Below are 72,089 nucleotides of genomic sequence, written 5' to 3'. Positions count from 1 at the left end.
TATCTTCAAGTTATCAAAGGAGTGTTAAAATTATTTTAATTATTTTTTTTATGAAAAAATTATTTTAATTATTATTCTCTATGCAAATCATAATAAATTGTTAATTTTTAACCTGGTATAATACGTTGTATAAAAGTTGATATGAGTTGATATGTTTATTCGAATGAATGATTTGGAATAATAATCTATACGTTGTATAAAAGTTGATATGTTTATTCGAATGACTGATTTGGAATAATATTATATTATTATGTGTACTATAGTCGGTTGATTGATATGTTTGTAAGAAAATAATTGAATTCGTAATAATAAAGAAAAACTGATTTTATCAGCTTAAAAGTTTTAGACTGTGCATATTATCATTTCATTAGAAAGACATGTCTGCCGAATCCAATTAATAGTCAATACAAGATTGTTTCACTTTTGACATACATTCATATTTTTTTTCGTTTTAACGTTTTTGTTTTTCTTTTTTCATATTTTTCCAATCTTTTACATTTTTTTTTCACAAATTATTAAATGAGTTAACGGACCAATCCAAATAACTTACGACCCAACCCATTTTTATCATATGGATAAACCCGCTTGTAGCTTAATTTATAAAGTAATTTGTTTCACACCGCCCCTTATTTCCCACATACCGCTCCCAAATTATAATTTTGCCCTTCCCCTTTATATTTGAAAAATTAAGTTCAAATTGACATTCTAACTCCCAAACACATTAATTCAAACCCGAAAAAGAACCCGAACTAATTATGGCTGGACGTGAAGGTAAAGGAAAAGCAGTAGGGATCATTCCGGTATGTGTTTGAACTTAATAGTTTTTGTACATTTGTTTTTAAATTATTTTTTTTTAGTTTTCTGTCCCGAAAATCGGGACAGAAATTCGTTTGATTCTACTCATGGCGGGTCCTGGACCCGCCATGTTATTAGTATGGCGGGTACTTGGACCCGCCATGTTTTGCTTGACGGCGGGTCCTGGACCCGCCGCTACGAAAACCGGTCGGTTTTCTGTCCCGATTTTCGGGACAGAAAACTAAAAACTAAAAAAAAATTAGTAGTTAGCGTATTGTTTTTTGAACTTTAGCGTGTTGTTTTTAGAAATATTTAGCGTATTTTTTTTATAGAACTTTAGCGTGTTGTTTTTAGAAATATTTAGCGAATTATATTTATAAATTTAGCGTATTGCTTTTAGAAATTTTTTTATAAGTAACTGTTGAATGTTTATTTTCCAGCGTGACATTGGACAGGGTTCCGGACATCGCCATCCTTCTAGACGTGGCGTCACAGCCTCTGTTCGGAGGGAACGAGGAGCAGAGAGGCTCATGGCGGATGCTCAAAGGGCACACGTGACAGTGCAGCGACCCATGAGTGACGATGAGGATTATGTTACCATGGATGATGGTGAGGTTTTTCCCGAGAGCGACCCTAGCCCAGTTCGTCGGGCGGCGAAGGGGAAGGGTGGTCGTGCCGAGTCATCTGGTAAATAATTTACATTTTTCTCATAATTTTTTTTATTAATTTACTTTACTATAGACAAATTGTTTAAATGTTATACGTTTAATACTATTGTAAGGAGTAGTAAGCGCTCGAGGAATGTTGTAGACGATGACTGGGTTGTGACGGATCCGGTCCTCGATGGACCAATTGATGGTACTGTGATTCCCAGCTTCTTGGGACATGTCGCTTCTACCATATGGATCAGACAGCTGAGGTCGGAGCTCAGGGGCCACACTAGAGGGACATTCTGCAGGAAATTGAATGAGTGGTATAAGAGCGCTCGTCCAGAGGTCAGAGCGCTTATACGGGGATCACAACTAGCACACCTCCCATCTACCATGTACACACACATTGATATTCACCTTATATGTGCTTTTGTGGAGCGGTGGCAGCGAGATACGTCATCATTTCACATGCCATTTGGGGAGATGACGATTATGCTGTATGACGTCTGGGAGATTCTACGTATCCCAGTGGAGGGGCGATTGGTGTCTGCTAGCATTGGTGGGGAACAGCTTCAGTCGGTAGTGATGGAGTTGTTTGGGGTGACTAGAGATGTGCTACTGGCTTCCCATTGGAAAGGTGGTGGGGTATTCTGCACTTCAGTTGTCTCTTTATGCTCTGTAGGTTGGATGTCTGAGTTTGAGGCTATTGGGTGGATGTTTTTGATGTTCGGTTCCACCTTGTTTATAGACAAGAGTGGCGACCGAATCCGACCCGCGTGCGTACTAGAGGTGCAGGATGGGGTAGAGGATGTGGCTGGATACTCTTGGGGCACAACTACACTAGCATACCTATACCGGCAGCTAGGTGTTGCTAGTAGAGGAGATTGTGGACAGATAGCGGGTTGTCTGACTCTTTTGCAGGCATGGATATACGAGTATTTCTCGTGTTTCAGACCTCAGCGAGAGGGAATCACACCCTATCCGGACGCTCCCCGAGCTCGTATATGGATCCCGACACAGCAGCCCAGGACAGAGACTCGCTTGATACGAACTCATGTCACGCACAATTAGCTTCGCTACGGGACTAAGCCCGCTTATCTGTCGGCGTCCCTCCGCATAAACCATCATTTCATGATTATGCGTATTGTGCTCCCCAGCATTAGCAACGATCTGCCAACCCGAAAAATCTTGCAACTGCCTGACTTTTAGCCGAAATGGACAGCCGCGCGCTTTAGTTTTTGTTTTCCTACTTAAACCATCTTTTAAAGGAATAGGCAATCCTCTATACCGTTCGCCACGTGAACATCTCAGAAGAATTTGTTTACCTCCGTGTTTATGCGAAGAAATAACGAGCTCAAAACCATTTTTTATTGCAATGTTTTTCGCCCATTGAATTGCTTCCATACTTGTTTGAAATAACGTGCTCGTTATGAAATAAGGACTATAATCGATTCCGTCTCCAACCTAAACTCTAGCTGCCTCCTGAAAATACATGCAAATATATATAAAAAATTGACAACTATATTCAGATTAGGCGCTAAACGGGTCCGTGGACCTCCTGCACATAAGCAGGCGGGTCCAGGACCCACCAACATTCAAAGGGAGGCGGGTCCAGGACCCGCCTCCCTTCAGTGAAGCGCGGGTAACGGACCCGCCCTCGTCTAAAGCGGGGCGGGTCCGTTACCCGCCATTGGCAAAAAACAGAATTAAATTGTATCAAATTATAAAATTTTAAAAATACATCAGATTGTTACCTCGTCTTCGGAGTTTTCGTGTGCCGACATTCTCGGATCCATAATTTTTGCTTATGTGCTTTGTTCGGGAGAGAGAAAGAGAGAGAGGAGGGTGATTTCAATTTTTTTTGGAAAATAATGAAAGGGGGCATAATAGGTATGTAGGGGGGCGGGAGCTGTAAAAAGGGAGCGGTGTACAGTAACACCCTTTATAAATGGATAAATTCAATCTAGGGAAAATTACATAGAAATTCATGTTGTAAAAACTATTTACAACTATGTCAAGTCATAATTTTGGATTATATCAAACTAGTAAAAAATATGTATTTTAATATATTTTAAAGATTAAAATTTATAAATTAGAAGTCTAGAATATATTTTCTAGGGTTTATGATTTATGAATTGGAGTCTAGAATTTTTAAATTATAGTGTAAAATCATAATATATAAAGAATAATGATAAATTAAAAATTAAGCTTGGTGATATGACTTAGTTGTAATTTTTTACTTAATTATGATATTCATGTATTTTACCCTTTATTATAGGGTAATTAATTTATTAGTCTTTATATTTTGATAAAACACACTGTTTAGTCCCTGTATTTTAAAAAACACATGATAAGGTCCCTAACATTTTTCTCAGTGAACTGTTTAGTCCTTCCATTTGTTTGTTAGATTTTTTACCGTTTATGACTTCAGAAATGACGAAATTACCCTTTACTATTTACCTTCAAACTTCAGAAGAGGAAATCCAATTTAGAAGAAGAAGCTATTTGTATGGAGAACAAGAAAAAGAATAGACCCAATGATTACGAATTTGAACGAAAGAAAATCAAGAAGAAGAACACTCAAAATTGATTTCAGATGCATTAGAGTTTAAAGGAAAGGAAAAATAAAGGAAAAGAAGAACGCAAATCCAAATTGACTAACAGAATCTTCATGAGAGTATAACGGCAGAGACTAAACAGTTCACCGAGAAAAACGTTAGGGACTAAACAGTTCACTGAGAAAAACGTTAGGAACTTTACCGTGTGTTTTTAAAAATATAGGGACTAAACAGTATGTTTTGTCAAAATATAGGGACTAATAAATTAATTACCCTTTATTATATGAATTAACAGGTTGTTAAATGGGTTAAAGCCCATTTTGACACCTCTAATTATTGTTGAATTGGATACTCATTTATTTAAGGACAGATTCAGAGAAGAGGACTGGAGGTTGAGTAGTCACTGGTTGCCAAAACAAATTTCATACAACAAGGTTTTACTCTCTTTTTTTTTCTACAAAAAAGAAGAAACTAAAAAAATATAAATTGAGCATGGGAACATCACTAAGTATCGCTTATGATCACATGGACCTTAATGATCATACAGTATTTGATCATTTATCGCTAGATATAGGCTTATTAGAATCTTAAGGTGGAGATTCAAAACATCCCACGGCTTAGATTTAATAAACCTAGATCAAACGGTGAATGACTAAATTCACCGATTTTGGTGAACTCTGTTTATTAATTTCAGATTTTTTTTTATTTAATTGTATTTTCTATTTGTTTCCATGATATATTATTGAAAAGATTAAAGACATTGTTACATAGTTTTTAGTTAATAATACTACTTATAGACATTATTTTTTACTTGTTTAAGGGGGTGTTTGGTTGCTCCTTTTCAGGCTCCTTTTGCTTTTTCATTTCAAAAGGGAGAGTTTTAGGTGTTTGGTTAGTGACCTCCTATTTGCCTTTTACAATTGAAAATCAGCATTAGGTGTTTGGTTAGTGATCTCCTGTTTGCCTTTTACACCCGAAAAGCAGCTTTTTTTTATGATGAAAAGAAGCTTTTTACAAAAGCAGAGAATCTCTGCTTTTTGGAAAAGCAGCTTTTTCCAACAGCAAACAACAAACCGTAACAGCAACAGCAAACAGCAATAACAAACCGTAACAGTAAACAGCAAACCGTAACAGTAAACAGCAAACAGCAACAGCAAATAGTAGGTAAAACAAACGGGCCCTAAGTTGTTTCAATTATATTGTTGTTGAAATGTTTTTTTGACACATTTTCAACGAATTTTCAACGATATATGTTACAAATATACATGTTTTTCTTTATTAAATTATTTTATATTATTATTTTTAGATAGTATAATACATATTTTAATTGTATTTATATAAGAAAATATAAAAATACAAATCCGATCAATCTTTGATTAATCCTCAATAACTTTGCCTCCTAATGCTTAACGTTGTTTACAACACTGAAACCGTCACGGTAATAGTTTTGCCGGGTTGTAGTCTTCTATTTGAGGAGGAAGAAGGAAGACAGTCTTCCTTTTTCAAACTGCTTCCTTTTCTCTTCAATTTTCATCAATTCTTCACCAATTTCATCAATTCTGTTGGTCCCGTGTGATTAGTTCCAAGGAGGGTTAGGAACTAATATAACTTTTTCGCTAATTAATCTTGCTGACTTAATTATTTCAATAAGTTGATTAACTCAGCTTTGGTCAGCTTGGCCGAACTTAGCGTAAGACAACTTTAGTCAGATGCTGACTAAGACTGTTTTACTTGAGAGTTGGGAATTGACACTCGCGTGGTCAGTTTCCAACTCAGCACTCCAATTTACTCAGTGTCAGCTTCTAACAGTTTATATGCTGAGTAAATATAACAATCAACACAAGCACATATATATATATATTTGAGAGAGTTAGAAATTACTCAGTATCACTTATCCTGGTTCGGCCTCTCTGCCTACGTCCAGTCCCCAGAGTCCTCCGGGCTTTTAGAATCCAATACTGAGCTCTTTAAGGGTAGAGCACAAACCGATTACAGGCAGTTGAATATGCAAGAGTACATTCCTCTATTCGTCTACTCAACTCCTACTAAGTGCTACAACCCAGCACTTAGATTTCTCTACTACTAAGTACCAAATACCAAGTACTCAGCACGCACACACTCAATATTACAATTGATCACACACTTGTTCCTTTTAAGACAAAGAACACTTTAGATGATTACAAATAATCAATCTAGCATTTACACAGAGAATGAAAGATTTGGTGTAAGCTTTCTCTTTTGTTTTGAGTGCTTTGAATTTGTATCTTTCTCACTTGTAATTTTCTGTTGATCGGCAAAGTTCCAAATGATATCCTTGTTCCTTTTATAGTTGAAATGTGAGGAACAAATCATTTGAAATTGATTTGTCCGTTGAGTCCAAAACGGCTCTTTTGGAGGGACAAACTTCTGGTCAGCTTCAGATGTGCAGACCAATCCTGTCTCTTGAAACTTTCAGACGCCAGATTTGTCTTCTTCTTACAGACTTTGTCTTCTTGTGGCAGTTTGTATGTAGCATAGAACAGTTGACCCATGCATCTTGGAATTTGGCTTTTGCGTAATTCAAAGCTTCTATTATTGGTGCAGACAGTTGTCGAGTTTGTCTTTTAGTTTAACGGATCATTCATGCTGTCCTGACGATTACTCGGCTTCACCTCAATAATCACTGTCTTCGATTTTTACCAAGATCCATGCTGAGTTCTTTTTCACTCAGCTTGTATGGCCAGCTTCGTTCTGTAGGCTTTGTTCCTTGGAGTAGACTTCTCCTGTGCTGAGCTTCGATTCACTCAGCTTCTTTGCTTTATTCTGAAGCTGTTATTCTGAAGATGACTTATCTTCTCTTATGCTGAGTTATTCTTCACTCAGCTTGTGTCGTGTTCTCATGCTGACTTAGTACTGTCTTAATCTTTATTTCTTTTGTACTTTATACTCAATATTGAACAAATGGATTAGTACAATTAAATCAAAGCACTTAAATTTAATTGTCTCTTAATCATGGATTAAACATAAATGATTTTGTCAAATCAAAATCTTGTGGAAAGGTGTTTCAACAAACTCCCCCATTTTGATGTTGGCAAAATATTTAATTTATGGAACTCAGTATTCCCATGATTGAATTTTATCCTTCTGAAATTACTCCCCCGTAAGGGTTGCATATATTGCCTAAAAACTTTGAGAAGACATGTGTATACTGTTTTAATCCTAGATTTTCTAAGATCTTCTTTTGGAGGAATTCAATGTTTACTCAGTTTGATACATGATTGGTTTTGGTACTGAGAGGTTTTTGTTTGTTCAATTTTTTTTGACAGGTCAGCTTATAATAGTAACAGTATCACATATAGTTGAGTCAATTTGAATGAAAGGATACTTAATTATAGATATTCAAGCACAAGTACAAAACAAAATAAGCGAAGTCCTAGGCTGACTAAGCTATTACTTTCTATGGGCAGCATGATACAGTTTTCCCTTGCCTTTGTCTTTCCGCTGCTTATTTCCTGAAGCTTCCCTTGTGTCCTGCTGAGTTCTATCTACTTGGCTTTCCTCCCCGTTTTGCCATCATCAGGCTGAGGCGCGATGAAGGTTTCATTGAGAGCAGCACGAGTAAGTTTTACAGAGTAGGCTTTGAGGCGCTTTGTGCTTTCAAATAAGCCATCAAGGACATGAACTCCATCATCAAGAACAGCTCTAGGAGCACGAAGAGTTGCGCAGATCATGTTGAGCATGTATTCGTGTGCCTTAGTTAGTCAGGATATGGCTTCTGTGAACTGGGCATACGATTGATGGTACATCTTAAGCACAGCCTTGTCATAAATCTCACGCTGGTCAGTTGTGGAACGTACATGCCGAAGTATACTTTGAGTGGCCTCAAGGATAGTATTGGTTTTGACCACATCAGTTTCCATCTCCTCTTTGCTCAGATTCAGAAGACGAACAGCTTCACTTATTTCGTCCATGGTACATTGGGAAGATGAAGAGAGAAGATCACGAGCACCCGTTAGCTCCGAAGATAGCTTGTTAAAACAGTGATCTAACTCGGCAGAGGTAGCATAACCCGTGGTGATGGTAGGTAAGGCATTGATCTGTCCTTGGAGCGAATTCATGTGGTTCACCATCATCAATATCAGCTCAGTTAGCTTGGCAAAGGATTCTTGCTTGGGTTGCTGGAGTTGGACGGATGTCATGACGCTAACTAAATCTTTGAGATGCTTGATCTCATTGAGAAGCTGAGTGACAGATGACAATTCTTGTGACTCAGCATTTACAGTCCCAGCAGCATCGGCATGAGATGTGTTTATATCCTGAAGAAGATGTTGAGCCGAGTCGATGATGCGACGGCCAGACTCAGTTGCATTAAGATAGGCAAATTGCGCCTCAGGATTTACCTCAGTGGCCGAAATTCTAGTTTCATCAGATTTAGGAGGTGTTTGGTGCTGTCCTTTAGTTAAGGTGCCAGTGTGGTCAGCATCGGAATTTTGATGTTGATGAGCAGCAGGAGCTGACTGCTCAATGTTCTGCAAAACAGGATGTGAAGAAATTGGTGGATCTGCAGAAATGGTTACCTGCTCAACATGAACGTTAGTTGGTGCAGGAGGAGGCACTTCAGGTTGAGCAGGGTTTTCCTTAGCTTGCTTGTTTTCTGGATCAGCTAGGACCTCGAGTTCTTGCTCGGCTTGGTTTGGATTTTCTGGAGTCTTGGCATATTGCTCGGTATGAGTAACAGAGGCTTGGTTTTCCTGTATGGAGGGCTCAGCATAGGATGAGAAGAATTTAAAGTGAGTGGTGGTAAGGTCCGTGATTTCATTCATTGGAGGCGAGTCATCCAAGAGATCAATAGTGGGAGTTTTGTTGGCCTTCTTCTTGAGCCTTCTTAACTTTCTTGCCTTTTGAGGAGGTGAGTCAGCAGGAATGGAATCAAGTGATGATTCAATTCCAAGATCAGCATTGAGCCCTTCCCTGACTATTTCTTGCTCTTGGAGCTCAGCATCACCTGTCATATTCTGTTCAGCTAGACTTTCAACTTCGTCAGCATGCTCTATTTGTTCAGCATAAGTTTCTTGATCACCCTCATTATGATCATGCTGACCTTCATTGTCACTTTGTTCCTCTTCTTCTTTTTCTTGATCAGCCGGAGTTTGCTCAAGGTCAATCTTTTGACTTGTGATGAAGTGAGCATCATCAGGGACAGCAAACCCAAGAGGAACAGCTTCAACTGGACTCAGCTCAGCTGTTTTCTTCTTCTTCTTTTTCAGAGGAGTTCCCTCACTTTCTAGCTCCTCAGGCTCATCTTCCCTTTTTCTTTTCTCCACTGACTTACCTTGGTCAGCATCAATTTTCTTCCCCTTAGATACAACCCGAAATTTCTTGGGGACAGCATCGACATCCTTTGTGTTGGTTTGGATTGCATTGCGTTTCTTTTCTTGCTTGGTTTGGATAGCAGCTTCGACTACAACGATATCCTCATCCTGAGGTAGCTCAGCATCCCCTTCCTCCAGATCTTCCTCCTCAACTTCTTCCTCAGATTCCCCTTGAGTTACCTCAACGACCCCTTCTCCCTTCTTGGGTTTGATAGGTTGGTTGTATACTAACCCAAACAGTAACGCATCAGTAATTTCAGTTCCCACTGTTTCTATTTCCATTGTTACGTCGACTTGGTAGTCTTCAAGGATTCGTGAAATAAGAGAACCCAGCCTGAGCTTGATAGTACTCCGTTGGAGTGCTCCTACCAGAAATACCGGCATGTTGAGAGGGGCGTAGGTCAGCATGTGCCAGATGAAGCACTGCTCGAAGTTTGAAGCGGATGATGCTGAGTTGAATTTCGGGAAGATGAAGTTGGTCAGTATATAGTGCGCCATCTTTTGGTTTTGTCCCATGCACGTGCTGGGTATTTCCCCTTTGTGTCCCGCTGGCTTACAGAATGTAGCTACGTGATCCAGCTTTTCTTTTGTGGTTCTAAATTCCTTTCCGGTGTTTGGAAGGTTGAGCAAGGTTTCGAGATAGGAAGGGGTAATGGTGAGCTTCTTACCCTTAAAGTGAGTGACTAGGTGGTCAGCATTGCTTCCATCAACACAGAGGTTCGAGTAGAATTCACGTACTAACCTAGGATAGGTTTTTCCCAGAAGCGAAAAGAGTCCAGCCCATTCGTTTTTCGCAATCCATTCACAAAATGGTTGCTCAGGTGTTATGAAGCTTGGGGAGAACCACCTACATCGGAGAACCTCATGATTCTTCACACTCGGGTATACTTTGATGAAGAATTTCTCAATTGGCTGCTTAGTCTTCTTCTTCTTTGTTGAAGAGGTTGCTAGGTCGGTTTGGGGGTTTCTGTTTGGAGTTAAGTCGTGCTGACTGAGTTGAGGCGGAGACTTAGGGTTTTCATTTTCATTGTTACCACTACCAGAAGGATTTTGGGTTTTCGCCATTGTTATGAACTTTTGAAAGAATTTTGAGATTCAGAGAGAGAGATTCGAATGCCAAGGGTTTTCGTGTGTAAAGAGTGATAAGTGGGAAAACTTCCACTTTATAGTGGTGCTAATGAATCCTAAACATTGAACTAACCGTTTTACCCTCGAGATTATCAACCGACATGGATTCTGTCATTTATGACACGTTCGGCGCATGGGATTTATCATTATTGCTTACGTTATCCTAGGTGGCCATTAATGCGCATGCCAGCATTTAATGTTTTAAATGAGATTTACTCAGTATAGAGAATGTCAAACGTTTGTGATTTCTGAGTAGTCAGTTTTACGTAGGAAAGTTGTGGATTTTAGTAACTCAGCTTAGGGAGAATCACTCAGCATGTATGTCTACTCAGCTTAGAGTGAATTCATGTTATTCTTAACTCAGCGTGCAATAGTTACTAAATTTTCACAAATCACTCAGCATGGCAATCACTCAACATTCAATTTAGCATATAGAATTTATTGAAGAGGATTAGACATACCGATAGCTTCCCTTAGTATGTTGAATTGCTCACGAGCCAAAGGCTTTGTGAAGATATCCGCAAGCTGTTCATTTATTGATACGTAGGTCAGCTTGATCTCACCCTTGAGTACATGATCCCTGATGAAGTGGTGTCTTATGCTGACATGCTTCATCCTGCTGTGTTGGATTGGATTCTTAGATAAGTCAATGGCACTCTTATTGTCACATTTGACTTCTATTGTTTCTGTTTTGACACCATAATCCTCAAGCTGTTGCTTAATCCATAGGACTTGAGCCACATAGCTTCCAGCAGCAACACACTCAGCTTCAGTTGTAGACAAGGCTACTGATGACTGCTTCTTACTAAACCACGACACTAGACAGCTTCCCAGGAATTGACATCCTCCTGAAGTGCTTTTTCGTTCTAGCTTGTCTCGTCCATAGTCAGCATCAGTATATCCAATCAGTGTGAAGTCACTTGTATTTGGATACCATAGACCTGCATTAACTGAGCTCTGCAAATATCTGAAAATTCTTTTTACAGCTATTAAGTGAGATTCCCTGGGGTCAGCTTGATATCTTGCACAATAACATACTGAGTACTGAATATCAGGTCTACTGGCAGTAAGAAAGAGTAGAGAGCCAATCATACCTCGATATAACTTGCTGTCTATAGACTTACCTTTCTCATCAGCACAAAGGACCGTGTCAGTACCCATTGGGGTTGATATGGGCTTACATTCTTCCATATCAAACTTCTTTAATATTTCTTTGGCGTACTTAGCCTGACTTATGAAGATGCCATTCTTACCTTGTTTGATTTGAAGTCCAAGGAAGAAGTTGAGTTCGCCCATCATAGACATTTCGAACTCAGTTTGCATCTGTTTGCTAAATTCTTTACACATAGAATCGCCAGTAGCACCAAAGATTATGTCATCTACGTAAATTTGAGCAAGTAGGGTATTTTTACCCTTTTTCTTAATAAACAAGGTTGTGTCAGCTTGGCCTCTGACATAGTTCATGGTCAGCAGGAAGTTGGTCAACCTCTCATACCAAGCTCTTGGAGCTTGCTTCAGGCCATATAAGGCCTTTTTGAGTTTATAAACGTGGTTTGGGAATTTTGGATCTTCAAACCCAGGAGGTTGATTAACATATACCTCTTCGTTTATAAAGCCATTAAGAAATGCACTTTTAACATCCATTTGATATAATTTAAAGTTCATAAAGCTGGCATAGGCACACAGTATACGTATAGCTTCTAACCTAGCAACAGGTGCGAAGGTTTCACCGTAGTCAATGCCCTCTTGCTGACTATAGCCTTGGGCTACAAGTCGGGCTTTATTTCTAACTACGTTGCCTTATTGATCTAATTTATTTCTAAAGACCCACTTAGTTCCTATGGTCTTTTGGTTCCTAGGTTTAGGTACTAAATCCCATACCTCATTTCTTGTGAATTGATCAAGCTCTTCTTGCATAGCATTGATCCAATATTCATCGTGCTCAGCATCGGCAAAATTCTTTGGCTCATGCATTGAGACGAAGGCAACATTGCTGAGATACTTCCTAAGCTGATCTCTCGTCATCAGCTTGTTGTCAGCAGCATCAAGAATGGACTTTTCTGAATGTCCTCTTGGAATTTTTATTTCCTTGGGTAATGCTGAGTTGTTTGGAACAGGTGTTTCCACAATTTCTACAGGAATAGATTGGTCAGCAAAGGTTATTTCCATCTCTTGCTTACCTTTGGTCAGCCCTTGTATTGATGACTCAGAGGCTCCATTTTGATCAGCGGAAGCTGAGCTTGGTTCATCTTCAGTGAGCTTAGTTGACTTTCCTGCAGGGTCAGCTTCATCGAACTCAACATGGACAGACTCTTCTACAACTTGAGTTCGTTTATTATATACCCTATATGCTTTGCTGTTAGTTGAGTACCCTAAAAAGATCGTTTCGTCAGCTTTGGCATCAAACTTTGCAAGATTATCTTTTGTGTTGAGTATAAAACATTTACACCCAAAGGCACGAAAGTAGCCAATGTTGGGCTTTCGTCCTTTCCAAAGTTCATATGGGGTTTTCTTAAGAATAGGTCTAACTAAAGCCCTATTTAGAATATAGCATGCTGTGTGGACAGCTTCACCGCAGAAATACTTTGGAAGCCTATTTTCACTCAACATTGTCCTAGCTATTTCGACAATTGTTCTGTTCTTCCTTTCAACAACCCCATTTTGTTGAGGTGTTCTAGGAGCAGAGAAATTGTGGCCAATACCACTGATTTCACAGAATTCATCAAACTGTTGGTTTTTGAATTCTCCACCATTGTCGCTTCTAATGTGAGCTACTTTTAGGTCTTTGTCAATTTCAAGCTTTTTAATTAATGTGGTAAACATCTCAAATGTTTCATCCTTGCTACTCAGCAAGATGATCCAAGTGTACCGAGCGAAATCGTCTACAATAACCAAGGAAAATTTCTTACCTCCCAAGCTGAGTGGCTGGATAGGTCCGAAAAGATCCAAGTGTAGTAATTCCAATGGTCTCTTGGTTGAGACAATATTTTTACTTTGAAATGACTTCTTAGTTTGTTTGCCTTGCTGACAAGCTTTACACAATTGATCTTTTTCAAATTTAAGTTTGGGCAATCCATCAACTAGTTGCTTTCTAGCCAATTTGGCAAGAAGGTCCATGCTTACATGACCAAGTCTTCTATGCCATAGGCAGGAGTTATCCTCTTTAGACACTAAGCATATGTTTTTAGAAAACTATTTTTCTAAACTCAGCATGTATACATTGTCTACACGAGGGGCAGTTAAAATCAATTCGTTTGTTTTTCCCTCGAGTATTTGACACTTAGCATCATCAAATACAACCTTTCTGCCGCTCTTGCAAAGCTGAGCTACACTCAGCAGATTGTATTTGAGACCTTTAACTAAGGAGACTGACTCAATAGTTGGGTTACCTCCGATAGTACCTAAGCCGACTATCTTACCCTTCTTATTGTCTCCAAAGCTTACACTTCCACCTTGTTTAAGCTCTAGTGTGATGAACTGAGTTTCATCACCAGTCATGTGCCTCGAGTATGCACTGTCTATATACCACAGTTTTGATTTCTCCACGCATCTCAGGCTCACCTGCATTTTAGACTATTCATCTTTAGGTACCCAATTCTTTTTGGGTCCTCGTTTGTTAGCATAAACAGGTACAAAGTCATATTTTAACTTGTGACGACATACTTTTATAGTGTGGCCTTGTTTACCACAGAAGTCACAATATGTTACCCTTTGAGGGTGATGCTGAGTGCGGTCTGCATTATTATGCTGAGCGTGCCAACATACCTTAGTGGTATGTCCTTTTCTTCCGTAGAAGTCACATTGGACAAACCGCTTGTTAAATCAACACACATCTCTTGTGTGCCCCTTTTTCACGCAACAGTCACACTGAGTGAACTGTTTATGCTGACTAGTACTTGGGTACTCAGCATGGGTTTTATTTTTATTTGAGCCTTTTATTTGACTCTGTAGGGTTGTAATGTCCTTTCTTAGTTTCTTTGACTCAGATTGGACCTCCATGACAAACTTATGCATTATTTCCATGTTACTATGTAAATCTGAGTTGTCTTGGAGGAGATATCGGAGGTCACTCAGCTTAACCTCTTCAATCTCATCACACCGCCTGCTAAGTGATTTTATTTTCTTGTTACATTTCTTAGTTAGCTTATATAAATCACTCAGGGCATTGACCATCTCATTTCTAAACAAGAGTAAGGGTGTTACCTCATTGTTGTGTACCTCCTGGTCAGTTTCATCAGAGAGGTCAGCTTGCTCAGATTGAGAGTGATCAGCATCATCGGCCATGAAGCATATGTTTGCCGTTTCATTTGCATCAGCTTCAGATGGTGTTGACTCATCACTGTCACTTCATGTTGCTACAATTGCTTTCTTGTTTCCCTTCTTTTCTCTTTTGAGGTTTGGGCAGCTTGACTTGATGTGCCCAGTTTGGTGGCACTCAAAACATGTGACAAACTTGGAGCTGTCCTTCTTGTATTTGTCACTGGACTCAGCTTTGTATCTGTCATTTTTTCTGAATGGCCTTCTGCTGTTCTTTTCATTCTTCCTAAACAGCTTCTTCATTTTTCGTGTAAACATGGCCATTTCCTCATCGTCTGATGAGTCAGCTTCGGTCGAGTCAGCTTTCATGACAAGTGACTTTTGTTTCTTGTCTTCTGACTTTTCTTTCTCTTTAGCTTCAAAGTTTTGCATTGAGATCTCATGGGTCAGCAGAGATCCGATTAGCTCGTCATACTTGTATGTAGTCAGGTCCTGAGCTTCTTCTACTGCAGTTTTCTTAGCTTACCAGCTCTTGGGTAAGCTTCTCAAGATTTTCTTCACTTGTTCTTCTTCGGTGAAGTTCTTGCCGAGTCTTTTTAGCTCATTTATGATATTAGTGAATCTAGCATTCATGCTGGAGATGTCCTCGTTGTCGTTCATTTCGAACAGCTCATACAATCTCATGTGTTGATTCACCTTTGACTTTTTGACCTTGCTTGTACCTTCATAGGTCACCTTGAGCTTTTTCCATATCTCCTATGCTGACTCACAACCTGATATTTTATTGTATTCTGCAGCATCTAAAGCACAGTGAAATATATTGATAGCCGAAGCATTATTTTGAAGTTTTCTAAGGTCATCTTCTGACCACTCAGTTTCACTCTTAACAACTTTCTTATTGTTAACAGTTTTATATGGCACGTATGGGCCTTGAACTATTGCAAGCCATGCACTCATGTTTGTGGCTTGAATGAAGTTCTTTATCCTATTCTTCCAGAATGTATAGTTGGATCCAAAGAATAGGGGAGGCCGACTAATAGATAATCCCTCAGGGAGTATCTGTGTTGTTTGGTTCCCTGGAAGGAAACGAGTGCTGTTCTCAGCCATTTATGGGGATCCGCTCAAGATAGTTATATCTTAGAGTAGTGAGCTTAGGCTTTGATACCACTTGTTGGTCCCGTGTGATTAGTTCCAAGGGGGGGGGTTAGGAACTAATATAACTTTTTCGCTAATTAATCTTGCTGACTTAATTATTTCAATAAGTTGATTAACTCAGCTTTGGTCAGCTTGGCCGAACTTAGCGTAAGACAGCTTTAGTTAGATGCTCACTAAGACTGTTTTACTTGAGAGTTGGGAATTGACACTCGCGTGGTCAGTTTCCAACTGAGCACTCCAATTTACTCAGTGTCAGCTTCTAACAGTTTATATGCTGAGTAAATATAACAATCAACACAAGCACATATATATATATTTGAGAGAGTTAGAAATTACCCAGTATCACTTATCCTGGTTCGGCCTCTCTCCCTACGTCCAGTCCCCAGAGTCCTCCGGGCTTTTAGAATCCAATACTGAGCTCTTTAAGGGTAGAGCACAAACCGATTACAGGCAATTGAATATGCAAGAGTACATTCCTCTATTCGTCTACTCAACTCCTACTAAGTGCTACAACCCAGCACTTAGATTTCTCTACTACTAAGTACCAAATACCAAGTACTCAGCACGCACACACTCAATATTACAATTGATCACACACTTGTTCCTTTTAAGACAAAGAACACTTTAGATGATTACAAATAATCAATCTAGCATTTACACAGAGAATGAAAGATTTGGTGTAAGCTTTCTCTTTTGTTTTGAGTGCTTTGAATTTGTATCTTTCTCACTTGTAATTTTCTGTTGATCGGCAAAGTTCCAAATGATATCCTTGTTCCTTTTATAGTTGAAATGTGAGGAACAAATCATTTGAAATTGATTTGTCCGTTGAGTCCAAAACGGCTCTTTTGGGGGGACAAACTTCTGGTCAGCTTCAGATGTGCAGACCAATCCTGTCTCTTGAAACTTTCAGACGCCAGATTTGTCTTCTTCTTACAGACTTTGTCTTCTTGTGGCAGTTTGTATGTAGCATAGAACAGTTGACCCATGCATCTTGGAATTTGGCTTTTGCGTAATTCAAAGCTTCTATTATTGGTGCAGACAGTTGTCGAGTTTGTCTTTTAGTTTAACGGATCATTCATGCTGTCCTGACGATTACTCGGCTTCACCTCAATAATCACTGTCTTCGATTTTTATCAAGATCCATGCTGAGTTCTTTTTCACTCAGCTTGTATGGCCAGCTTCGTTCTGTAGGCTTTGTTCCTTGGAGTAGACTTCTCCTGTGCTGAGCTTCGATTCACTCAGCTTCTTTGCTTTATTCTGAAGCTGTTATTCTGAAGATGACTTATCTTCTCTTATGCTGAGTTATTCTTCACTCAGCTTGTGTCGTGTTCTCATGCTGACTTAGTCCTGTCTTAATCTTTATTTCTTTTGTACTTTATACTCAATATTGAACAAATGGATTAGTACAATTAAATCAAAGCACTTAAATTTAATTGTCTCTTAATCATGGATTAAACATAAATGATTTTGTCAAATCAAAATCTTGTGGAAAGGTGTTTCAACAAACTCCCCCATTTTGAAGGGTTTAAATGTTAAAGATTTGATTACATCTGCTTTTCTACAAATTTGGAGTTTCAAGAAGTATATGTTCAATCTGTTGTTTGTTTTATTTGTACCTTTAATGGTTTATTTTGCTCTTTATAATCATTTTCTTACCTTTGTGGATTCTGTATTAGGCATAGCCAGTACTTATGTAAGGTTTTATTCCTTACTTTTCTTATTGTACTTGTTGTTTTCTTATCTATAAAATGATGTACACATTTTTATCAAAAAAAAAAAAAAATAGTTTTGCCGGGATGTTACGTGTTTTTACTGTTTATTTTTGTTCTTTAGCGTTTCTTACAGCTTTCTTTGTTAAAAAAAAAAAAAAAAACTAAAATGAGTCAGGAATCAATAGCAATCAGTAACAGAGACCATTGCTTTTGAATCAAGTTTGGCTCAACTCAACCTACCCCCTCTTTCTCGAATTCCAACCTTACACAAATTACATATAAAAGTAACATACCATTTTGCGAAATCCTCAAAGACCAAGAAAATAAAAATAAAAAATCTTAAATATCATTGTAAAAGCACTTTGTTGAATTTAGCTGTTCCCCAAGTTGAAGCCAAGAATAGATTGAATGAAAAACATGTTTGTAACAAATTGGTGGTGCTAGAGTAGAAGGTCGGTATAAAAACCAATTCTAAAAGATGATGATGAGTGGAAAATAAATTGAATACTATTGAAAATATAGAGGAATTAATTTAACATATTAATAACTTGTATTTTATAATATATCTAAACACTTAGATCAGAACACATGATACATCTACATGATACTTGACCACAGTGTTACAGCGTATATATATTAGTAGGAATACGATTATAATTAAAATATCCGGTGAGAGAGTTTTGCTTCCTGAGAGGAACCTATCCGGCTCGAATCTAGATTAGTCTAAACTGTGAATCTAGGATACCGGATGGTTAAAAATAAAAAATCACAAACAAATTTCTCTAAAAGAAACAAAAACAAAAACAAAATCAAACATTATATAACAAGGGACATCCTAATTTAAATTAGACCATAAAAAGAAACATATTGAACAAGAAAAAGGTAGATGGAGTTTCATTATCCAATTCACCAATACCTACAACGTTTCAACAGAAGGAAGATCCATTGCTTAAGAAATCAAAAGACCCTTTACTTGAAAAGAGGCAACATAGACAAATAGTGGACAACCCAAATCCTAAGCCAAAGCCATGACCATCTCCCAAATTTTACAGTCAAAAAATCTATGGGATGATGAAAATATACGAATCACCTTCTTCAAATGTGTTAAATGGCAAGTAGAAGAAACATTAGATCCTATAAACTGCCCTTACCATTACTTCTGTGACAGCACTTATCCTGGGAACTTCCCACCTTATGTTGACATTTTAGTTCTTCTCTTTGCAACTGTTTCATACCTCTCAACATTAATCATCATGGTAGTAGATATATCAACAAGATCAGACTCCGGTTTCACTCGTTCCAAGCGATTCTTACTACCGTCCGGTCCTGTTTTTCTTCCGGTTATACTTCTAATACTAGCAAAAGGACATCGGATCAGTTCCGTATTTCCACTCTCGACTATCGGTCCGGCTATTCTTCAGCTGCTTCATGTGTCCGCCCTTGTTTTCGATCATGGTGTTGATAAAGATTTGAGGTATGCAATCTATGAGGCATCCACGATTTCTGGAATTCTTCATGCAAGTCTATATTTGGATTCTATTATATTGCCTTATTATACAGGTTTTGATGCTCTGACTTCGTCTAGACTTTCCGGTGAGTGTCCATCGTGTGTTTGTCGGAAGGAGGTTTTGGTGGTCGGCGGACAGTTGGTGAGGTATCGGGGTTGGTCAGCAACCACATTTGTGGTTGTGGGAGCTCTGTGTTTGAGGGTCATATGTAGAATGACAGAAGGAGAAAATAGAAGAACAACTATGGTTGTGAAATCATTGTTTGAGAGCTTAGGTTGGATATTGATTACTGTTGACTGTGTTTACCTAACGGGAAAGGCTCCGCCTGAGCAATTTATGATTCGAATTATAGCTTTTGGGAGTGTATTTATTTTGATTTGTCTTCATATGATAAACAAACTCTGCTCTCGAATAGCACAACGAAACTTGGTACATGAAAAATCGGATTCCCTCACCAGTTGAGATATTTGTAATTCACGTTTGTAAGTAAAGGTGGTAGGTAGGTACAACAGAAACTTGCTCGTACATGTACAGAGGTAACGAGAAGTTCTACAACGAACGGGTGTAATAGACCCGACTATTGAAAAAAAAATATACACAACTTTCATTGGAAATGATTGATGTAGAAAAGAATTTATACATTTGATAAATTTTCATTGATACAGCCTAATGGATCGAGATCATAATAAAATTTCTGCAAAGTAACTCAGTACCATACAGTGGTTTTTCTTTTTAAACTATGATTCGCAAAAACTGAAATTAATGTCCCTCTCTAAAAGTATTTTATGAACATCAAACTGGTCATGTCTACTATGGAAGTAAATGATCTAACAAATTTTCATATCAAAATGAATTTACCAACATTAGGCAACTCAAAACTGATTAAAAGAACTGCAAGAATACAGATGAAAAGAGTGCTCCCAAAATTGCGGAAATAAATATATCATCTTCTATATTGAATGATCAATTTGCCAAAACTGATGCATATATTTTTTGCACTGGACCGGCTAAGTCGGGATATAAACATCATCGTTTAGATGCCATGTGCATATCCTGTACTTCAACACCATGCAAGAGAAATCTGAATGATCTGATGTACAACTCACAGGAAAAACCTCCTTCGGCTGGTATCCATTTCCGGCTGAACATTCATAGAAGGAAAAAAAAAAAGGTTAACAGTCACATAAACAACAGAGTATAACAAAATTCAGACAATTTGGTAAGTAAATTCACCTTGTGAACCCATTCATATTCGGCACCTTTCGTATCAAAAGTTCCGTGCTGCAAAGTTATCAACTTCAATGTGAATCGAGGACCACACTCCTGCATACATTTAGGAAAAAAACATTAGCTCTAGAACATGCCAGATTCCATGCATGTAAAACTGATATTATAACAGGAACAGGGCATCTATATGTTGTTGAAACTAATGCCCTGCTGAAAACTAAACACCTGATCATAGACGATTTCAGAAGGTTGAAGTTATGTAAGACAAAGATGATCATTTTAAGCAACTCTTCAGATGCCAAACCAAGTTATAAGATCAAGGGAGAAGTTATATCAAACCCATCAGATCTAATGACGAATAAATTAGAGAAACGAACCTGAAGGCGTGCAATAACTTTCTCCTTTGTGATTTTCTCAGCCTTCCCATCCTTGGTTTTTTTTCCTTTTGAACTACTGTCTTTGTTTTCTTTGGTGTCAAAGATGTATCTGACAGACAGCGGTTAACATTATCAGAAAGACCACATGTAAAAATGATAGCATCCCAGGAAGCATTATGAGGCTCACCTGTGATGCCGAAAGAATATAAAATCTCGCTGATTATGGAAGGTCACAACTCGCCGACCACGGAATTCTGGGTCTTGTGGGAAAAGTGACTGTATTAATCTACAAGGGAACAAATAAAAAAAAAAAAAATGAAACTGCTTGAATAAAGCTTCATAAAAATAATGAAGATCATGAGTGGTACAAGTCCAAGACTTCAAAATTGATAAAGTAAACATTCTTCACATAAAAAGAATCCCAAACCTTCCCATTCGATGACCTAATCGGGTTGTAAAGTTAGCCAACACAAGCTCAGGCTGGTGATTGGTAGGGTTTCCATGATTCTGCAAGCAATACGAAGGAGATTAACAGTATCCATTATATGTTCCCTTCCCCAATCAGGGAACAAAACTTAGAAACTTTAATCAAGCATCTGATAAGTTTCATTAAGTAAAGATTCTCTAAAAGGTGTTAATTTGACTTATCAAGCATAATTCCCAATTATGATGTATGATCCGAACTCATGCATAACTGCTCAAACTATATTTCTCATTTCACTACACCAGATTTGCTGAAAATGCAGTTGTTCTCCACCTAAAGTACTCATTCTCAAACTACGAGTGGTTGCATAGGACCAGCTTGACCATGCCATATTCATGGTAAAGCGATTTATACAGCATCTATCTTCATCAATAATAAAATAAATATGCTGTGCTCAGATAATAACACATAATAAATCAGAAGTGGTGCAACAATATTAGCTTTAAGATCAGGAACTAACCTTAATATCCTTGCGTAAAACAAGATTTGAGAGTTTGAAATGTGCAGTAGGTCCATTGGGCAAGCAAATGATCCAGAGAGCATCTGTACAACAGTCAAACTGGTAAGCACAAATTATTTTGAGCTCCTACAATACAGTAAGGTGCATTGTCCATCATAATTCATATCTGATAGTCGGAAAATAGGCAACAATCTGAGACCGCATATTAAAGCAAAACACCTCTATTTAATTGCATGAATAACCACTAACCTACTTCCCTGCGGTTAGTATGCACATCAATGATAGCAGTATAGTCCCTATTGATAGCATATTTTGTAACCTGCAAAAACATTATCAAACATCTTACCCAAGATATCACAAACTATAACAATTATATGATTGGCATCATATTTTAGATGAAGGGCGATTAGAGATAACAATAAGCAAAATGCACCTCTTTCAAATCGTAGGTTCCTCGCTTCTTATATTCTGCATTTGGAATCACAGAAAGCAGCTCTTTTATAAAAAGGGGTCCCCTCTGAAGTCCAAGTCACACAATAAAATACCCATATATAATGTCAGGTAAACATTTTGCTGGAACAAATCTAAAATTATGATATATATCATTTTCCATGAGGTATGGTAATGTATATCTTTCACTTTTAGATAAATGACTTCACAACAAAAACAAACACAAAATAAAATCAACACATACAGTAGAATTGAATCTGCAGGTAGTGATCAATATCTTTGGAGTACGTTCACGGTTTAGCAATGAACTAAATTCATCAGCATCATTGCCTGCAAATAACTGCAAATGGACACTAATGCATCAGATCCTGTATACTTTATGCCAAGGAAAGCAGCTACTGAATTCACATTACAAAAAACTTAAACAAGTAATTTTAAATAACAAAACAGACCGTCTAGAACCATAATCTTTATGGTGTCCAATGGGATGCAGGCTTTGAAATTAAACATAATCTCTGTTGGTTTGTTTCTAATACTAATAAAAGGCCTACTTCAAAACAGTTCAGAACAGCATAGTTTTTCATTTTCAGAAATTTTTAACATAAACATGCATTTCCAAGATAATATGGTGATCTAAGAAAGATAGTTACGGTCAAGTCATGCTAAATGGAATTCCTACTATCCTATTCAATTGATTTTATTAAGTAATTCAACTATAATTCTCACTGTAAAAGGAAAAATTAAGAGGAAATAGTATAAAAACAAGGTAAAATAAGGCAATGGTATTAAAGGCATAAATACCTCATCATCATCAGGCTTGCATATGGTCTCATCAAGCTCACGTGTGTTTTCAATGGTGCGAGGAGTCGGTCTCGGAGGAGGCTGCATAGTCCAATACGAACCAAAATCAAGTCAATTTCTATTGAATAAAAACCACACACAAACAAGTCTACACATATTTCGTGAGTAACTGTCTAGTCTCTGCTAACTGTTCAGCTAAAACTAATCCAAATTCGCTTCCAAACGTTTGCCCTGGGAATATAAATGTGCCATGTGTTTCAAGCAATATACAATTTACAGAGAAACCGGAAACAAGAAGGAGAAAAGGATAGGACCTCCTCGCCGAGTTCAAGAGCGCGCTTCTCAGAGGCATCACGAGATTTCTGCTTATTTCTCTTCTCAACCTTCTTTAGGTGCTTGAGTTTAGCGTGAGCTTCTGATCTCTTCTCCTTGTTCTTTATCATCGATGGAAGTACTTCCCTCTTCTCAACTTCTCCATCTTCATCAATCATCTTCCTCTTCTGCCTGTTTTTATTTCTTACGTCTACGTCGTCATCGGAATCCGCCATTCTTCCTCTCTTGTGCTTGCCAGCCATTTTTTGCTTACAGTCCGTAATTGCAATTCACCATGGATGCGGAGGACGGTGATCTATATTAGGGTTTAAGGATTTGGCTGGACTATTATTTTGGGCCCAGAAAACTCAATGCTAAAGGGCCGATTATATTGCACAAATAAGCCCTTACCCGTAACTTCTTAAACTCACCCACTTCAGATTTTCAATAAATACAGTTAACATAGAAATCTTGATATTATTATATCTTTTTTTTTGGTGAAATTATTATATATCTTTACTTCTTGGCAAATGATGCTGGTATATAAGCATTAATTATGTTTTATTATATTTTTAATTAAAAAAATTAATTTTAAAACATTTATTTATACTGAAAATATAATTAATTTATTAATTTTTATAAATCTTTAGTAATTTAATTTTTTAATATTAACAAATTTTATTATAGATTTTTGGAAAACTAAATTAACACTCATTATAGAATTTTGTGGGTGTTTATTTACTGTTCTTAGAGTTGTAAATATCAAAACTTTTAATTCTTTCAATTGTGTAATATTGTTTTAAGAATAACTAATAGTTGAGATCTCATATTAATTTGTTCAAATATTTTGATGATTCAAGGTTACGTACAATCTATACTTATTAAAATTTTAAGGTGAAGATTCAATTTAGATCTAATGGTAAATAAGGTCTATATAAACACAGCTACTATGCAACATAAACCACTAAATTGTTAGTAGCATTGGTCACTATATGTGGAATTTCAAAGACTTTCAATGTGAAATCGCACCTGAGGTAGTGAGTGATTCATCTAACAACTTTGTCAATAGGCCATACCAAACTTACAATCTTTCTCTAATTGAAAAATGGTGTCACGAGCTATTCCACATATTGTGACCAATGCTAAAGAATAAATATGGATTAATTCAGTTCATTTCTGTACCATCATATATTAATTATCATATATATTTGATAACACGGGGAAAAATCCTTGATCAGAGCACGTCCCTGTGAGGCGCCGTTGGGATCGGCCGGGGACACTCCGATGCCAAAGTCAGTAAGGAAGATCAAGAGAGCAAACTGAATTGACAAAGAATAAGTGAATGTGTGTACCTTGATAGTCTAGGGATGTAGGCTATATATAGTTGGGGAATTCGTAACCTCTAGGTAACTAGAAAGTCTCCATTAATGCTCATTTAATGGCGGTTACAAGTTACTCTTAACCTGATGGTTTAAGACTATTAATGATTCATTTAATGATCTTTATGGCCGAGTTGGCGGTTAGCCGTTACTGTGATGAATCAGGTGAAAGAGGAGATTCGCCTCATAGGTTCGCCAGCGGATCTCACTGTGCTGAACCGTGGAGATCCGCCATCTGGTTCTTCTTGCAGCGTTCTCAAGGTGAATATCCCTTTTGGTCCTTGGGATAATATTCTTTGATCCGTCAAGGCGTATGTACGCTCTCCTTGAGAGCTATGGCGGGTCTCCGCTACTTGCTCTCATTGGGCGTATCTCGTTATGGCGTATCTCACCATGGTCCACGTGGCGCGGCATAATGCTAGAGACTCCTTCATTTTCTTTATTATTTGCATATTCTCCCCTGCATTAATTATCATTAATGCCACATTAATCATGTATAAATATCTCTTTTAGAAGGAATAATGGTTTGCCATTATTTCTATTAATTTTCCCTTATTCTTTATTCAAGAATAATTTGGGTTGTTATCAGAAGCCCCCCTAAAGGTATAAAAAGCTCTTTAGGGCTGTCTAATCGTATTCCATGCTATTGATCTTTTAAGTGTTCAAACTTCTTCTGAATTTTCTCAAGGTTTCAAACTTGTTATGTCTCGAGGTAGGTGGCCAACCATATCCCTAGAGGCTTATGATAAGCTTTATGGATTTCTTTCCCTAGGATCCAATGTATGGAGATTTTTACGTTGTCTGTGAACTCTGACCGTTTATAAGGAGATTCGCCTTAGAGATCCGCCCGTGGATCTCATATGGCTTAGTCTTGATGATCAACTTGCTACCTATCTTTGAGTGATCTGTCCAAGGCAACTTAGAGTAGGTGGCCAGCCATACCCTTGTATGAAAACCTTTGTGAAGGCTTGAACCTTGGTGAAGGTTTGTGTGCTTGGTATTCCTTTTGAGGGAATCAAGCTACCGTAAGCGTTTGATCTGCTTCCTCTCTTTGAGGTGGATCAATCTGCCATAGGTGTAGAAAACTCCTCTTTTTGAGAGAAGTTTTGAAGGATGTAAAGATCTCACGTCTGAGAAATGTTTTAATCCTGGCGGTGATCAGGGCTTGATCCGCCGTGTTTTATTTTTCTATCTTGGAGGAAAGTGGACCCGCCCTAGATGGGGCCATTTGTTCCTACCACATAGGATTATGATTCGCCTTAGGGACTTCTTTTCTTCAGTTCTGCCATATTGAGGAGAATGACCCGCCCTTAGGGATCAGTGAGAATGATCAGCCATTTAGGGACTTTTGTGCATTTTGTGGAGGCGAGACTTTGTTATTTCTATGATGAAGATGCGGATTAATTTTGATGAAAATGAGACTTCATTAATTGGATAAAGACGAGGCTTTATGAATTGGATGAAGACGAGGCTTCATTACTTGGAGATGAAGACGAGGCTTCATTATTTGGAGATGAAGACGAGGCTTCATTACTTGGAGATGAAGACGAGGCTTCATTATTTGGAGATGAAGACGAGGCTTCATTACTTGGAGATGAAGACGAGGCTTCATTACTTGGAGATGAAGACGAGGCTTCATTATTTGGAGATGAAGACGAGGCTTCATTACTTGGAGATGAATCCCTTAGCAAGTAATTTTCTAGAATCTGGTTTACGATTTCTCCGATTGTTTAGGGTAGGTGGCCAGCCGTACCCCAATGTGTGAACCTTTGTGAAGGTTTAGAAGCTGTTCTATTCCTTCTAGAGGAAGTAAAGCTGCCCAGGGGATTAACTTGCTACCTATCTTTGAGGTGAAGCGATCCGCCCGTAGGACTTTGTGAACCCTTCTTTGGGAAGGGAGTGAGAGAGTGTAAAGTCCTTGCGTCCAAGGAATGTTTTAACTCGTTTATGGTGTCCGACTGAATGGTGTCCGACCGAATGGTGTCCGACCGAATGGTGATCATCTAAAGATGGATCCGCCCATGAGAGTGTTCTCTTATCTTTGAGGAGAGAGTTGAGCTTATTTGAAAGCTCCTGAGGGTCTGTGCTTCTTACCTTTATGGAAAGGGGATCCGCCCGTGATGGGATCAATTGTCCTATCTTTGAGGTAATTGATCCACATGTGGAACTTATGATTCGCCAGACACTGGACGTATATCAGCACTAAAAGCTAGGCAAGTGAATATAAGAAGTATGGCGAGAAAGAATAAATTATAAAATATAGGATACTATAACAGTTTAATGCACATATAAGAATATGTAAAAATACTGATTTTTAGGCCCATGGTTCCGTCTTTTCTGAGCAACTAGAACCACATCCTTAATGATGTTTAACTTACGAGTGATCACATCTGGGCTTATTCCTGTACGGATCTCATTCTCCTATGCAAATAGGCTTTCAGACTCAATGATGTTTAATCCTTTGGCGATTCGTACCCGCTTTCCATCAGCAATAAGGAGCGTTTCTGTGTCGCCCAAAGCTGTAGTGACAAGTTAATATTTCTCACCTTCGTCCTCTTTGGATTGTGGGCGAATTGATAGTGACGCTGAGTAGGTCTCTTGAACCGTCTTTTGGTTCCCGCTAATCATTACTCCTCATTTGTTGGTGAGAATGTACCTATGGTGATGATATTGCAAGAACTGCCCGTGTCTACCATTATCCGCCTCATTTCATCTTCCATCCTTCAATTGTCAACGCATCTGTATGTGGAGAGATTATTGGACCTGTTTCTGCAAAAGGAGCAATGGAGGGATGTTTTATCTAGAGTGGATATTTTTGCTTTTTCCACGGGTGGCTGATACCCTGGTCCATCCGCCATGACATTAATGACACTTTTGAATTTATTTTTGGGATCTGTCTTCTGCTTGTCATCTTGTTATTTGTTATTCTGGACAAAGCTATCTAGTTTGCCAGCTCCCAGCAAGCTTCAGTGTGGTGGCCAACCAAAGGATGGTAATAATCTTAGATTGGGTACCCCCTCAAATTTGACCACTGGAATATTTATATTACTTGTACTAAAGTCCTGTTTATGGAGGAAGAACCCCGATTTTTGTCTTTCTCACGATCTCGATTGTGAGATTCGCCTTTGGTTTTATGTGATGGAGATAACGATTCGCGGCGTATGTCATCTACCTCCCTGAATGCTTTTGCATCGTTCAATTAGATTCGCCATATTGCGGGGTTTTCTCCGGATCAGATCCTCCTGTAAGCTTTTACATGTTGTATTTTTGGCCAATGCTTCTGCAGCTGATCCACCGCCGCCTGAACCGCCTATATGTAATCGGTCATGACCTCCTTGGTTTCCTACGGGGACATGACCAATGTCTCCTGGTCGGGAGGATGATGGTGGTGGGTCGGTACTCCGGGGTGTATCAATAGGCCTCTTACTACGTCAGCGTATTGGAGAGGGAGGTGACCTACCTCTGCGAGAAGAGCCCTGTCTTCGTGGCGAAGATGTTTTACGATGCTTCTCATTCGAAACTGACATTTGCACAGTTTTGTAGTTAGCTCAAGACATGAAAGTTTTGTTTATCCAATTTGGCAATTCATCAACCCATAATGGCCTTAATAGTTAGGGACAGTTACATGATGATCACAAATTGATTTAATATGTTTAATTCTCTTACGTCGGTAAAAGAAATTCTAATAATGTCAGATAAACAGTTTTTATATGAATAAACACATCCTTGTAAAAAAGGGAATGAAATAACTGTTTGACAAAACAATATTCAAAAATATGAATTTTTAATATTAAAAGTACTAAATAGGAGAAAAGCCATATATAGATGGTGAATTGTACAAGGAAAACCAAATATGATTTTTTGCAATTTCTTCTAATAGTTATATGCTTGTTCACCCAAAAGACCGACTAGATCTAAATCCTTTGCAATTACATGAGCAATTTTATGATATTTTAATATCAAATGACAAAATCACATCGAATGGATGATTTTTTCCTTTTGTAAATCCCAAGATCACGGGTCTTATACATGCGTTTGTACTGGTTCAATGATAATATCATATTACACTTGTCATGCATAAAAATATGAGGGCATAGTAAGCATGCAAGGTTTAATGAAAGATTTGCGTCTATGACTTCATCTTTTACAATTTATTAGATTTATCATAATAACATGTAACGATATTCATAGCACTTTATAAGAGTGAGGGATCTCAATTTTCTTTAATAAAAAATGGAATAAGAAATGGGAGGAAACTTATCTTTTTCATCATAAAATTCCAGATTTAATGTAGAAAACTCTTTCCCATCAATATATGGAGAACCGTATCTTTGGATAGATTTGTTGTACTGATTGAGCCAAAGTTGGAGATTGTGATTTCTATTCTGTTGACTTCATTGTTTTGTTCTTTGTGAAACTCTATACAATCAAGATTTTGTGATCTTCTGTTTGTTAGAGATCCACGTTCACCGCACCAATTGATAACACGGGAAAAAATCCTTGATCAGAGCACGTCCCTGTGAGGCACCGTTGGGATCGGCCGGGGACACTCCGATGCCAAAGTCAGTAAGGAAGATCAAGAGAGCAAACTGAATTGACAAAGAATAAGTGAATGTGTGTATCTTGATAGCCTAGGGATGTAGGCTATATATAGTTGGGGAATTCGTAACCTCTAGGTAACTAGAAAGTCTCCATTAATGCTCATTTAATGGCGGTTACAAGTTACTCTTAACCTGGTGGTTTAAGACTATTAATGATTCATTTAATGATCTTTATGGCCGAGTTGGCGGTTAGCCGTTACTGTGATGAATCAGGTGAAAGAGGAGATTCGCCTCATAGGTTCGCCAGCGGATCTCACTGTGCTGAACCGTGGAGATCCGCCATCTGGTTCTTCTTGCGGCGTTCTCAAGGTGAATATCCCTTTTGGTCCTTGGGATAATATTCTTTGATCCGTCAAGGCGTATGTACGCTCTCCTTGAGAGCTATGGCGGGTCTCCGCTACTTGCTCTCATCGGGCGTATCTCGTTATGGCGTATCTCACCATGGTCCACGTGGCGCGGCATAATGCTAGAGACTCCTTCATTTTCCTTATTATTTGTATATTCTCCCCTGCATTAATTATCATTAATGCCACATTAATCATGTATAAATATCTCTTTTAGAAGGAATAATGGTTTGCCACTATTTCTATTAATTTTCCCTTATTCTTTATTCAAGAATAATTTGGGTTGTTATCAATATTGTAACGATTCGATTCAGAGTTAATAGTGTCGGAATTGAATGCCGGAGCAAAGAGCGACTCTAAGAAATGACAATGAGAGCAGGAATGAACTGAACCCTACATCAAAAAGAGAGAGACTAACGCTTATTAGTAAGATGCGAATCCAATACATGCAGACACATTTTAAGGTCGTGAGACCAAGATGTTAGATTTGGACTAAAGCGGTCAATATTTACATGGTATTGGACCAGAATGTTATAATTGGCATCAGAGCCAAGTTCTCCACGTACGATGTGTGGTTCGAGGATGAACCAGGCGGAAGCTGGTGGATCTGTAATGATCCACTCCGGTGTGGGCGGCGTCGGGGTAGAAGGCCTGAGCTAGGAGCAATCCTAAGGGATGTCGACGATGCAGTAATGAACTGAATCTCACATTGGAAATGAAGAAAAAGTAAGTGGAGCTTATTAGTAAGATGAAAATCTAATACATGCAAACGCGTTTTAAAGCCGTGAGGCCTAAGATGTTGGATTTTGGCCAAAACATACAATATTTACATGATATTGGACCAGGATGTTACAATTTTTTTAAAAAATGGGTGGCGTCGGGGTAGAAGACCTGAGCAAGGAGTGGCCCTAAGGGATGACGATGAGGTAGGAATGAACTGAATCCTATATCAGAAATGGAGAAAGAGTGACAATGGCTTATTAGTAAGATGAGAATCTAATACATGCAGACACATTTTAAAGCCGTGAGGCCCAAGGTGTTGGATTTGCGCCAAAACGGACAATATCTACATGGTATTGGGTAGGATGTTACAATTGGTATCAGAACCAATTCTCCATGTAAGATGTGTGGTTCAGAGACGAACCAGGCGGAAGCTAGTGGGTCTATAACGACCCGGTCCGGAATGGGTGGCGACAGGGTAGAAGGCTTAAGCAAGGAGCGACCCTAAAGGACCGCGATGTGGGCATGAATGAACCGAATCTCACATTGGAAATAAAGAGAGCGACTGAGATTATTAGTAAGATGAGAATCGAATGCATACAGAGGTATTTTAAAGTTGTGAGACCCAATGTGTTGAATTTGAACCAAAGTGGATAACATCTACATGGTATTGGGTCGGGATGTTACAATTAGTATTAGAGCCGACTCTCCACGTACGATGTGTTGTTCGAGGACGAACCAAGCGGAAGTTGGTGGGCATGTAACGACCCGGTCCGGAATGGGTGACGTCGAGATAGAAGACCTGGGCAAAGAGCGGCCCTAAGGGATAGCGATGGTGCATGAATAAACTGAATTCCCTATCAGAAAGAGAGAGTGTGTGACTGATACTTATTAGTATGATGAGAATCCAATAAATGCAGACGCGTTTTAAAATCGTGCGGTCCAAAATATTGAATTTAGATCAAAACGGACAGTATTTACATAGCATTAAACCAAAATATTATATATATAATCATACTTAACATACATTTTAAGATATATTAAACGAGAAATTAACCCGAGCTTTGCTTGGGAAAATTAAAATTAAGAAAAAATAGATTATTATACTCTAGGTGAACATTTCAATACAAAATTAATTATTTCCGGACATAACATTTTTTTTTAAACAAAAGCAAAAATCTTATTAACTCGAAATTAAAAGAATTGGAGCTAAATAGTTGGCGCAAAAAAAATCACTATAACAATTAGTATTGGAACGAGCATGTCTAGTCATAGCATGAGCCGCACCGTTCGCCAATTGCGAAACAAAAGCACTATAAAATCTGGACGTTCAAGTAGTAACTTACAAATATTTTCAATAACGATGAATATATGGTAAAATTAATTATTTCCGGACATAACATTTTTAATCTCTCTAATTTTATTTATGCAAACATCACAATATTTTCTTAATATTTTATAACTTTTTTTTTCATCGAAATTTTATTTATAATAAATTAATTTAAACATTTACATGCTCTCTATCCAACAACAGAGAAAACACAAAAATTGAAGTTATACAATAAGTTTATGGCCGTTTAAAGTTTATTGGGTTAAGGTGCAAAAATACCCCTAACGTTTTAGGTCAAGAACAATTTTACTCTTAACGTTTAAAATGGAGCAATTTTACCCCTAACATTGGAAGCCAAGAGCAATTTTACCCCTAACGTTAATAAATTGGGTCAATCTGAAAAATAATTCATCAAACTGTCTTCTTGATCATGAATCTTGTTATCTAAACTTCATACGTGTGCCATTTTATCAGTAACAAATCACAAACATTCGATGGGATGTGAAAAAAATAAAAAAATATACTATCTTTTTGTACGGATTAGACAAAAAAAATTCAAAAAAATCCTCCGAATTTATAAATATTAATCTCAAATTCTTCTATTAAATTATAAAAAATACGAAATCCTTTTTTTGAACGAATTATTATGCAATTGACGCAGAATAATGAACAAAAATATCTGTGTTTTATAATAGTGTCTGAAATCGATCCAATTTATCAACGTTAGGGGGTAAAATTGCTCTTAGCTTGCAACGTTAGGGGTAAAATTGCAACATTTCAGACATTAAGGATAAAATTACTCTTGGCCCAAAACGTTAGGGGTATTTTTGCACCTTAACCCAAGTTTATTGGTTGAAGCTCTATTTAAATCAGAAAACTAACTTATAAATTTTAAATTTGATTTCTAATTAAAACTAACATGGTTCTAACCCTTCTCTTATACCATTTTTTTATTTAACAATGATTAAAACGTCCAAGATTATTAACACGAATAAAACGATATAATCAGATCAAACGAAATTGATGAACTATGTAGAATAGTTTTAGAGTATTAAAAAGTTATATTTCTTTCATTTAACATCTCCCTTATTTATATAATAATAGAAATGGGTCAGCTGGATTGGGTCGGGTCCCATCAAGAATGTTCCACTTCAAATATCCAACAAGTGTCAAAGTTCACTCTTTATATATGATGTGTTGATCGGGGACGAACCAGGTAGAAGTTGGTGGATTTATAACGAGCTGATTAGGAGTGAGTGACATTGAGTAAGGCGCGGCTTTATTGAAAATGGATGGTAAGATGAATTTTTAATACAAAATGGAAAATATATACTTGTATAAATACTAATTTTAGCTTAAGGTTATAATTTCTTGTATATATTATTTTATTAATTGTGTAAAGTAAATTTAACAATATAGTTAAGGGAATCTCCCCATCAGTACAAAAGATCATGATTTTATAGTTACTGGAACTTGTAATTCCACATCCCCAATTCCATTTACATCTTCCTTCAATTGGGTTTGCTTCACTGTAAATTCCTCAGCTTCATTGCTTTTACCCCACAGGAGAATGTAGAGGCCACTTATAACTAGAACAGATCCAATAACACTGCCCAAATTTACAGGACATTAACTAAAAAAACAAAAAAAAAAACTTAGTAATATAAACTAAATTTACAGTCAGTAATAAATACCTTCCAAGATAAATCTGATCATGGAGGATAGATACATCAAACATGGCAGCAAATATCTGAGTGAAAGGAGTGAATGCCGCTGTAAAAACAGGACCCCTCTGTTTTACGCACCATGACATTATCACATAGCATAAACCCGATGTCACCACTCCCTGTATTTTAAGACTTTTGGTGTAAGTAGCGAGTTCTTAATATAATAAGAACCGGGTTACTTCCAATTCACATTTGGACACGTGTATTGTAACCCCACTTAATAATTAAAATAGCGAGACCTCTTATAATGTGTGGGTCCATGTTACACGTGTCAAAATATGCATGGGAAGTCCTCCATTTAACGTGGAGAACCGAGTGCTTCTGATAATTTGCCTTAAATAGCAGCAAATTTAAACATTTTCTATGAAATGTGGATAGTGAAATATATACTTACAGCATAAATGACACTTAAGATCTCCAACTTTCCCTTCAAAACCCACATGCCTAAATCTCTTTCAAAAATCAAGCTAATTAGAGCCGATTGAATTGCGGCGAAAAATGTCAAAATGGCAGTGCTTGAATATTGGCATGGATATGTCTTTCCAATTTTGGCTTGTAAGAGAAACCAGGAAGAAAAGGATAGACAAGCAGCCATTAAAAACATGGACCCAACAATCCACCTTTGTGTCGTGTTAGAATTAGCAACATGACTTGGAATGTCTGTCGGCTCATCAATGTTTTTCAATGGAACTCCTTTGTAAAGACACAGTAGAATGGCTCCACCCATGCATATTACTGCCCCTAGCACTTTTGCTTTTCCTGCTTTCTTTTTCAAGTTCACTCTTTCCAAACTGAAACATTAGAGTGAAAGTCCATTAGTCTAGTTGAAAATTGCAATTCTCAAACTGTCTTTGAATCGGGCTCTGATACCATAAAAGTATTTGTCTATAAAATAGGAGAATATTATCTTAGAAGATACAAAAAAAATATTTACATAACGGAATAGGTAACAAAATAAGATGTACAGGATATTTACATATCTAAGAGAGAATACCCATGATGGGATTCTCTTGGGGTGGGGATCCCGTCCCCCTATGGGGAATTTTCTTTCTCCATTCCCCCTCTATGGAGAAAATAATGGGAGTTCTCAGTCACGGGTTGGGACGAATTCAGAACCCTGGGTGCAAAAAACAAACTCAACCAGTATGAATTGCATAGTGTTTATTTTGCTTACCCAAATGGTAAAGCCAATATGAAAGTATTGACAGGCACAGTGTTGAGAAATGCACAGGAAAAAGTAGTAGATGTATATCCAAGTCCCAAGAGGAACAAGCATTGTGTTAATGTTAGCCTGAAACATCATAAAATAACACATTTCAAAACATACACTTCTAATTTCTTTAACAGCAGTCAGTCAAAATGAGAAATATTTATCTGATTACCCGACAAGAGCGCCGAGGAAAAGATAACATAAGATGTGAAATGTAAGCTTATGTCTACTTGTTCTGCAATAAGAAGTAATTAATTAACTATATGGATTATTGAAGTAATTAAGATTGCAGATGAAAATATTGATACCTTTCCAAGTAGCAAGAAATGGGAGCCAAGAAAATAGCAGAAATTATAAAGCGATAAGTAACAATAACCATATGGTTAGTTCCTCTATCAAGAACCTTTTTAAAAAGTACATTCACTACTGCAAAGGTAAAATTTACAAAAACCATTGCAAAAACACTCTTCCACTGATCTCTCCAACCCATATTGAGTTCTCCTCCAGAATCACAATCTAATTTACTAATTCAATGCTTATTTTTTATACATAGACTATGTGCTTTTATAGGAGGAACATATGCAAATAGCATCCTCACTTTAGATTTCAATTAATTATTAGCTAGTGATCATTGCATGTATAACGACTCAGTCCTAAAAGGGGTAGACGGATCCTAGGGATGGTGATGGGGTAAAAATGAACTGAATTTTGTATCAAAAATGGAGAGACAATGACTGATTTTTATTAATAGAGTGGATTTCTAATACATGTAGATGCGTTTTAAAACTTTATGTTTCTAGGTTGATTAAAATGATTGGAGATAGCATCAGAATACTTTGGAAAAGCACACAACTCACAATTTTTTTTAATTTAGCTGCTTTTGGAAGGAACCATTCCATGTTATTGAAAGAATAAAATGATAAAATATATAATAAGTGATCTTTAGATAAAGCAAAACTATTAAGCATCTAGAAATTATGTCACTAGCTGACTTCAAAGATTCATCACGAGTTTTGGGTGATCAATGTGGTATATAACAATTAATTAATGCAGGTGAAAAGAAGAGAAAAAGAAAGATTGAATCCTGTGAGGAAATAAAAGAAGCATTTGAATATTGGGAAAGATGGAGGCAAGGGGTATGTGATTAAGACTAAGCATCCAATACTTGGTTGTTTGGGGAAAGTATATATGTAATAAAATAAGAGCAGCAGATTGAGCAGTTTTTTTGCTGTGGAAAAGAACAATATGTCAAATAATATTACTAAGCAACAGCAACACAAGAAGAATAGGAGATTCTTAATTCCATCAGAACTTCATTCTCTCAACCAGCACACCATCATTTTACACATTCTCAAAATTAGGCCACAGCATCAATCAGTTATAATCGATTACTGAAAACAAAAAGACTATAATTCTGTTATTTTCTTATTTTGCAGAATTAATTGACTACATTTTAAGCAATTTGATAGAGCTATCAGAAAATGATGTATTAAAAGGGCGTCCGGTGCACTACACTACCCGCTAAGCGAGGGTCCAGGGAGAGGTCCCACCATAAGGGTGTATGCCAAATTCAAGAAGCAGCTCCTAAGACTCGATCGGAGAAGTCACAAGACACCGTTGCGCCAAGGCTCGCCCTCAGGGAAAATGATGTATTAACAAAAAAAAAAAAAGAATAATATTGTTTATATTTTTCCTTTCTATAGCTAACTTTTTTTTTATCTTGATTTGAGTTGAGTCTCAATCGTAAGCATATGCTGTTTTTGGTAACACTATACAGTTTGACTTGGAGTTCCAGTTGTACGCATATGCTGTTTTGCTAATACTATACACAGAGTTTGCTGAGGGAGGACATTATATTCATATATACACCAAACCTTCATAATTTTGTATGTTCAAAATTTCCCTTGAGATTAAATTACATTATGACGTTCATATATTAACTAACACCCTCAAATTTTTAGGATACTCAGTGATGTCCTTCCATCTATAAGGTAGGGTTGACAGGCTGAGCCAGAGTCGTTGAGGAAATAAGGAATACCTTAGAAAGTAGAGTGGACTCTTAGAAAGTAGAGTGGACTCAGTGATCTCCACATATCAATGTCCGGTTGGCTCATATTCCATATGTTTTTGTACCGATCTCCCTTTACGTGAATCACGGAGGATTATGAGCATATATTTGAAAACCGGCCATGTGATTGAAACATATGTCTTGATGGTTATACTTTTCACATAAGACATCTCATTAGTCCACGGTCCAGCTCTCTCATATCTCAGTTGTTCCCTTTTTTAGAGTTAGTTATTTGAAGTTCTTTAGGGTTTTGCTTTGAATGACCCATATGCTCGAGGATGAGCTCAATTTTATTATTTGGAGGCCCACATCCTGCCATTCATAGCCGCTTTTTCTTGCCTATGAGCTTTCTGTCTCGTTTCAGTAGGAATATTTATTCCCTATCCATCAGTTTCTCAAGAATAGCTAAGAGATAGGTAATGATTATTAACATGTCGTTTCTTTAGGATCCTCCCGTTTGGTACTTATAAACCTTTGAACTAAATATTTTTTATTTCACTTTTCTTTGCATCGCCTTCTACTCTTTGACCTCTGTAAGTTCATTTGCTTCTTTCTCCTCTCTATTTTATTGCAATTTTTGCTAGTTTGTAAGGGTTTAGAAGTATTTTTTACTCTTTCCTTAGTAAATTACCTTCAAGACATCGATAATTGTAAGAATGTTGCAACAGAAGTTCTCGGACTGAATACTGAAGAGAACTGAAGATAATGGTGCGAGATAACCCTTCAAATAGGTTATCGAACTTGATGGATATCGATCTAACGTCAAAGAGAAGAGAACAGAAGATCTGGCTGATTATAGGGTGGCCGGTGTTTGTCGGACTGAAGAAGTGAGGAAATGAAGAAGTGGGTGTGGTAAGAAGGGAGGCGTGGGCGGCTGCGGGAAGAATAGGTTTAGAAATAATAGTTTTTATATATATAAAAAATATAAAATATTGAAATTATGGGTTATCTCGCACCATTCATACCACCTGTATATTATAAATAGATTTTATTATAAATATATATATTTATATTCTTAATTTTAAATAGATAAATGAAATTAAACTATTAATTTTTTAAAAATAGATTTTTATAAAAAGATATATTTATATTCTTAATTTTAAATAGATAAATGAAATTAAATAGAAAAATACATTTAATAAATTTCCATATCATGTTAACGGGTCATCAATAATTTTATCACTATCTTTGGGAATGAAAAGAATTTTCGTGGCCAGCAATCCCATCCATAGAGGTGCAATCTGCGAAAGTGAATAGTCACTGCTGTCGGCGGTGGATACACTTACGAACCAAAAAAAGTAATTTTATCACTACTAATCTTTATTTCAATTTTTGAGAGAAAAAGTTTGATAAAGAGGTGAAATAAATAAATATATAAAATATATTATTATTATTATTTAACTCCTACAAATAAATATGTAGGAAAAACAACTAATTTGTAGGAGATTGTAGATGAGTTATGGAGGAAATCTGCCCTCCAAAAATCTCCTACAACATTTTTCGTTCTATATGAGCCTCTGTAGGAGATCTCCTACATAACGCGTTTGTAGGAGAAAGCGTAGCAGTTTCTTACATTTCCTACAAGTATACCTTTTGTAGCAGATTTCCGTAGGAGATCAATGTTTTTCTTGTAGTGCCTCTTTATCAGATTTCTATTTTCTACTCCATACTATGATATCTAAGCCATTTAAATCTCAAAAAAGCCACTTCCTTCAAATCTCACAAATTTACTTCCTCTAAAACTTCTCCTAATCCTGTTGAGGAAGTACTTGAAAAAATTAAGCAGGTCAACCCAAACGTTTATTCCCAACTATGAATGATTTGGTGAAGATCGTAACTATTTATCCATGGCCAGAACAAACGATTGTTAGTTTACCCATCGAAATTCAAGGGCCTTTGACCCTCCTCAATATACGTTGGGAGTGTCGACATGATACCTCCATTAGGATATGCATTTTCTATTATCTCGAGGGATTATAGTTGCTTTAAATGAGTTCAATATATGTCCATGTCAAATTTCCCCAAACGTTTGGTTGGAGCTGCTTTCATTCTCCATGGTGTGTTTGGATCTTGGTGTCAGCATGACTAGACCATTGTTTCACGCTTGTTGGCATTCTAACAAGAAAGTGGCCAATGACATGATTTACTGGTTCAAAATGTGAAGAACTTCAAGTCGAAATGGTTTTGAGTAAAGTCGAATGCTTCTATCCTTGAAAGCCCTTACTAATGAGCTTTTCCTTTGAGACTAAGTGGAACGAAGCTTCACACAGCCCTGAAACCTGCCAGCACACTTACTTCTAGGGAGAAAGAGGGCTCTTCACCTCCTTTATAATTGTCGCAAACAATGGTCATACCGAGAGCTGGTCATGAATCGATTTGACATTCCTTCGGCTCTCATAACAAAAAAGGGCAGAATTAACCATAGGGGCTCAAAAAGCTATAAAAAGAAGAAGGTGACTTTACTTTATCTTTTTCTTATTTTGCTTTTTGATTTTGTTGGATGCATGTAACCCTGAAAATATGTCTCTTCGTGCCAAATCCGTAGCTTGAATCAAGGACTTCACCAAAGTGATGAAGACTTCGACTTCTACAGAAATTACCTCTTCCTCCTTGCCAACCGGACAACCTACCATGGAATCGTTAACTGTTGAGCCTGAGGCCATCAATAGCGAATGCATTCCTTTAGAGCAACTGAAGATTAGTGGTGTGCATCGGTGCGATTTAAACCGCATACCGAACCAAATCGATGGAATTCGGTTTTTCGGTTCGGTTTTTTTTACACTTCGGTTCGGCGTCAATTTTAATTTTAAGTGCATTTCGGTATTCGGTTTGACAAAAAATGCAAAAAAAAAAAACACACCGCACCGAATTACACATATTCTATATTTTTTTTAACTAATTCGGTTATATTTCGGTTTTACATACTATTCGGTTCGGTATCGGTATCAATTATGTATATATACGACTCATACTTGGAATGCTTGTGCTAACCTAATTAGTTGATATGACATAACACTATCGATCTTCTCTTTACTGAAATTCTCAAACTTTTCTTTTCTAGACGAACGAGTTATAACCATTTCCATGGTCCTATAAGTCTCCTCCCAAGCAATTACTCCCCATGGAAACTCATCAAAAGCATAGGAAAGTCAAAGAGGTTGATGATATTGTTATCGACTGAATGAGCTGGATCGGTAGTGAAGAAGATGCGATTATAACGGGTAAATTACATACGTGGTGTACAACTTTTACCCTAAATCACATTTTGGTGTACAACCAAAATTTTGTCACACTAAACCGTACGAACTTCAGGTGACCTCCCACTAAAGTGTACAGCCGGTTTTTATGACCGGTCAACGCTGGTCAAAGTTGCCACATCATCATTTTTCATTATAACATTAAAAAAAGTTGGACTCACTCTTTATAAAATTACTAAAATAGCTCTATCTCTTATAAAATTACTAAAGTACCCTCATCTTCTTCCTTCAACTCCTCTCTCACTCCATACCATTTCTCTCTCACTCCTCTCTCTCTCTCTACCTTTTCCACATTCTACTTTTTTTGCACAAATCATTTATACATTTATTTTAAAACAAGCGAAGACCCAATTAATTTTTTGAAAGAAGTACCAAATTAACACATGCGAATGCGATTCCATGAAATAAACGAATAAAAATGAAACAAGAACAAAACTTTGAGCTAAATACAAAGAAAAAGGGTCATTACAGGATTAGTAGACAAACAAAAAATGGGAGAAAAAATTGGAGACAAAAGACCAGAGGTTGCAATCGTGGGCTGCAAAAGAAGAACAGCGGCGATACAGGCAATGATAGGAGCAGAAGCCATCTCTGGAAAAGGAAACAAGAGAGATAGAGAGTGAATGCGAACGAATTTGAAAGAGTTGAGATGGAGTTTGAATAAATACCATAATAATGTGGCTGGATCGAAAAATTGACATGATATCTCGAATAAGATCGGGGAGAGTTTGGTTTTGACTCCTCTGTACTGCTCTACTCCCTATGCATTAATTAATCTCTCTCTCCTAAAATTTTAGGAGTGAGAGAGAAATGGTAGAGAGAGAGGAGTGAGAGAGAAATGGTATGGAGAGAGAGAGGAGTTGAAGGAAGAAGATGAGGGTAATTTAGTAATTTTATAAGGGATAAGGCTATTTTAGTAATTCTATAAAGAGTGGGTCCCACTTTTTTTAATATTATAATGAAATATGATGATGTGACAACTTTGACCAGCGTTGACCGGTCATAAAAACCGGTTGTATACTTTAGTGGGAGGTCACCTGAAGTTCGTACGGTTTAGTGTGATAAAATATTGGTTGTACACCAAAGTGTGATTTAGGGTAAAAGTTGTACACCATGTATGTAATTTATCCGATGTATAACATATAACATCGCCATGAATAATGCATCATGTCTTTTTCACTGTGCCAATTTATGTTATCGAATGCTTCATATATTTGTCTCTGCATTAAGCTTTGACTTCCTTCAAAGTACATGTCTCTCAATCTGTTCTTCTTTTTTAAATGACTCATCCTTTGCAAAATTTGTTTTGTAGTGCCATAACTCAGCCCGGTGATAAGTCCAAACTCTGAATCTCCAAATTAGAGTTCAACTCCTTTGACGTTGAACCACATTTCTCTATGTTTCAGATTTAGTGGAGCAATATGCCGTATTATTATACAATGACATATGAGAGTAGATAATGTACTTCCATATCAACCAAATGTCCAAAACAGCTACTCTTAAACAATTCCATCTGTTTTGTTGACAATTTAACTTTCTTCATTAGCTCCAAGTCAGCCCGCACCGTGATTGATGCCTTTGTATTCAAGCTGAAGTTATATTTGAATAGTTTGATACCTTTTAGACTATCTTCATGAGGTAATCCTCTCTTTCTCTTATTGGAATATTTCTTAGAAGGATCCTTGGTTGAAACCTTCACATTATAACAAAAAAAAAATGGATTTAGTGTAAGGGAAACAAGGAAACAAACTACTTGGCAATTAATAAATTCCTTCGCACCGCAAAAACAAACAAGTTTAAAATATTTCGCAGTTGAAGCAACTGTGAAATAGATGATAAAATTGTGAATACAATTGTATTCACAGTTCATGCAATTCTTTCGCAGTGTTTTGAGACTGCGAAAATAATCCTCCATACAATTATTTTCGTGGTTTTGAAAAACCTTTCACAGTGGAAGCAAAAGGAAATTCATATGACTGATATGAATTTATTTAGCAGTTTCTTCCACTACAAAAGGTTTTTCAAGTCTGCGAAAATATCGAACTGCTAAAATAAGATGATTTTTAACACATTCAATTTTGGAGTAAATTACATATGTGGTGTACAACTTCTGTCCAATTTCACAGTTTAGTATAGAACCTTCAATTTTGCACACAAAAGTGTACAACTTTTTGGTGACCTCCCACTAAAGTAGACAACCGATAATTACGACCGGTCAACGCGAAACCAACGCGCCACGTCAGTAATTTTGACTTTTATGGAGGTGAAATTGCAACTTGGTGCGTTGACTTCATGTTGACCGATCACAATTATCGGCTGTACAATTTAATGGACGGTCGCCAAAAGGTTGTACACTTTTGTATGCAAAATTGAAGATTGTATACCAATATGTGAAATAGGACAAAAGATATACATCACATATGTAATTTATCTCTCAATCACGCAAATATATTTCAAATAAGTTTCAAACGCGTAAACGTGTTGCTAAACATAACGCTAACCCTAATCACTAGTTTTTACTAAACTTTAAACCCGTAAACCTTAACATACCCTAAACATGTTGGGATTTCAGGTTATTAGATGCAAGAAGATTGAAACTTACATTCTTTCCGACCTTTGCCATAAAATTTGATGCAAATATATGTACAAAAAGTGATTATATATATATATATATATATATATATATATATATATATATATATCCACACACACAAAGGTATTTCAGTAAAGTCACTTTGAAAGTGTCTAATTTGATGAAATGTGTTATAATGAATGAGTCTAAATATATAAATGACCCTCAAAATTGAATCAATTTTGTAATTTACCCATACATATATACATTAAGGGAAAATTATAAAACTGGGTCAAATGGGAGGCCCATTTACATATTTAACTCATTTACTCATCCTACTACATATCTAGACTGATTTTGTGTGACTTTCCCATAATACCCTCAATATTTATGCGGGTCTGTCTCCATCCCGTCTGACTTCGCATATTCGACCATATGCGAAGCCTACGAAGCTAATGTTTGGATTTACTTAATGAATTTAGTTCGCATATGCGAAGCTGAACTTTGTTTTGCTTGATGAATTTAGTTCGCATATGCGAATGCTGTATATGTTTTGAAGTTAATTCGCGAAGTGGTATATAACAGAAAATGGCAAACAACGGATTCTAACATTAAAATCATAACATTATCAAAATTTACAACAAGATTGCCAAAATAACAACATTCAAATCATAACATTATCAAAATTTATAACAAGATTGCCACAATGAACTCTACTAACTAATCATTTCAAAGTGAACCTAACTAATCTGGTACCAATCTTGAAACGGATGAGTAATCTTGGTGTGCAACATGTGACACATCCATCCCAAAAGGTTTGGACTTCCATTTCTCATCCCAGAAGGTCTGGACTTCCAGACCTTTTGGGATGGACGTGTCCCACGGTGCACACCAAGATTACTCATCCGATTTAAAATTGGTACCGGATTAGTTAGGTTCACTTTGAAGATTGGCACCATGGGATGGACGTGTCCCATGGTGCACCCCAAGATTGACACAACCTCTCCTAACCAACCACTTTAGGAGTGAATGTGTCAATCTTGGGGAAGTTTATCCCTATACAGGAAGGAAAATCATCTCTCCTGCAGCCCAGTACGCCGCCTTCCAGAAAGGGATGTTACGTATTCAACCATCTACAGAAAAAATTAATCGTGTTAGGCAGGGAAAAAGACGATTTTGGCTTCGCGAAATGAAGATTAGTGAAGCATGCGAATGTAAATGTGCAGGGAAAGATGTGATTTTACTTCGCATATCGATGCTTTCGCAAAGTCTGCGAGGTCTGAAACGTGACTATCTACGTCGCATATCGATGCTTTCGCGAAGTCTGCGAGGTCTGAAACGTGAGGATCTATTCGCAGACTTCGCGAACTAATCGATTCGCGAGGTAGATCCATACGTTTCAGACTCTTTTTCTTCACAGATCTTCGCGAAATCATCGATTCACGAAGTAGATCGTCACTTTCCCAGGCTCGTTCTCTTTGCAAAGCTTCGCGAAACCATCGATTGCGAAGTGAATTCATGAAAAAACGCAGAAAAAAAACAGATACTTACATTTTTCACCCCTTTCACCCCAAAAGCGACAATAACAATATGATAACATGGGAAGAACGAAAGAAATAACGTAGAAAAACCATTTCTTTGATGGTAACAAGAAAAAAGAAACCAAGCAACGAACAGGAAGATGAAAAACCATGGCTTCGTTTTCTAGGGTTGGGAAGTTGCAGAATCAATAGATGAAGAGAGAAAAAAGAGAAATTCATTGTGATTTTGACTAAATGGTGCAGATTTCGTGCAATTTAAAGGAAGAAAGGAAGATCAAAAGTCTTGAAATCATTAATGCATGAGCAACTTTTCGCATAACCAAGGAGATAGGGGGAGCGGCGGTTCGCGAGTGGTGGAAGTGGAAAGGTTAGGGGTATTATGGAAAAGTCACACAAAATCAGTCTAGATATGTAGTAGATTGAGTAAGTGGGTTAAATATGTAAATAGACCTCCCATTTGATCCAGTTTTGTAATTTTCCCATACATTAATGACTTCGAGTTAATTAAAGTAACCCGATTTTACTCCGTTCAGTTGTCTTCTCTGTTTACTCCAAGGGAGGCAGCAACTTTTATCCAACCTTTCGCGCTCGAAATCCAGCTCCTTTTTCTTCAATTCAGTTCTCTCCGATCATCAATTCCATCACCACTGCCCCAATTCTAGATAATTCCTCAATCGACACTGTCAAATTACAACAGAGAACGTATATGCTTTCACCTCCTTCTCTCTTATCGACATCTCAAACTAGAGGAATCGAGTGGATCAATGTCAAGATGCACCGCTACTGTCAAAGAACTCGTGCAGTCATGCTTTTTATTCGGGGTGAAATACCCAAAATTCAAGTCCACGATACACCGCTTAAGAGCCGGTCTTTTTTTCTCATCCTCGTCTTACGAATTGGAGAATGTACTCTTGGTTGCTTATCTAACAAAAAATCTCTCTGAATCGGGAACCCGAAATCTCGACCCAGAATCAATTCCTCTGTCAGAGCCCCTTGTCCTCCAAATCCTACGCCAAACCTCGATTCACGCCTCCAGAAAGCTGGAATTTTTCAAATGGTGTTCATTCAGACATAATTACAAACACTCGGCGTGCACATACTCTCACATGTTTCGTACTTTGTGTCGTGCTGGGTACTCTGATGAGGTTCCCTTGTTGCTAAATTTAATGAAGGATGATGGTGTAGTTGTTAATTCTGAGACTTTTAAGTTTCTCCTTGTTGCATTTATACAGTTAGGTAACTTTGAATTTGTTCTTGAGATTCTTGGGTACATGGATTTATTAGGAGTTAATTTACTTCCTCGCATGTATGACTCTGTTCTAGTGGCACTAGCTAAGAAAAATCAGGTAGGAGTAGCTTTGTCTATGTTCTTTAAATTGGTAGAAGCTTCCAATGATTCGAAAGAGGAAGATTCTGCAAGAAATGATGTTGCAGTTTCATTTCCAGGTTCAATTGCTTGTAATGCGCTGTTGGTTGCGCTTAGAAAGGCGGATATGAGGGTAGAATTCGAAAGAGTCTTCGAGATACTAAGGGAGAAACAGGGGTTTCAGTTGGACACATGGGGTTACAATATTTGCATCTATGCATTTGGTTGCTGGGGAGATCTGGGTATTGCATTGAAGCTATTCAAAGAGATGAAGGAAAAGAGTTCTCGTTCTGGATCATTTGGTCCTGATTTGTGCACCTACAATAGCCTGATTCGTGTTCTATGCTTGTTCGGAAAGGTGAATGATGCATTGATAGTTTACGATGAATTAAAAGTGTCTGGTTATGAACCTGATGCCTTTACATATAGAATACTTATTCAAGGGTGTTCTAAATCTTATAGGATGAATGATGCAACACGGATTTTTAGTGAGATGCATTACAATGGCTTCCTTCCAGATACCACTGTTTATAATTCTTTTCTCGATGGGATGTTCAAGGCGAGGAAAGTAAAGGAAGCGTGCCAGCTGTTTGAGAGGATGGTTCGGGATGGAGTGAGGGCTTCACCGTGGACATATAATATTTTGATAGCTGGATTGTGCAAGAACGGTAGGTCTGAGGCTGCTTACAGTTTATTCTGTGACCTGAAGAAGAAGGGCAACTTTGTGGATGCAATTACTTACAGCATTGTTGTTTTACTTCTTTGTAGAGAAGGTCAACTCGAGGAAGCACTACGTTTGGTGGAAGAAATGGAGGAAAGAGGCTTCGTCGTTGACCTAGTAACGATATCGACTCTCTTGATCGAATTTCATAAACAGGGTAGATGGGATTGGACAGAGAAGTTGTTGAGGCATGTAAGAGATGGTAATTTAGTACCGAATGTTCTCAAATGGCAAGCAGATCTCAAATCTTTACTGAAACATCCGCAGAGCAGAAAAAAAGACTTTACATCAATGTTCCCATCTAATGGTAATGTTCATGAGATTATGGGTTCGTTAAGGTATCCTGGGTTTGACGATCATGTTTCAGATGAGGAGAAGAACAGTTCATCGGCTGAAATTGATCAGTGGTCATCATCTCCACATATGGATCATTTGGCCAATCATGTGATTTCAAATGATAATCACTCTCAGCTATTTGCACTGGTTAAAGGGCAAAGAGTTCAAGCAAAGGGATCAGACTCTTTTGATATCGACATGATGAATACTTTCTTGTCGATATTTTTGGCGAAGGGAAAGCTGAGCTTGGCCTGCAAGTTGTTTGAGATATTCAGTGATATGGGTGTCGACCCTGCAACTTACACGTACAATTCTATCATGAGTTCTTTTGTTAAAAAAGGGTATTTCAATGAGGCATGGGGTGTCCTCAATGAAATGGGTGAAAAAGTTTGCCCTTCTGATATAGCAACATATAATGTGATAATTCAAGGCTTGGGGAAGATGGGAAGAGCAGATCTAGCTAGTTCTGTTCTAGATAAGTTAATAAAAAAAGGCGGTTACCTTGACATTGTTATGTACAACACCTTGATTAATTCATTGGGAAAGGCGGGCAGAATCGATGAAGCTAGAATGCTTTTTGAACAGATGAAATCCAGTGGAATAGATCCTGATGTAGTCACTTACAATACGATGATTGAAGTTCATAGCAAAGCAGGTCATTTGAAAGATGCATATAAGTTTTTAAAGATGATGCTTGATGCAGGATGCTTGCCAAACCATGTCACCGACACGACTTTGGATTTCTTAGCAAAGGAAATTGATAAACAAAGATACCAAAAGGCGTCAATTTTGCGCCAAAAGGATGAATGATCCTCATAAGACACCTTGTGAAACTGATGAATTGGCACATACCTATTCAGCAGAACAACGGAAGCAGCAATTCCAAATTCTGGCCAGGAATGGAGCACATCTGTTTTCGTACTAAAACCTGATGTCAATTACAACAACACAGTGCAACTTACTGGAATTGCCTGCAAGAGGCGATACCGGCTAATGGTTTCAGTACATGAACTTAAACAATATGGATCAGAAGAGATTCTATCATCGAGAACAGGGTACTCGAAATACTACTTTGTATCTGCATCCTATCAGCTATCTTGTATTAGATTCAAAACAAGATCATGGAGGTGTAAGCTGTGCAGATATCTGTATGATCTCATTCCCTAAAACTTGGCACATCTCTTGTTGAGATCAATGGATATTTTCTCATTTTACTGTTATTTTGCACAAATTATCTTTCTGAATTGTGATTTTTAGATAACTTTGAGATTGTCAGTGAAAGGATGAACACATAATAAGCTTTCAGAACATGATCTACAATATCAACCAACTTAAACAGAAGAATGAAAATACAATAGAAAGATTGAAAGAATCATGTTTCAATTATTCACAAATCAACTTCTCTTAGATACACACAGAAAAAATGTCGCAACACAATATAGAAAGGAAAAAGTATACATAGAATTGTCTGTGTTTCATTCAAATTAAAAAAGACCGAATAGCAAAGAAAAACCGAGCAAGATGAGCCATAGAATGTGAACCAGAAGAAGCGCCTGGTGAGGAAGAGAACCGGTGCCTCCATTACCCACCTCACAAGGCCCTAATTTAGCTACAGGAGTACCATTGCAAATAGCATCAGCACACCCGCACCAATATGTCACTCCATCAACACCACAGACGGGATCGGCACGAAAACAATTGACCGGACATGACGCCGGCGCAGTTACTCCTGCGCAGATTTCGCCTCCCTCTTTGCTGATGATTTGCTGAATTACCATTCCGTCTTCGCTCTTCGATTGCGCCGGCCGCAAGGAGAAACCAAATATCGCGATGAAGATACATATCAGGGTGAATGGTGAGAATTTAGGCGCCGATGGATTCATCGAATTAGAGTTAGGGCAACGGCGAAATTGGTGGAGATCAGGTGAAGGTCGCCAAACCCAAACCCTAACTTTTGGGGGCGGACCAGACGAAGGAGAAGAGGATTCGAATAGAAGTCAAAGAGTAAGTAGAAATGGAAAGAAATTAGATGAACCAAAGTGATGGATTTGGTGATCAAGATTCAAGAACGAAGAAAAGCTGGACACCACAAAGGAAACGGTTTGAACTCGACAACGGTTTGATAGACCAATTCCTCCCCAAAGCACCAATACGCGGCCGTTGATCGTTTGTGTCTGTTCTAACCGTTATTATTTAATAAAGGGAAAATTACACAGAAATTCGTATTTTAAAAATTATTTACAACAATGTCAAGTCATAATTTTGGATTATGTTAAATTAGTTAAAATCAGTATTTTTAATATATTTAAATATTAGAATTTATAAATTAGAAGTCTATAATATATTTTTTACGGTTTATAGTTTATGAATTGGAGTCTAGAATCTTTAAATTATAATGTAAAATCATAATATATAGAAAATAATGACATAATAAGAATTAAGTTTGGTGATATGATTTAGTTGTAATTTTGTACTTAATTATGATATTCATGTAATTGACCCTAACTTCAAATAAAACCCCGATGGTTTCACTAATTTTCAGATAAAGGACTGTGGTTTACTTTTTGTCAAAACGAGGATTGAGGCTTTCAACTTTAGCAAAATAAGGACTTTTTCGATTGATATTCTTCAAATCACCATTGACGACTTCAAAAATGACATATTTTAATAACTATTAATATTCTAAACAACTTTAATTCTTCAACTTTTTTATTTTGACATTGTTTAGATGAGGTTTGGTAAAGAGAGAAAGTTAACGTTTAGAGAGAGAAAGTTCTAAGAAAGATGATTTTCGAAAATCGAAAATATAGTTCCATAAAAAAATATGACATTGAACAACTTTAATTCTTGAAAATTTTCATTTTAATAGCATTAATCCAAGTGCGAAACTTCAATTCTCGTTTTGACAAAAAGTAAACCACAGTCCTTTATCTGAAAATTAGTGAAATCACAAAAGTTTTATTTGAAATTTACCCTTTAATAAATTTCTTCTATAAAAACAAAAGAAGGAAAAAAGTAATTAAATTTTATCGATCGGTAAATTACAAAACTGATTCAATTAAAAGATTTATTTACATATTTAGATTCATTACATTACTTTTTATAAAACTAGATATTTTTAAGGGTTAATTACAAATAACTACCCTGTGATTTGGTCGATTTGCGATGTAGTACCTGTGGTATTTTTTTTGCAAACACAACCCTATGGTTGCAAAATTTTACCTGTTTTTTTTACTTTGCCAAATTTGGCCGATAACGACCTCAAAATGAAAATTTTCAAGAATTAAACTTGTTTGGTATCATATTTACTATGGAACTATATTCTTAATTTTTCAAAATCATCATTTTTGAAGTTTTCTCTCTCTCAACATTATCTTTCTCTCTCATAAAAAACAACACCTAAATGACCTCAAACCTAAAAAGTTGAAGAATTAAAGTTGCTTGAAATATCATTTAACTCTTGAAAATTTTCATTTCGAAGTCGTTATTGGTCAAATTTGGCAAAGTAAAAAAAATATGTAAATTTTTGCAACCATAGGGTTGTGTTTGCAAAAAAAAAAATACCACAGGTACCACATCGCAAATCGTCCAAACTACAAGGTAGTTATTTGTAATTAACCCTATTTTTAAATTAGACTTTTTCAAAATACCTTTAGTATATATATAACAACTTAACCAATTTTTTTCTTCACCGTTATGCGAAAACTTATTTCCCTTGCTTGTGAATTCTGTGTGAGTCACGTGATTTCTTTATACGATTTCTAACTGTGATTTCAATGGCAAAACTTGAAAAGAAGGTAAGTCATAATATTAGTTATCATGTATTTTTGCTTTGTTGCGATTTTGGTTCAGAGTTTAGGGTTTTGTTGCAATTTTGGTTTAGAGTTTAGGGTTTTGTTGCGTGTTTTTGTGTCATTTCTTGTTGGAATGTTATTTGATGTATCTTTGCGTATTGAATTTTAAAAATGACCTTATTTCACTAGAAAAACACATTCACAATCATAAATTTATTCGTAGTGCACGTAAAATGCAAAGCAAAATCATAGCAGTTGCGTCCACTGCGGAAGAGATTCATGACTGTTAAGGTGATTTGTTCTTTCGCATTCGCAATCATTAAATTGAACCACTATTTATACATGTAATTAATATAAACTCATTAATAAAGGTAAAATAGAAAAGAAATTTCTTTGAAAACTAAACTCGATAAATAATATGAAATAAGAAAATTTGATAAATGTAAAAATTATTTTGAAATTGAGGGAGTACCTTTTTTGTTAGCTGATTTGACTAGCTGGTTATGTATACTAAAACTTAGATTGCTAGGATAAATTATATATACGTGGTGTACAACCTTTGTCATTTTTCACACTTTAATGTACAACATTCATTTTTGCACATAAAACTGTACAACCTTTTGGTGATCTCTCACTAAAGTGTACAACCGGTAACTATGAGCGATCAACGTGAAGTCAACGCACCACGTCAGTAATTTGACCTCCCTAAAAGTCAAAATTACTGACGTGACACGTTGATTTTGCGTTGACCGGTCAACTTTTGATTTTTAGAAATGTTAAATTGCTGACATGGCGCGTTACTTCGCATTAACCGGTCACAATTACCGACTATACACTTTAATGAGAAGACATCAAAAGGTTGTATAGTTTTGTGTGCAAAATTAAAGGTTGTACACCAAAATATGAAAAATGGCAAAAGTTGTACATTATGTATGTAATTTACCTTAAATTGCTAATATTTGTTTGTCTAAAATGACAAATAAAGACAAGGTAAAACTTTTGTTTGAGATTAATCCTTCAAAAGAGATGGAACAATAACTTAATTAAAAAATTTATAGAACCGTTTTTTTTTTAAATCAACTTTTTAGATCCGATAAACTTTTCTAAACCTATTCACCAAACACCACTATTATAGAATAATATCGCTACAACTTCTAATTTTACCTTAATTTTTTTTTACCAAACAGTGACAAACTCCATTCACAAGGTTCGTGTTATTATTATCAATTCGTTGAGTTCTTATATTAAGCATCTGGTCTTCCATGTCACTCGGAAGACCTTTAATTCACATTTGGACACGTATATTGTGATCCCACATAATAATTAAAATAGTGGGGCCTCTTATAATATACATGGGTTCATATTACACATGTCAAAATATGTATGGGAGATCCTCCATTTAACATGGAAAACCGGGTGTTTCTAATAATTTGTCCAATTCGATGCTATGGATGAGTTGGATGAAATTAATTAATTAAAAAAGGAAAAAACAGCTATGACAGTTGGTGGAGGTTGAGAGAGTTGGGTTGTAATTAGCTAGCATCCACTAACCTAAATTAGCAGGATTTAGACATTCTAAAAATAATAATCAATTAATTGTTAGAATTTAACAATAAACCTCAACACTCTTATCCTCTTTTGTTTTCTGCCATATTGCTCAACCAAACACTGTTGTTTAGCTTATTAATTCCTTGCCAAATTATTAAATGTACAAGATAATTACTGTGAAGCTTGAAATATAAGTATATAATAAAGATAGATTCTTTAGCTTTTTCTTTTACAGATATATAATACTAACCCCTATTATTTATTAATTCCTTAAATTCATAGTATTATTTATCAAGCTCAACATCATCTTTATTCATTGTTGATATAATAATACACATAGTAAACATCGTATGAATATGCATTAGGTTCCAAATAAAATAAAAGTAAAAGAGAAAATTGAGAGAGCAGGATGATATGGTTGAGCATGCAGAAGAAAGAAGGTAGGTCTAGCATTCTCCAAGCTTAACGACTCGAACACCAGCGCATAAGGCGTCAGGGCAGCCGCAGGAGTAGGTGACACCATTAGCTCCGCAAACAGGGTCAGCCCTGAAACAAGCAATAGGGCATTGATCTGGTGGCGACATTTCTCCTGGGCACAGATTTATCTCTTCTTGACATTTTACCTCTGATACGGACATACCCACTAACAGCACCATCATGCATAATGCAACTACGCTCTTCAACATCGCCATTTAGCTAATTACGGAAAAGATCGAGGATGAACCACAAGATTAATTAAAAGGGAAATTACAATTGTATCTGTATAATTGGTGTGTGGAAGATATATGGAACAAGATGAAGGATGAACTTATATATAGAGTGAGGAAGGAAGGGTTGCTTGAAAATTGAAAATTGAAAAATGAAGTGGTAAATAGGTGCACGAAATATTAAAATGTAGTGTCAAATAAGGCGGATGAGCGTGTTGACTTTCATCAGCCTTTGAAGTTTGAAGATAAAAACTTGGCAGAGCTGGCAAGCTTGGGGAAAAACAAGATTAATGTTGCTATTCATAGTGGTCTTTTTCTTTCTATACTATCCTATTCCTAATAAACAAATAACCTCTCAACTTATCCAAATGTTGCAACTGTCTCCAACTTTCAATTGTAACAACTTACTTCTTAAACTTGTCCAATTGTAAAACATAACCCCTAAAACTTGTCTAATTGTAAAACATAACCCCAAATTGGGATATTTTTTTATCCCGTACTTGAAGCAACCGTAAAAACATTTCCCCAGATTCGTATCACTATCACGCCATGAAATCTTCAATAGTAATTTTTATTGTAATTTTTAAAATGATGTAATCTTATCATTAACCTTAGTAATTACAACAATGTTCACATGGATCCTAATGACCACGTGAATTTTATCATTAATGGTCCGTTTTTTTCACCTACTTTTTATTGTAAAACTGTTTTTCCAAAAACCAGTGATTTTCTGCTTTTATAAAAGGCTTTCAGGTATAAAACGTAAACATGAGTTTCTAACCAAACACCTAATTAACTCTCACTTTTTAAATGAAAAGGAAAATAGAAGATTTCTAACCAAACACTTAAAACTCTGAATTTTGAAATGAAAAAGGCAAACATGAACATGAAAATGAGCAACCAAACAACACTTAAGAGTAATTTTAATCATAATGTTTACAAGTTGGATCAATTGGAAAAATAATTTATTAAATTGCGTCTTCTCGGTCATGAATCGTGTCATCGCCACTGCATACTTACATCATGTTATCACTCATTAGTAACTAATCACTAACATAAACATACACGTGAAAGAAAAATGAAAAATAATACTATTAATATCAAACGAACATAACTCTGCTACGTGGTACCTAGAAACCGCGTGAATTTTTTTTAATTAAACCTTAAATTTTTTTAGACAATTACCTTTTGGTTTGCTTAACTTCTTCAGACAACTGCGTTTTTTTTTTTTGTTGATAAAACAGACAACTGCGTTATACAAGGAGATATAAGAGGTTTCAAACACCAGTTTTCAGTTGCGAACTCAAAATTTACTAACGATGGATTCAAACTCAATATACAAGCAAAGCCCAACACCAGAATTTGGTTCTGAACTAAGCAAATGGAAATAGGACCATTACAACATATCACATGATCTTTTGGCCTTAATTTATTGAGGGATACCTAATTTTGGTCCAACCACCTCAATTTGAAATTTTTTTTTTGCTTAAAATGATATAATTGACTTAAGTATTACCTGATAAAAAAAAAATTGATACATGTATCACTTTAAGTAATTTCAGAGTGTTAATAAATCAACAAACAAGTTCAATCTGCTGATAAATCACTTTAAGCAAAATCAATAGGTTTAATTTTAAACAAATTCAATAAACTAATGGGACATTTCTAGAATTTAAAAATCAATCAATTTATTTTAACTAAGTCTAGCAGAAGCAAAAACAACCTAAGGAATGAGAGACCGGCACCCCTACACCACCCTAGAGTAGGGTGATGTCGTGGTTCCTCCTCCTCTCGAACTTTCTCTACCAGCAACCCTGTCAAAGGAGATTGAAATTGTCTAGCCCTATTAGGTTGTACATCTTTTTTACTTAAGAGCACTCTCAAAACAATGGTTTTTAAAGAGTGGACTTAAAAAAAAAAAAATCAGCCCATTAAGATTGGGCACCTTGTATCCTCATGCCTAAAACAACACCGTTTTAGGCGTAGAGTGAGTCGAAGAAAAATTATCGAAAAAGTGATCCTAATTTAAATCTCCAATCTGTTTTGCATCTTTTTTGTCCCCGTATTATAAATGGTCACTTTTATTTTATATTGGAATAATATACCAAAATAGGACTGGAAAGTATCAATTTAGGTTCTACGTATAAAATAACACTAATTTAGCTTTAAGATTTAAAAAAAAGTACAATTTAGGTTTCGATAACAAAATATGTACGTCATTCATATTACTCTGATTTCTCTCTCCACATATAATTGACAGAACTTAACAAAGTAATATAAATGACATGTCACGTTCCGTTATCGATATCTGAATTGATATTCTTTTTTAAATATTAAACCTATATTGGTGTTATTTTATACGTAGAAAACTATTTTGGTTATTTAATTTAATTTAAAATTTAATTTGATGTTTTTTTAAATTAATATTATTATTTGGTTATTTAATTTAATTTAGCGGTCAAAATCTTGATTGATTTGAAATTTGATAGGCTATCGTTAAATTGTAAATATTATTATTTGAAATTTAATTGATGAATTGAGATTAGGGCTGAGTGTGGATTTTGATTATTCTTCAACTGGACCGAATATTTGAATAAAAAGATTTAAAATTGGATTGAATCATTGATTTGTTTTAGGACTGAACCGAATTGTACCGTTGATTTACTTAGGTACAATTCTGAAGATTTTTAAATTCTTAATATTACTGAATAAATATGTTGGAGATTGTGGAACCAGACCGAATATCCGAAAAAAGATCCAGAACTAGATTGAACCTTTAACTTTATTAGATACAATTATGGAGATCAAATCTCCGAATTGTACGAAACATACTCACCCCTAATTGAGATTATAAATTTAAAAGTTTTCTAGTATATGTTAAATTGAGTTAATTATGATATAAATTTAGATTGAATATAATTGTGCGCCGTTTGGTAATCTATGGGGATAGGGATATGGATAGAGCTAAAAGTAGGGATGTGGATAAGGATAAGGATAAAAATAAGATAGAAGAGTTTATTATCTTATGTTTGATACGTAGGATATGGATAGAGATAAAATGATTCATTTTACTATATTACCCCTATCCAAATTTAAATAGAAAGTATATATATTATTTCTAGTATCAACTTGGATTGGAATTAATTAAATTGAAATACTTGGAACATCGTATTAAATTTTTAAAATACAAAAAATGGAATAACTTGAGAAATACTTGGAACATTGTACTAAATTTTCAAAACACAAAAAATAACTAATATATTTAAGATGATAGATTAAATTTAATTAATTTTATTCAATATTAATACTGCTATATAGACAAACTTAGGTTTTTAAAAGTTCAAGACTAAAGAAATATTTGAAACACCCTACTAATTTTCAAAACACTAGTAATAAATAATAAAATTTGAGGAACAAATTAGACTTTTCTATCTAAATAAATTATCCTCCCTATCTTATACCACCTCCTTCTAGGTATAACTTTAGTGGGATAAGAGGTTCATCCCTCCATTGACTCACTCTCCTATCTGCCAAACAAATACGAGATAACGTATCTGGTTATTTATCTCTATCACACTTTCTATATCCCTTCTAATAAACATTCCGTTATTGTATTAAATATTCGAATTCATCAAAATTTCTTTTACCCGGTTCATTTTATTACGAGTCAAGATAATGGGTTGGCTCACACTCTTACTCAATCTTGTTGTTCTTCACCTCATTCCATAAATTTTATCTTGCCTGTTTGGTTAAATGTTTGCATTAAAGAATTTTGCTTAAAAAAAGCACTGGCATTTATTCATATAAATGAAATGGTAGGAAGACTTATAAATACAAAAGAAATAAAAAAGAGTAGATAGATTATTCACTCAAATAGTGGTCAGATAATAAAGAGAGTGCTTGACCCAACTCTCATCAATTGTATTGATTTTAAAGCTGAAAAAGAAGAATGAATCCGTACAAAGATTTCAGACTGATATAAATGAGGAGAGACAAAACAAAACAACACATTCCAATTTGCATTCTGTTCTATGAAAATGAAAAGTACATTCATTAATGTCAATGCATTCATTATTTCTATCTTGACTGCTTCAATCCAACTTTGATTAGGCTGCATATACCTCACAAAATATAAAAATAATTTTTTTAAATAATTTTCAAATATAAATATAAATTATGTGATTTAAAAATTTGTAAAGAGTGATTTTGAGATTCATTTTGTTAGTAAAAACAGTCCAAAATGTTATACGGATTGGATAACAGTGATAATTTTCAATCATAAATTATTAAAGATATTTTCAAACTAAGTTTAAAGGAGACGTGAAACCTCAAAACTCATGAACAAAATTTGTAGGGATTGAAAATCATCATTGTTAAAAGAATGGACCCTAACAAGATCTCAAAATAAATTATATTTGATTGATAAAAAGTTATCTTATTATAAAGGAAGAGATGAATTTATATTATCTTTAAAACCTAGAAGAACAAATTACATAAATAATTAAAGGAAAAAGGTTAAGGGGTAAAATGAGATAAGTTTAAGGGGTGGCAAACTTATAAATAAGTTGAGGGTATGAATTGTAAATAAGGAGTGACAATCTTTTAATTAGGAGAAAGCTGAAGAAGAGGAATGGTTGACTTGTATGGTCTTTTTAAAAAGTCCACATACCATATGGTTTTACACTCGCAATGTGGACTTTGTGTTGAAACTTTTCTGTGACATTTTTAAAGTCCACATGCCGTGTGAGAAAGCTACACAACGTGTGAATTACAGTATGAGAAGCATAAACTTTTCTTTAGATCCGCATGACGTGTGAGATCAGTTTTTCACATAAATGGTATTCTCTTTACTTCGGTGTGTTGCCTTTTTTACCCGGGTTTTTCCACCACTCATCTCCTCTCATTTAGTCGACTGGGTACCCACATCAAAATGTTAACGGTATTTTAAAAAAAATTGAGAATTTTTGGTCAAATAGGGTTTGGAATCAAAATAAAACTATATATACCCCCTACTACATAGAATTCGGCCAAGGCAATTAAGAGGCTAGAAATTCTTCCAACTCCACCTAACTAATTATTATTCTCGTCTTCTCTCTTTGATCTCGTGTTGATTCCTTTAGAGGCAATCTTTTTTGTTGCTATTCAACGGTTCCTTACTAATCGTTTTATTCTTGTTTGTTTTTTGTGTTCTTAGAAAGATGATTGATTTCCGTGTGGACACATCTCTAGCAACGTTAGATCGTTCTTCATAAAGGTATATACTTTTATCCCTCTTTAATATGAAATAATGATTAACAGATCATTGGTTAAAGGAAATAGGTAAAAAAATTTATATTTCCACTATGCGCCATTTGGACTAAATTGATATTAAGTAAAATTAATTTAAGGGTTATTTTACTAACTAAAATATTGCATAAACAGTTTATGTAATCAACCAATTAAATTTATTTAATTGAGTCTTGACATGTTTGGTGTTATGTACATTATTAGACACCTTTATAATTGTTATTTAGTCTTTTGGTATTTTTGGAAAATAGGACATACGTGTCCTGCTTTATCTACTCTGTATTGTATTTCTCTTCTCATCTAAAATTCCCTTCAAATTAGTTGAAGTATTCTAAGTAGTATAGAAATTAATATTGTTGTAAATCAAGGCACCAAGGAAAAGACAGAGGACCTGAAGGATAAATATGTAATAGTTAGTATTTACCCTAGGGTGACCTTTTATTCCGTTTCTAGCTCAACATAATAAATTTAGATAATATGTCCATAACCACCAATGTTGAATGAGTGGTCTGATGTATGTTAAAGCAAATCAAGACTAGGTTAGATTATGAGACTTAAAATAAAAAATCACTCACTAAATAAAAGTTAGGTCAATAAATAAGTTATAACTCAGTTGCTTCCCTAATATTATAATTCAACCAACAGTGTCAGGGGGCCTTTGGGTTGTTGAGTAAACTCAAGCTCGGGGCCTTATGAATAATATCTGAATTATTAAAAAACTATTTTTCATGAATATATAAGGTTAATGACTTGAACTAGCCTAAAATAATTGGATGGGTGACGAGGCCTCAGCGGCGTTCGGTTCTGCTGAGGCTGACTAAGGGATAAGTGTACCCCGTCGTTATCAAGTAATAAAATTCTAGATAGGTCCAGGTATCGTCCACATGATTTATTTCTGCAAGTATCGAGCTACTTGGTTTCAGGTGTTATCTAGGCTGTATGGGTTTTGAGTTTGTTTTGATTAAGTTAATCTACTCCTAGTTGAATTATGCTACTCCTAGTTAAGTTATACTAATTCGAACTAAGTTATTCTACTCCTAATTAAGTTATTCTACTCCTAAGTGATCTTTTACCAATGTAATTACCCGAAGGAACATGAAAGGATTCGATGATAACGAAAATAGATTGTTTAGACAACGGAATTAAAACCTAATCTAAGTCACTTGTGTCCGAGGCGATTAACCCTACCTATCCTCCTGAGGTCCCTAGTTCGTGATTCCCTTGTAAGGCCGAAACTAGCTCTAAGGCTCAGCAATTTGGGCTTAATCTTCTATAGGGTCGTCAATCCTATAGGCACTGACTAGGTCAGATTCAGCTCGCAATATGTGCCAAATTAATTTTGGGATTATCGAATGAGTTAAACCAATCAGACAAAGCGTAAGACAAAGATTAAAGCATTAAAGCAATTGAATAAACAAAACTATAATATATATCAAAGATGAAAAGTATTGTCACGAAGATACAATGAGCCTAGGATTCATAACATGGATCAGAGGCTAGACAGAATGTAAAAGAAGAAAAATCTCTTTCAGGGAACCTGTCTACCAATGCAGGCGTCTTCCTAGGACTTAAGGATGGAACTTGAGCAATCCTCAATGAACGGAGCTTCGGAGGTGTCTTCAATGGAGGTTGAAGGAGATGGAGGGGGTGGAGAGGATTTCTCAAGGTGGAAGCTAAGGTTTTTACCAAGATAAAAGAAATCTAATTTACAATTGAAAAGTTCTATTTATAGACGCGGTTCGGGCCCTATTTCTGACCTAAGTCGTGTCCTTTTGCAGGTGGGAAGACGTGGGGCCGATCGGGACTTCGTGGGGCCGGGAATCAGTCTTTTGACTGATTCCTGCAGGTTAGCTCGCCGAGCTGGGCGAGCCAGCTCGGCAAGCTGGCCTCCAGTTCGCCTGAGCAGGCCCCTGGAGGCCTGCTTGGCGAGCTGGCCATGCCAGCTCGCCCGAGCAGGCCCCTGAAGGCCAGCTCGACGAGCTGGCCTATATAGGCCAGTTCGTCGTGTGGCAATGCCCAGAACGCCCGTGCGTAACTGCCGAATTTCCCAAAACGCGTTTTCACCCGAATTTATTCCTGCACATGCACGAAACTCCAAACAACATTAGTCCAAAGGCTAAATTGATCCGCCAATCGCTCATTTTAAGTAAAAACTCTATTTGGTGCGACTTTTGGCGGATCAATTACCTATAAAAGATAATTGAAATATGACGTACATGTTATTTTGGCCATATTTGCCTGAAATTACCAGAAAATGAGCCTAAACAACGAAAAGTTAATAAAACATTTCCAATTTCTAACTAACTCACACAAAGGCATATAAATGCGAGAATTGCTCGCTTATTCACGAAATAATGCTAAAAACCGTCCTAAAACCGTACCCAAATATAGGGGTTTTTGACCCCTATCAAACCTCCTCGCACTTAAAACTTTACTTGTCCCTAAGTAAACTAAAAAACTAAACCCGCAATCATAAGCAATCTAGAAAACCTCCTGGTTTGACTAGGTGCTTGACACAATTTCGAGCATCTATAATTACATGCATTCGAAAATACAAAGTAGAGACACGATATCTAAAAGCCGCATTTCAATTATCACAGGTCATATGTTTAAGAAAAAGGACACATGTTCAATTAAACGAGCTTAAGGGGATAGCTAAGTAAAACACCTCACCATAGGTAGTTCACTCAATTCACACAATTTTGGTGGCTAAAGTGTTTACTCTCGGCTTATGTTCTTGCTTAGGATTACGTTGATTTTGCACGTTCATCCGAGTTCCTCTACTATGCTATATGACTCCGATGATATCAAAAACAGCCTCGAATTGGGGTTGTAATATGGTTAGAGGGTTAAAGGTACAACAAAGGTTAGGAGTTCTAGCGCTAGAAAAACAAAGTTTAAAATGGCTTTAGCAAATTGGGAAGTGATTGAGCTTTTTATTCACATATATTTTTCTGAGACGTTCTAATTTTAAGACTTGGGAGATATGGTTCTCCTTCTTTTGTTCGTCTCTTTTCTTTTTCTTTTCTGTTTTTCCTTTTTCTCTTTTTTTTCTTTTTTGGATAGTAACGCTCAATCACTTTTTAGCCTTTTGGCTTGCTACTATGATGCCATAAACAAAGATAAAGCGCTAGAAGAAAACAAAGGCTCAATGTGAGCTTTGCAAAAACTCGGGTTGAGTAACAAACCAAATGATGGTTTGCAAAAATTGGGTTAGAACGAAAGAAAAATCTACAAACTACAAAAATACAGGCTCAAAGGGGCTTCCTAGAGTAGATGAAAAAGAGAAAATAAGGTAAAGAAAAGGTTAATTCTAATGAGGCTGATTCATCGTTTAACATCTCAAATCATCGCATGTAGGTTCAACTCAGTATTAGGTGCAAAATCTGTAATCTTTCCACAAGTCAAAGCATTCACACAAAAATGTCAAGAAAAAGAGCTTTTTGATGTTCGCTCTTGGGCTCAAATTCAACTCACAGTTCTTGGGTTTCAATTTTGTGCTTACTAGTTCTCCCCAAACTCGAGTTTAATATCACATGCCTTCAATTCTTAAGTTATCTACCTAAGTAATGATTTTAGCATTTCTTCAAAAGTAGGGTCTAAATGCAAACTTTAGCTCATGCTTTTACAGATACAAGGATTGTGTCCTACACCTAAACTAGTTGTCATGCAATTTTAGATTCGGTTCTCAGCCCTCAAGGAAAAATAACGAAGTTTAGATTTGAAGGAGGTTCACGGTTTTAGGTCCTAAACATGCAAAAACATAAATAAAACCCGAAAACGCTAAACTAAACTAGACACGACGCAACAAAAATTTAAAAATTATACAAATTTTTGTAAGTTTGTCTACCCCTCCTCATCACACTTAAATCATGCAATAATTTCCAACATTGCATATAAAACACTAAAACGCATGTGAAAGAAGTTAGGGTGGAGAAGACAACTTACTGATCGGCCGGGGGTATGGCCATGGCATGTTGTAGCGCTCACAGTAGTCTTTCGCTATATACTCAAGGCCTGTAAGTCTCCGATCCATGTTCTGTTCAAAATTGGTAAATCGTTGGTCCATTTGTTGAACAGTGTTAAAGGTTTGGAGGTTAAGGTCCCTCATCTCTACCATCATTGTGTTTACTGCTTGGAATTAGGCCTGCATCCCCGGCTCTTGATATTCCGTGTGGTCCCCTACTGCTGCAGCTGCAGTTGCAGCTTCTTCCTCCTCATATTCTTCTTGCTCTTCCTCCCTCTGTTGTGGTGGCTTCCGCGCTCATTTCCGCGCCCTTCCGCTTGAGCTTGCTCCTCTAGATGGGTCCCTATTTAAAACTGCACGAAAAGTAGATCTTCCTAAAAATTTGGAGTTAAGCAATTGAGGGTAAAAACCTCTTCCTCGATGTCCAAATCTTTGAATTGGTCATCAAGGAAGTGGGTTACCAAGTATCCAAGCCCAAGTGAGCCGCGTTTTCTACTTGTTTGGCTCTGAAAACCTTCAAAGATATCTTTCACATTATCAACGAGTTTATGGTTGGCCATACACCACAATATGAGCAATTCTGTGCTCGAGACCTTGTTGCTCTCGTTTTTGCCTAGCAAGTTGTGTGCTACAAACTTGTGTATAAGGTTCAACATTGGGTCTAGGAGAGAGACCAGACTAGCAGTGCGGGAGTCATAATCTGATGACCCCGTTAATTGGTACCAGGCTTTGCTCACTGTCATGGGTTCCTCAAAACCCGAGACTGCTTCAGGGGAGTTATAGACTCCCATACAAGCTGCTATCACAGTCTCACTGAGACGAAAAGGTTTACCGTTCAATCTGAAGGAATATTTATTAGTTCCTTTAGGCAGTTCCTTTTTCAAGGTGGTCAGAAATTCGACGGTGTAGTTATCATATGCTAGAGTCCTTTTTGTGGCTAAGTGATACCAGCCTTGGAATTTTAGGATTTCCTTGAAATCCTTTTCCAACCCTAGAGACGCTAGGTATTTCTGATCAATAATGATTCGGGTAGCATGGTCTTGCCTAGAAAACCGATCGTATAATAGCGCCTCACGCTCATTGACTAATCCAAAAGGAGGATTATACTTAGCTTGTAAGGCTTCGCTGAATTCAATATCGGAGTCGGCATCATTGTCAACCACGACCTTAGCTTTACCTTTCCTGCCCATAGCACCTAAGAGGTAGACCAAACGGACTAGTTAGAACATATTCACATCGTTGAACCTAAATTCCCAAATAACCAACCTATAGGCATAAGTTGTAGTTTAGAAACTTAGGGACCAAAAGTATAAGTTTTCAGTCCCTAAGTATTTTACCCGTAATTCCAAATCCGTGAAAAATCAAAGATGCCTAGTGACCAAAGTGTGTCAAAAACGTGAAATAGAGTCTTATTGATAGGTTTTCAGTTATAAACTGAATAGTTGAACTTTGAGCTAAAATGGAGATTTTACCCAAATTGAGCAATTTCTCCAAAAATTCACAAATTAAGAACTCAAACCATACCCAAGGCACATATTGATCATAATGACATCATAGATTGCAAGAAGATCAAGAAATAAAGGTAAATAACTGATTATTTGAGAAAGAAGATAAAAATCCCCAATACCTAGGGTTATCTCAAATTTCAAAAACCAATGTCCTAAACTAAAAGCTAATCCTAGAAACATGTTAGAAATCAAAAATAGGTAAGAATCCATACCTTGTTTGTTGAATTCGGGTTAGATTTGTGGATTTGGGGGTTAGGTTTGTGAAAGGGAAAAGGAGAAGAAGAAGTGAAGGAAAGAAAGAAAGAAAGAAAGAAGGAAGAAAGTGAGGAAGGGGATGAATAGTCATCCCCTAAAAAGAAAATATTTTTTTCTCTTTTTTTTTTGTTCAGGATTTAAAAATCCTGAAAGGCCCCGTGTCGGCCGAGCTGGCTGGCTCGGCGAGCTGGGCCTCCTTGGGCAAATTTATTTATTTTATATATTTTTTTAGACAGAATATGGGGGCGCAAAACTTGACAATTCAACAATGAATAAGAGAATTATGAAAACAACAATCAAACTTAACAAAAAAGGAAAAGAAAACTGCAAAAATAATTGTTCAAGTTTTGAATTTAAACCGGGGAGAACCCGATTTCTCCCCCTTACTCAATCCTTTCTCAAGATCTTCGGATTCTTCTCCGTTGTGCTTGGGAGAGAACCCTGTGGCCTTTCCTGTCCGTCCCTATTGATCTGGGCTACCTGATTGCTCAGATCCTTGCAGAAGGCTTCGTTATTATTAAGCCTAGCCGAAATCTCTTTTAAGAGAGTCACCACTTCGTCAGATTCCTTGGAAGGTTGCATTGGCCCTTGATTCTGCGGCTGATATGGGGACATGCCAAGTCCCTGCTCTCTGTGTTCCTAAACAAAACCACTGGGAGGTCTAAGCACATTCTGGTTTGAATTTCCGTAGGATAAGTTCGGGTGCTGAGGCCTCCTATAGTTGTTGTTGTTATTGTTGTAGGAGTTGTAGTTGTTGGGGTTGTAGTTGTTATAGTTCTAGTTGTATCTCGGTTGTCCTCCAACATAATTGACCATCTCCACCCTATCTCCAGCGAAAGGGCTACCTTCCTCACAGTCCTTTCCATGGTGGTCGCCGCCACAGTGCACACAGGTGGGAGGTTAGCTGAATTTAGCCAACAGGACGTCCATCTTCCTACTCAGATCCGTAACAACCGAATTTTGTTCTTGTTCTTCCACAGAAAACACCCGCTGCCTTGTGGGGCCAGCGAGTTTCTCCTCTTGCCACTGCACACTCTTCCTAGCCAGCTTATTAATCATGTCATACGCCTCTGTTGCTGTCTTTCTGAACAAATCTCCACCCGCTGCGGAGTCTACAGTAGCTCTGTTAGTGGGTGTCAAACCATGATAAAAGACGCTTACCAATTGATGTTTAGGTATGTCATGATGAGGGCACATGCGCAGCATTTTTCTGAATCGGGTCCAAGATGTGTGGAGCGCTTCGTGCTCGGGTTGGTGGAATGAGGTAATCTCACCCCTGAGCATTGCTGTCTTCGGGGGAGGAAAGTAGTAGGACAAGAACTCCTTCTCCAATCCTGCCTAAGTTGTGATTGACCCGGGCTCCAGTGTTCTTAGCCATTCCAAAGCTTGTCCAGTTAGAGAAAATGGGAACAACTTCAGCCTAGCGGTATCTTGGGGAACCCCATTTGTTCTCGCAGTGTCTGCGCACATTAGGAAACGATCTAGATGATCATTTGGGCTCTCATGTGCTTCCCCTCCAAACAGTCCGGTTTGTTGAATCAAGTGAATTATGCCTGACTTGATTTCGTATGTGTTGGCCGAGATATTCGGGGCAGCAATGCTGTTGGGGTTTGGTGTCCTATAGTCAATTGTTGCAGGATACAAACTTAATGTAAATGAATTGTTCTTTATATCATTTGTTTTAATGAGATATATGTTTTATAACTATATAAAGGCAATCCCTTTTAAGCACTATATAAAGTCTAATAAAAGGAAATCCGTAAGTTTGTTTAAAGTGATTATAAAGTGTTCATACAAGCATGAAGTGAGACAAAACTTTATAATAAACTAATAAACTTAAAACCACCCCAAGTCAAGTGATATGTTTAGGATTGATATATCACTGTTGAGACTTGTATGTAACAATGTCTTCTGTCCGACAGAAAGCTGATCTCACAAGCTTCATATATATAGATATCTGGACAGTTACATAGATCCGATGAAACGTCGTTCATTAGGATTGGGGATCCGATTTGAGATAACAGGATGGGTAGATTCATCCTTGTCACCTGTTCATCTCATTGGTATTAATAGGTATAAGTAATCCTCAAACTCAAAGGAATGTTAATTGGTCATCCTGAATTACTGAATGTGAGACTTTGATCCTGTGGTCCCACGATCCTTAACAGAGATGACTCTGGGGTGTGAACCGCAAAGGTTGGGTGTCACAGGAGGTAATGTCAGGGTAGTTATACATTGGATTGAGCATTTATCACTCCCGATTAATGGGAGATATATCCAAGGATCACTTGTGGAAGACTCGACTCTAAATCCTTGCAAGGTGATAGCTTAAGAGTAGAAATACAGATTTCACTTAACCTATCTATTTGAGTTGACTCGGCCTGTACAAGTAAAACGAACGCCTCGCTATATGTGACTTGACATCACCCATAGTCATAAGATTCAGTTCAAGGATATAGTTGATAAAGGATCGAATTATACTGTAACTAATACGGAAGGGTTAACGACAGAATCAACCTGTCTTCTTAACGGACTCTGGGGGAATGATTACAGACTTGCCTATAACATACTCAGTACATCATTCCGTTATGCAAGGATTAAATATAATTCTTGAAGAAATTAATTTAATAGTTGCATACGGCCAGAAGTAGTAAGAACCTAATGGATCACACATAAGACTTGGAACCAAAAGAGAGATGGATATGATTAATAGATGGAAGCCCAATTGAGCCCAGTAAGGCCCATTTATATAGAGGGGGCCGAAATTTATATATAGTAAATAAGGAATTATTTTAATTCCATTAATCCTAATTTGATTAGGTTTGTGAATTAAATTAATTAAGAGATAATTAACTTAGGAGTTTTAATTAGATTAATATACTCCTATTATTATCCAATTAGGTTATTTATTATTATCCTAAATGTATTTGATATATTATAAGATAATAATTAGGAATCCTATTCCGAATGGAATTCCTATTAAGTAACCTATTCCTATCTAACTAGGGTTTAGATACAAGCGACTATATATAACCCTATGAGAATTTCGACCAAGCTAATCCCCTCCCCTTAGTGTGATTTTCGAAACCTACATTAAGTGTGAGAGAGTGAATTCGCATCCCCTAGTTCGTGGACAAGAATTCATACGGCTTCCGTCAATTGATTAATCTCATCCATCCCTTTTTCTCTTTGATCTTGTGTTGGTTAATTAGAGGCAATCTAATTTGGTTGCATCTCATAAGGGTTGATTCCATCTTAACCTCACCGTGTTATACTTTGTGGTTGGAATCTCGGAGAAGATTTGTGGGCGCTTCTTAACAACGGTAGATTGTTCATCGAAAGGTATTCCTTCTTATCCCTCTTTATATGAAATAACGATTAACGGATCCTATGGTTAAAAGGAAGTAGGCTAATTTTTTTTTTTATATTTCCGCTGCTATACCTTAGCCTTAATTTCCTTCAAATGCCGGACAGGTGCTGGTGTCGGTGTGGCGCTAAAATCTCACTCATCAAACGAGTGTCAGTTTCCGGTCCGGTATCCTCGGTATTTCGTTTTTTGTTAGGAGGATTGGTCTCGGCCATCTCGATAGGTTTAATGATCTCGTCTGGCTTGACAGTTCCAATCTGTTTGCTCCTGCGAAGAGTACGTTCAAGTTCAAGGTTAAGAGGGACACACGGTATTCCCGCTGATCGCGTAGGCATATGCTGAGAAGAAATAAATACAAGAAATAAATGAAAGCAGAAGTTTTCCCTATGGAAGGAAAGTATAAACATCCAGTACATTTTACAGTGCTATCATACAAGATCACACAATTTTACATAAGTATTCTTATCGGTTTATTTTGACAGATATAGACTGGTGTAAACAAGTACATGGTACAAACAAGTAGAGATAAACAAGTATGTATAAGTATGGGTCAAAATATGAACAAGTATAAGTATAAGTAGAAACAAGTATAAACGATATAAACAAGGGTATTCACAAAAAGAATCGTATATAAACAAGTGTATGTATAAACAAGTATATGTATAAACAAGTATATAAATATAAACAAATATAAATATAAACAAGTATAAATATAAAAATAAACAAGTATATATGATATGAACAAAGAATATTCACAAAAGAATGCCTAAACTAACAAATCGACCTTTGGTTCGATATTGCAGAAGAAATAAATCCCCGGCAACGGCGCTAAAAACTTGACGAGGCCTCAGCGGCGTTCGGTTCCACTGAGGCCGACTAAGGGATAAGTGTACCCCGTCGTTATCAAGTAATAAAATTCTAGATAGGTCCAGGTATCGTCCACAGGATTTATTTCTGCAAGTATCGAGCTACTTGGTTTCAGGTGTTATCTAGGCTGTATGGGTTTTGAGTTTGTTTTGATTAAGTTAATCTACTCCTAGTTGAATTATGCTACTCCTAGCTAAGTTATACTAATTCGAACTAAGTTATTCTACTCCTAATTAAGTTATTCTACTCCTAAGTGATCTTTTACCAATGTAATTACCCGAAGGAACATGAAAGGATACGATGTTAACGAAAATAGATTGTTTAGACAACGGAATTAAAACCTAATCTAAGTCACTTGTGTCCGAGGCGATTAACCCTACCTATCCTCCCGAGGTCCCTAGTTCGTGATTCCCTTGTAAGGCCGAAACTAGCTCTAAGGCTCAGCAATTTGGGCTTAATCTTCTATAGGGTCGCCAATCCTATAGGCACTGACTAGGTCAGATTCAGCTCGCAATATGTGCCAACTTAATTTTGGGATTATCGAATGAGTTAAACCAATCAGACAAAGCGTAAGACAAAGATTAAAGCATTAAAGCAATTGAATAAACAAAACTATAATATATATCAAAGACGAAAATTATTGTCACAAAGATACAATGAGCCTAGGATTCATAACATGGATCAGAGGCTAGACAGAATGTAAAAGAAGAAAAATCCCTTTCAGGGAACTTGTCTACCAATGCAGGCGTCTTCCTATGACTTAAGGATGGAACTTGAGCAATCCTCGATGAACGGAGCTTCGGAGGTGTCTTCAATGGAGGTTGAAGGAGATGGAGGAGGTGGAGAGGATTTCTCAAGGTGGAAGCTAAGGTTTTTACCAAGATAAAAGATATCTAATTTACAATTGAAAAGTTATATTTATAGACGCGGTTCGGGCCCTATTTCTGACCTAAGTCGTGTCCTTTTGCAGGTGGGAAGACGTGGGGCCGATCGGGACTTTGTGGGGCAGGGAATTAGTCTTTTGACTGATTCCCGCAGGTCAGCTCGCCGAGCCGGGCGAGCTGGCCTCCAGCTCGCCTGAGCAGGCACCTGGAGGCCTGCTCGGTGAGCAGGACTATGAAGGCCAGCTCGTCGCGAGCTGGCCTATATAGGCTAGTTCGTCATGCGGCAATGCCCAGAACGCCCGTGCGTAGCTGCCGAATTTCCCAAAACGCGTTTTTCACCCGAATTTATTCCTGCACATGCACGAAACTCCAAACAACATTAGTCCAAAGGCTTAATTGACCCGCCAATCGCTCATTTTAAGTAAAAACTCCATTTGGTGCGACTTTTGGCAGATCAATTAGCTATAAAAGATAATGGAAATCTGACGTACATGTTATTTTGGCCATATTTGCTTGAAATTACCAGAAAACGAGCCTAAACAACGAAAAGTTAATAAAACATTTCCAATTTCTAACTAACTCACACAAAGGTATATAAATGCGAGAATTGCTCGCTTATTCACGAAATAACGCTAAAAATCGTCCTAAAACCGTACCCAAAGATAGAGGTTTTTGACCCCTATCACTGGGTAAACTCATATTATTTGAAGCTAGTAGGCAAGATGATTGGGATTAATATTAAAACGTATTAGTTACTAATGTGGTTAGTAACCCAGCAACCTAGGAGTCACATAATTGATATGACAATTACATGATTGATTACATGAATCTACCTAACGAATGAAGCTAGCTTGTTGAGTAAACTCAAGGTGAAACTTTACTAGATAGGATCCTAACCCACTAAGGAGTTTGTGAAATTCTTCGAATTAATTTAGAGGGTTATTAATTTGGTGAAAATAGTGAGAGAAATTTACACATCAAAGTCATATGTTTAAATTGTATACTTAGAAAAAATAAATAACCATCCATCACTCTATCTCACTCTCAAGTTAAAATAAATACTCTGAATCATCATATCTAAAATGGACCTATACAATATTTTAACCGATAACAAATTGAATAGTTCAAATTTCACCGACTAGTTTTGCAACCGTCGAAATTGTTTTGAAGATTCAAAATGGTTGGGTATGTATTAAGACACATCGATACCCACCGTCAAAATTGTTTTGAAGTTAGACAAGATTGGGTATGTATTAAGATACGACGATACCCAATGTCCCTGTTGATGATGCTCTTGTTAAGAAGATTGATGTTTACCAGAAGCACCAATCAAATGACGAACGTACATAATGTATCATACTTGCAGCTATGGCACTAAAGGTACAAAAGCAACATGAGAACATGGATGCGTATTCCATGGTTATGCACTTGAAGGAGGTGTTTGAGAAACAGACTCAAATGATTGGTTACATCACCAAAATGCAAGAAGGTTCTTCTGTTGTGGCACGTTGTGTCAAAATGATTGGTTACATCACCAAGCTTTCTAGAGTTGGATTTATGATGGATAATGAATTAAGTGTCAACTTAGTTCTACGATCCCTTCTAGAGATTTATTCATAAGTTCATCATGAACTGTCAGATGAATATCTCAAAGACCTCTCTAGAAGACCTCTTGAATATGCTCAAGTTAGTTGAGCCCAATCTTAAGAAAGAGAAAATGATGTCTGCACTTATTATTGAGGGATCTCACAAGAAGAAAAAATGCATTATGCGAAGTCAATAAAAGCAAGAAGCCGAAAGGGAGTGCCACGAATATGGTAAAGAAGGGAATTGGAAAAGGAACTGTAAAAAGTACTTAGACTCTCTCAAGAAGAAGGGTCAGGATAGTGCTTTTACATTTCAAACTAAATGATAGATAATTCAACTTACTTGTGGGAAAGTCACATAGGACATGTAAGCAAGAAACGCATGTCTAAGCTGCATCAAGATGAGCTTATAGACTCGATTGATTTTGAATCAATGGGCACATTTAAGTCTTGATTAAAGGAAAGATAATAAAGACACCCTTTAGCAATAAAGGAGAATGTGTATCAGACACTTTATGACTAATACATTCAGATGTATGTAGTCATGTGTCAACACAAGCAATAGAAAGGTTCAGTTACTTCATAAGCTTCATAAGATGATCATATCGGATATGGATACATCTGCATGATATGAAGTATAAGTCAGTAGATTTTGAGAAATTTCAAATGCTTTAGGAACTTTTTTCTGACAAATGGATAACACAAATTTTAACACCCTGGTCCAATACCATGTAGATATTGTCCGCTTTGGCCCAATTCCAACACATTGGGCCTCACGACTTTAAAACGCGTCTGCATGTATTGGATTCACATCTTACTAATAAGCCCCAATCACTTCCTCTCCATTTCCGATGTGGGATTCAGTTCATTCCTGCCCCCATCGCCATCCCTTAGGGCCGCTCCTTGCTCAGGCCTTCTTACCCCGGCGCCACCCACTCCGGACCGGGTCGTTACAGGCCCACCAGCTTCCGCCTGGTTCGTCCCCGAACCACACATCGTACGTGGAGAGTCGGCTCTGATACCAATTTTAACACCCTGGTCCAATACCATGTAGATATTGTCCGCTTTGGCCCAATTCCAACACATTGGGCCTCACGGCTTTAAAACGCGTCTGCATGTATTGGATTCACATCTTACTAATAAGCCCCAATCACTTCCTCTCTATTTCCGATGTGGGATTCAGTTCATTCCTGCCCCCATCGCCATCCCTTAGGGCCGCTCCTTGCTCAGGCCTTCTTACCCCGGCGCCACCCACTCCGGACCGGGTCGTTACACAAATCTTACAAGTTAAGGACCAAAACCTAAAAAATGCTATCAATAATATTAAATTGAAAAAAAGCAGCGTACAATCATATAAGAAAGATAATTGAGAGAAGTCACCGAGTTTTGTTCTGCATAACATATACATGCGCCTATATGAGATCAAATGAAGTGTTCTTATGTTTTCATGATATTGGTAAGGTTGCAAAAAAAAAACGGATGGATAAGCAACATCACATTTTTTTCGTTCAAAGTATCGACTTATCGAGTTGGCATTGGTCTTATTTGTTGCAACATCTACCATTGAAAGATTTTTTTATGCAATGAATATTGTGAAGATAGATTTTGTGCACCCCGATAAAGGATGAGTATGTTGAAACACATTTGCACACTAATTTTGATTTGACAAATCTATTTAAATTAGAATTAAAATCCCTAAGATAAATTTCCAACACATTAAATTTATAAGCTTTGATTTATTATCTCTAATATGTTTGTTAAATGTCTTGGATGAATTAAATTATAAGTGCAAAATAAATTAAAGATAAGGCCCACGGCAATAAGCTAAGTCAAGGCCCAAGAAAGCAAAGAAGAAAGTCAAACGGATCAAAGGCTTTTGGATCCACTCAACCCAGCAGAAAGAAGGATCCAGAAGAAAAGCCA

At 36.8% G+C, this 72,089-nt stretch overlaps 5 protein-coding genes across 6 annotated transcripts; 2 read left to right on the top strand and 3 right to left on the bottom strand.

Moving 5' to 3' along the window:
• Window positions 1-18,619: 18,619 nt before the first annotated feature.
• Window positions 18,620-19,589, top strand: LOC136217305 (uncharacterized). The gene has a single exon (XM_066003910.1). The coding sequence runs from the start codon at window positions 18,635-18,637 to the stop codon at window positions 19,574-19,576; it is 942 nt and encodes a 313-aa protein (XP_065859982.1). The 5' UTR covers window positions 18,620-18,634; the 3' UTR covers window positions 19,577-19,589.
• A 142-nt stretch (window positions 19,590-19,731) lies between these two features.
• LOC136217303 (uncharacterized) lies at window positions 19,732-23,530 on the bottom strand. The gene is made up of 11 exons (XM_066003909.1): window positions 23,228-23,530; window positions 22,914-22,994; window positions 22,357-22,452; window positions 22,096-22,179; window positions 21,912-21,981; window positions 21,663-21,745; window positions 21,146-21,225; window positions 20,906-21,004; window positions 20,719-20,827; window positions 20,348-20,437; window positions 19,732-20,255 (listed from the first exon to the last, which is right to left on the bottom strand). Exons 1-11 carry the CDS (start codon window positions 23,486-23,488, stop codon window positions 20,217-20,219), a joined length of 1,092 nt encoding a protein of 363 aa, XP_065859981.1. The 5' UTR covers window positions 23,489-23,530; the 3' UTR covers window positions 19,732-20,216.
• Window positions 23,531-33,035: 9,505 nt separating this feature from the next.
• LOC136220550 (WAT1-related protein At3g30340-like) lies at window positions 33,036-35,274 on the bottom strand. Of its 2 annotated transcripts, XM_066008362.1 has the most exons (6): window positions 34,845-35,274; window positions 34,709-34,771; window positions 34,501-34,617; window positions 33,721-34,117; window positions 33,294-33,445; window positions 33,036-33,208 (listed from the first exon to the last, which is right to left on the bottom strand). In XM_066008362.1, exons 1-6 carry the CDS (start codon window positions 35,024-35,026, stop codon window positions 33,049-33,051), a joined length of 1,071 nt encoding a protein of 356 aa, XP_065864434.1. In that variant the 5' UTR covers window positions 35,027-35,274; the 3' UTR covers window positions 33,036-33,048. The 2 variants fall into 2 exon arrangements, with proteins under 2 accessions (XP_065864434.1, XP_065864435.1); XM_066008363.1 differs by lacking the exon at window positions 34,709-34,771.
• Window positions 35,275-44,500: 9,226 nt separating this feature from the next.
• LOC136217300 (pentatricopeptide repeat-containing protein At4g01570) lies at window positions 44,501-47,617 on the top strand. Its single transcript, XM_066003907.1, has one exon. The coding sequence runs from the start codon at window positions 44,739-44,741 to the stop codon at window positions 47,205-47,207; it is 2,469 nt and encodes an 822-aa protein (XP_065859979.1). The 5' UTR covers window positions 44,501-44,738; the 3' UTR covers window positions 47,208-47,617.
• Window positions 47,618-47,760: 143 nt separating this feature from the next.
• Window positions 47,761-48,551, bottom strand: LOC136217301 (uncharacterized). Its single transcript, XM_066003908.1, has one exon. The coding sequence runs from the start codon at window positions 48,278-48,280 to the stop codon at window positions 47,882-47,884; it is 399 nt and encodes a 132-aa protein (XP_065859980.1). The 5' UTR covers window positions 48,281-48,551; the 3' UTR covers window positions 47,761-47,881.
• Window positions 48,552-72,089: the final 23,538 nt, after the last annotated feature.

The sequence above is a fragment of the Euphorbia lathyris genome, chromosome 2, assembly GCF_963576675.1.
Source record: "Euphorbia lathyris chromosome 2, ddEupLath1.1, whole genome shotgun sequence".
Classification (NCBI taxonomy): domain Eukaryota; kingdom Viridiplantae; phylum Streptophyta; class Magnoliopsida; order Malpighiales; family Euphorbiaceae; genus Euphorbia; species Euphorbia lathyris.
The sequence above is the reverse complement of the archived record's forward strand: the minus strand, read 5'-3'. Positions and strand labels throughout refer to the sequence as shown.

Bases quoted from the DNA above. Each gene is read 5' to 3' on its own strand.
- LOC136217305 (XM_066003910.1), top strand. From the start codon at position 18,635: ATGACCATCTCCCAAATTTTACAGTCAAAAAATCTATGGGATGATGAA.
- LOC136217303 (XM_066003909.1), bottom strand. From the start codon at position 23,488: ATGGCTGGCAAGCACAAGAGAGGAAGAATGGCGGATTCCGATGACGAC. The intron at 22,995-23,227 runs GTCCTATCCTTT...TGGACTATGCAG, and splicing joins CTCTTGAACTCGGCGAGGAG to CCTCCTCCGAGACCGACTCC. The intron at 20,438-20,718 runs GTTCGTTTCTCT...AAATGTATGCAG, and splicing joins AAGTTATTGCACGCCTTCAG to GAGTGTGGTCCTCGATTCAC.
- LOC136220550 (XM_066008362.1), bottom strand. From the start codon at position 35,026: ATGGGTTGGAGAGATCAGTGGAAGAGTGTTTTTGCAATGGTTTTTGTA. The intron at 34,772-34,844 runs GTATCAATATTT...TTCTTATTGCAG, and splicing joins ATTTCTTGCTACTTGGAAAG to AACAAGTAGACATAAGCTTA. The intron at 33,209-33,293 runs GTATTTATTACT...AAATTTGGGCAG, and splicing joins GATCAGATTTATCTTGGAAG to TGTTATTGGATCTGTTCTAG.
- LOC136217301 (XM_066003908.1), bottom strand. From the start codon at position 48,280: ATGAATCCATCGGCGCCTAAATTCTCACCATTCACCCTGATATGTATC.
- LOC136217300 (XM_066003907.1), top strand. From the start codon at position 44,739: ATGTCAAGATGCACCGCTACTGTCAAAGAACTCGTGCAGTCATGCTTT.